Source organism: Anomaloglossus baeobatrachus, chromosome 2 (assembly GCF_048569485.1).
Source record: "Anomaloglossus baeobatrachus isolate aAnoBae1 chromosome 2, aAnoBae1.hap1, whole genome shotgun sequence".
Taxonomy (NCBI): Eukaryota; Metazoa; Chordata; class Amphibia; order Anura; family Aromobatidae; genus Anomaloglossus; species Anomaloglossus baeobatrachus.
Window position 1 is genome coordinate 226020410 of NC_134354.1, and position 72089 is coordinate 226092498.

Sequence of the window (72089 nt, forward strand, 5' to 3'; positions counted from 1 at the left end):
TGTTTGTCGTTCCTGCAGCTCCAGACATCGCTGTGTGTAAACCCGCAGGAGCGACAAACATCACCTTACCTGCGTCCCGACGGCAATGCGGAAGGGAGAAGGTGGGCGGGATGTTATGTCCTGCTCATCTCCGCCCCTCCGCTTCTATTGGCCAGCCGATTACTAACGTCGCAGTGACGTCGCTGTGACTCCTAACGCTCCTCCCCCTTGAAGGAGGGATTGTTCGGCAGTCACCGCGACGTCGCCGAGCAGGTAAGTGCGTGTGACGCTGCCGCAGCAATAATGTCCGATACGGCAGCAATCACCACATATCGCATGTACGATGGGGGCGGGTGCTATCGCACTCGACATCGCTAGCTGATGCTAGCGATGTTGCAACATGTAAAGTACCACTTACAGCTTTTAGCACAACCAGATGTTTGTATGTCCCACTGAATGTCTGGATAGTTGAAATCCCCCATAATAAGAACCCGATTATTATTATTATTATTATTAACTGCCTTTTCAATTTGTTGCAGCATTCACCCTCTACCTGTTCAGGTATGTTAGGAGGCTTATAGCAAACTCCAATTAGCATTTTTCCATTATTCCTCTCCCCATGTACATTTACTTTACCCATATTGACTCTACATTGTTGCAGTTCCCCCCAATGTCATCATTCAACAGAGGTTTTAGGTTAGATTTGATAAATATACACACCCCACCACCTCTTTTGTCTTTCCTGTCCTTCCTGAATGTAGTATAACCCTGTATGTTTGTCACCCAGTCATGGCTTTCATCCAGCCAGGTTTCCATAATGCCCACCACATCATAATCCATGGTCGACAAAATTCATTCATTTTGTTTGCAAGACTTCTTGCATTTGCCAGTAGACATTTAATAATATTAACACAATTATTACTCCTAGCCTCCCTACGTTCCTTGCATGTCCCATCCCACCCTAATCCTTCATTGACCCCTACCATTTCACTGTCTCTATCTGCTCTTTCTATCCCCTTATTTGCTCCACTACTCTCCCTCCCCCCAGATCCTAGTTTAAAAGCTCCTCCATCCGTCTGACCATTTTCTCCCCCAGCAGAGCTACACCCTCCCCATTGAGGTGCAGCCCGTCCCTACTGTAGACACTTTATCTTTTTTTTTGCTTTTTCACAGTATCACAGACAAACAGACACACAATTCTCTAATGAAATTAAACAATTACACAGTTATCACAACTATGAGATTGTGCTTAAACTATGCACTTATCTGCAAACCCGCACTTTGCTGCAGACCCTCGCACACACAGCAAAGCTATGATAACCTCCTACAACCTAACAGCTAACAGGAGAAAGGTGTAGGTTAGATAAAGGAGAAAGCATAGAGCAAATACAGCACTGGTCTATTCTAACAGGCAATAAATCCCTAGCAGTGGTTGGAACATAGGAATACAGCCAGCAGGGAAAGCTAATATCAGGAGAGTATAAATAGCCCCACCCCAGAATGTGATAGGACATAAAACATGAGCAAGTGAGAACACCTGATAACCATAAACCAAAAAGATGGAAGCAAAGGTAAAATTCCATCAGTATTTGGACAGGGACTGACCAGGCTGTTACTCAACAGGAAAGGAAAATGACCATACAGCACAAAGTCACCAGATCAAGTCACGAATCTGAGGCATGACACCTGGTAATGATTCTCCAGCATAATTTTGGCAATACCAAACTTAGAAAGTTTTTTTTTCTATATTTTAGTGGTTAAAAAATATTTGGAAACTCGTCCATTTTTTTTTTTTCACCATATTCTGAAAGCTAGAACATTTATATTTTTCTGTCCATTAATCTGTATGAGGACTTATTTTTTGTCTGCCAAAGTTCTCTAGCCAACCTGTGTCTGTTCATTAGTCATCCTGTGTCTGCCTCAGCCTGCATTCTCTTCTTAGCTTGTTACCGGTCTGCCAACGGTCATTTGTAATTCTGTTACATGACTCCACCTATTATGGCTCCCTGAAAATAAATCCATGTATACTTATGTTAAAGAGAATATGGAAAGGAGTTTAATCCGAAAGGTAAAAGTCTTCAGTCGATACAGGCTTCTTCGTAAAGAAGAAAGAAAGGTCTATGACACCGTATAATAAGACTATCAGGGTTTGAATAAAATCATGCTGAAAGACCATTATGCATTGCCCCTCATCTTTGAATTATTTGATAGGATTAAAATTGCTACAACCTTCATCAAATTAGATCTGCACGGAGCTTATAACCTAGTCCTAAAAATTATGCTGAATGGAAGACCACGTTCAACATCCGTGATGGTCATTATGAATATATCATTATTTCAGATTGTGCAATGCGCCGGGTGTGTTCCAGCAGTTTGTTAAAGGAATCTTTTGTACTGTCCTGTACTACTATTTCTTAGGTTAATCTAGATGACATTCGGAAATCTTCTCCAGCTATGTGGACTTGCATCATCTTAATGTCTGCTCCATTTAGAAGAAACATTGCCAAAACCATCTGTACACAAAGCTTGAAAAATGTCTTTTTGAGTGTCTCAAACTGCTGATTCTCCGTTACACTATCTCTTCTGGAGGTCTTCTGAAGTTTCAGCTATTGGTCACAATCTGTGGGGGTTTAAAGCTCTCCAGAGATTCCTAGGCCTTGCAAACTACTTTTGCCAGTTTACTAAAGACTACTCTAAGCTGTTTTTACGAACCTTACAGAGAACACTGTTAATTCTTGGAAATTGTCGAATTCTGTAGTTCCAGCCTTCAAGTAATTTAAGTCTTGTTTCCCAACAGCTCAATTACTACACCACACTGATGTTGATAAGCCATGTTTCCTAAAAGATGTCTCCGCTATTGTTGTTGGAGCAGTTCTATCACAAAATTCCTCAGATTCTGCTTATAGTTTATTCTCTAAGAAATTGTCTACAGCAGAACAGATATACTCCATTGGTGATTTTGAACACTTAGCAATACAATTAGTCCTCAAGGAATGGCATCAGCTACTCAAAGGAAAAAAGTTTCCAGTGACCATTTATCCTGACTATAAAAGCCTGGAATAACTTGAGGCTGCCATTAGGCTATATCTCCATTAAGCACGATGATCACTTTTTTCCCATGATTCTACTTCATTCTTTCAAGCGTCCTACTAAAAAAAATTCTTTTGAATGATGCCTTAGAGAATTCTATGCATTTCAATGGAACTCGAAGAGATAGTAAAATATTATGACAGAAGCCAGATGTCATGTATTGTAAAATCGATTTTATGAAATCCCATTTACACATGATTATAAACTGCTTGATAATGAACCACACTGGTTTCAAATGTGTCTCTCGTTGAATGTTATTTAATATCATGTGAACTTGGCTGAATGTGTTATAAATATCTTCAATAAAAGAACTGGAATTTTATATGAATGTGCTGGACCTTAATGTGTCTTGTACCGAGGCGTAGCTAGGGATTCAGCTCAGGGAGGGCGAAACATCTGAGTAGGCCCCTAACCAGGTAACCATGATAACTATGGTGGCACAGACTAATCATGGGTATAGGGCAGTCATGGCGAACCTTTTACAGGCCGAGTGCCCAAACTGTAGCCCTAAACCCAATTTTTTTTCCGAAGTGCCAACCAATCCTATTATATAAATAATTGATTGTAATCTTACCTTTGCCGTCTTCTCTTCAGCAGGGGGCATCACGCTCATGCTTACCACACTTTGAAGCTGAGCCCCTGCCCTTTCCAGACACAGCAGTTGGATTGATCTTTCTGGAAAAAAATTGCAGCATATTAGACAGAGATTTTAGCCTGGAATGCAATCAGATTTCACCCTGTAATCCACATCTACATTTCAAAGTCTGAACATCTCGAAACCCCATAAAGACGTACGAGTGGCTCCCCTTCCCTTTCATTGTGTAGTTCTGTCCCCCTTCCTCGGCCACTTCCTGGTAAACATGTCCCCCATCCGGATATATATTTCCTACATTCTGGCATATTTGTCCCCATCATGGCCCCATCCTGGTAAATGTCCTCCATCCTGGTAAATGTTACCCATTCTGGCATGTTCCCCCATGCTGGTAAATGTACCCCATCCTGACATATTGCCCATCCTTGTAAATGTTCCCCCATCCCGGCATGTACCCCATTCCTGGTAAATGTTCCCAATCCTGGTTAATTTACCCCATCCAGGTAAATGTACCCCTTCCTGGTAAATGTACCCTATCGTGGCATGTTTCCTCCATCCTGGCATGCATGTTTTCCCCATCCTGCCATGCATGTTTCCTCCATCCTGCCATGCATGTTTCCTCCATCCCTGCATGCATGTTTCCTCCATCCTGGCATGCATGTTTCCTCCATCCTGGCATGCATGTTTCCTCCATCCTGGCATGCATGTTTCCTCCATCCTGGCATGCATGTTTCCCTCCATCCTGGCATGCATGTTTCCTCCATCCTGGCATGCATGTTTCCTCCATCCTGGCATGCATGTTTTCCCCATCCTGGCATGCATGTTTCCTCCATCCTGGCATGCATGTTTCCTCCATCCTGGCATGCATGTTTCCTCCATCCTGGCATGCATGTTTCCTCCATCCTGGCATGCATGTTTTCCCCATCCTGGCATGTATGTTTCCTCCATCCTGGCATGCATGTTTCCTCCATCCTGGCATGCATGTTTCCTCCATCCTGCCATGCATGTTTCCTCCATCCTGGCATGCATGTTTCCTCCATCCTGGCATGCATGTTTTCCTCCATCCTGGCATGCATGTTTCCTCCATCCTGGCATGCATGTTTTCCCCATCCTGGCATGTATGTTTTCACCATCCTGGCATGCATGTTTCCTCCATCCTGGCATGTATGTTTCCTCCATCCTGGCATGTATGTTTTCCCCATCCTGGCATGTATGTTTTCACCATCCTGGCATGCATGTTTTCCTCCATCCTGGCATGCATGTTTCCTCCATCCTGCCATGCATGTTTCCTCCATCCTGGCATGCATGTTTCCTCCATCCTGGCATGCATGTTTCCTCCATCCTGGCATGCATGTTTCCTCCATCCTGGCATGCATGTTTCCTCCATCCTGGCATGCATGCTTCCCCCCCATCCTGGCATGCATGTTTCCCCCCCATCCTGGCATGCATGTCATCCCCCCCCATGCTGGCATGCATGTTCCCCCCCCCATGCTAGCATGTGTGTTCTCCCACCCCATGCTGGCATGTGCGTTCCCCCACCCCCACCCCACGCTAGCATGTGCATTCCCCCACCCCACGCTGCCATGTGCATTCCCCCACCCCCAGCCTGGCATGTGCGTTCCCCCACCCCCACGCTGCCATGTGTGTTCCCCCTCTCCCACCCCACGCTGCCATGTGCATTCCCCCTCTCCCACCCCACGCTGCCATGTGCGTTCCCCCACCCCACGCTGCCATGTGCGTTCCCCCTTTCCCACCCCACGCTGCCATGTGCGTTCCCCCTCTCCCACCCCACGCTGCCATGTGTGTTCCCCCACCCCACGCTGCCATGTGCGTTCCCCCTCTCCCACCCCACGCTGCCATGTGCGTTCCCCCTCTCCCACCCCACGCTGCCATGTGCGTTCCCCCTCTCCCACCCCACGCTGCCATGTGCGTTCCCCCTCTCCAACCCCATGCTGGCGCTGCCGCACACGAGTTATAAAAAAAAAAAGAAAAAAAAAAGCAACACACAACTTACCTGCACACGCTCCCCCGCTGCGCGCTGCTGGGTCCTCAATTCCCACGCGGCCAGCAGACGGCGCCGGCGCTGCTCTCTGACGCTCCTCCGTCTCCTAGGCAACCCACTGCAGCCTGGGGGTGAGGAGTGTCAGAGTGAGGAGAAATGTCTCATCCGCTCCAACACAGATTTGATCTGCCGGCGCGACTGCACTAGCAGATCAAACCTGCAGCATCGGGCGACAGCACGCGTGCCACCAGAATGGGCTCAGCGTGCCCCTGGTGGCACGCGTGCCATAGGTTCGCCATCACTGGTATAGGGGAATCTCAGCAGATGACACTGATATTACTACTATATGGTGACTATATAGTGGTAGATATCAGTCCTGCAGCACATACAAGTGATTACAGTGCAGATATAGATGGTGACTTACAGCTGACATACTTTGGAAGTGGAATTGTCCGCCTTTTCCATCTGGCCCAGACCGACATGACAAATTCCTCCTGCCACAACTCGTCTACAGAGATTACAATAAAGAAACATTTGACTTCTCACTGTATTGCTGGTCCTATATGAGTCTTCCTCATCCTTCTCTGTTGCATTGCAGATACAGTTAGGTCCAGAAATATTTGGACAGTGACACAATTTTCGCGAGTTGGGCTCTGCATGCCACCACATTGGATTTGAAATGAAACCTCTACAACAGAATTCAAGTGCAGATTGTAACGTTTAATTTGAAGGTTTGAACAAAAATAGCTGATAGAAATTGTAGGAATTGTACACATTTCTTTACAAACACTCCACATTTAAGGAGGTCAAAAGTAATTGGACAAATAAACCAAACCCAAACAAAATATTTTTATTTTCAATATTTTGTTGCGAATCCTTTGGAGGCAATCACTGCCTTAAGTCTGGAACCCATGGACATCACCAAACGCTGGGTTTCCTCCTTCTTAATGCTTTGCCAGGCCTTTACAGCCGCAGCCTTCAGGTCTTGCTTGTTTGTGGGTCATTCCGTCTTAAGTCTGGATTTGAGCAAGTGAAATGCATGCTCAATTGGGTTAAGATCTGGTGATTGACTTGGCCATTGCAGAATGTTCCACTTTTTTGCACTCATGAACTCCTGGGTAGCTTGGGGTCATTGTCCATCGGTACTATGAAGCGCCGTCCGATCAACTTTGCGGCATTTGGCTGAATCTGGGCTGAAAGTATATCCCTGTACACTTCAGAATTCATCCGGCTACTCTTGTCTGCTGTTATGTCATCAATAAACACAAGTGACCCAGTGCCATTGAAAGCCATGCATGCCCATGCCATCACGTTGCCTCCACCATGTTTTACAGAGGATGTGGTGTGCCTTGGATCATGTGCCGTTCCCTTTCTTCTCCAAACTTTTTTCTTCCCATCATTCTGGTACAGGTTGATCTTTGTCTCATCTGTCCATAGAATACTTTTCCAGAACTGAACTGGCTTCATGAGGTGTTTTTCAGCAAATTTAACTCTGGCCTGTCTATTTTTGGAATTGATGAATGGTTTGCATCTAGATGTGAACCCTTTGTATTTACTTTCATGGAGTCTTCTCTTTACTGTTGACTTAGAGACAGATACACCTACTTCACTGAGAGTGTTCTGGACTTCAGTTGATGTTGTGAACGGGTTCTTCTTCACCAAAGAAAGTATGCGGCGATCATCCACCACTGTTGTCATCCGTGGACGCCCAGGCCTTTTTGAGTTCCCAAGCTCACCAGTCAATTCCTTTTTTCTCAGAATGTACCCGACTGTTGATTTTGCTACTCCAAGCATGTCTGCTATCTCTCTGATGGATTTTTTCTTTTTTTTCAGCCTCAGGATGTTCTGCTTCACCTCAATTGAGAGTTCCTTAGACCGCATGTTGTCTGGTCACAGCAACAGCTTCCAAATGCAAAACCACACACCTGTAATCAACCCCAGACCTTTTAACTACTTCATTGATTACAGGTTAACGAGGGAGACGCCTTCAGAGTTAATTGCAGCCCTTAGAGTCCCTTGTCCAATTACTTTTGGTCCCTTGAAAAAGAGGAGGCTATGCATTACAGAGCTATGATTCCTAAACCCTTTCTCCGATTTGGATGTGAAAACTCTCATATTGCAGCTGGGAGTGTGCACTTTCAGCCCATATTATATATATAATTGTATTTCTGAACATGTTTTTATAAACAGCTAAAATAACAAAACTTGTGTCACTGTCCAAATATTTCTGGCCCTGACTGTATCAATATCTGATTCTGTGTTGAGAAAACAACCATACACTCCCAGTAATCTACTGATTTGCCAACTAAACCTTGTCAAGTTGATCATGATGTACCACCTAGAGGAGTCAGCTGCTCTTTGAGAAATTATGGCGTGCCCTCAGCGTTGCTGAAAGCTGTTATTATATTTCACATTTTTTATGGTGACCGCTCTCATGTACAGAACGTTAGTTGCAATCTAAGCTTATATTTGAGCTCCGAAGTACAGCGATCCGTAGACATCCTCGAGCTGCAACTATATACAGGGACAGTATATGAGTTTCCCAGCCCATCCAGGAATGTTTTGAGTATCAGCTACGCACCACTGCAGCCAGGACTAGACTTAAAGCTTCCATGCCTGGGAACGACGCCTGTTTCCACTGTGTTTCCAACATGCTGCCAAATGATTTTACAGCTTGAAAGCATGGGGAACAAAAGCCACACAGTGGATGAGTTTCTACTGTGCATCATGCTGCAAATCTCATGATGGATGGCTCCCTGTGAACTGCAACTCTCCATGAGTAACAATTCCCTGAACATCCTAGCTGCCTTACTTTTGGTCAAAATAACTCACACACTTTGCATAGTACATGTTCTGAATTTAATTATGCACAACTTCTAAAAAAATATATATCCACATGAGGAAGGTGGTGGCTATTGCCAAGAAAGTGTCTACTCGGTTCAACTGTTCTTACATGGCAAAGTATGCCTCCTGACATTGCAAAATTTAAATGGGCGCCGCTTAATTTGCTATGTCTCAAACTGCTGGAATTCAACTCTATATGTTAGTGCGCCTGTATGAGCAGTATAAAATGGTGATGGACTATATCATGCAGCAGCCAAACTGGAGCATGAGTTACCGTAATTTGAGATCCGCCAGTGGCAGCTGATGAGAAACACTTCCCACCTACTGAACTCCTTCAAGAGGCTAATACATTTTTCAGCAAGTATAACACCCTTACTGGCATGCTCGCACTGTCCTACTCCTCTCCCCCTGCGGGGAAGCCGCCACTCTCACCTTCCTGGACACTCAGCAGTGACTGACTGTTCCCATTCCTTGCCGCTGCCTCCAGGGGCATGCACATGCCGCACAGGCCTCCTGGGAATGCACTTAGGCCCGCAACACACATCCGTGCCTCCGGTACGTGTTTGGTACGTTTTTGCACGTACCGGAGACACGGAGACCCATGTTATTCTATGGGTGATGGAACACACGCGTAATATCACACGGAACGTGTGTCAGTGTGATAAGTACATGTTTACGTTTTCCCGCACGGACGACATGTCCGTTTTTGGAGGCCAGCACGCAGGCACGGACCCGCTAAAGTCTAGGGTCCGTGCCTGCACGGACCGCACACGGAGCATGTCCGTGTTCAGCACGTATCGTCCGTGTGCGTTTTTCACCCAAAAATTAGAAACACTTGTTGCTAATATATCAGGTCAATTGAAGGCCATTAATTCTGGCGGCAAACAGTCATATCCTGTCTCATTTGCATGCCAGACAGCAGCTGGGCACCTGTCCTCTCACTGCAGGGGAACAATTAGCAGCTTCAACACCACAGGTACTCATAATGGCGCCAAGGATCGATATAGAGAGGCTGATTGGAGAAGTAGAGAGGCATCCAGAGCTATGGGACACACGTGTCGATGGATACCACGACAGGTTGATGGTGGAGAGAGCCTGGATGTCTGTGGCTGAACAAGTCTACGCCAGAAATGGATGGTCCATAAGCACCCCTCGAAGGAAAGCTAAATATGGTGAGTACAGATATTTACATGGCTTCTGTCATTATCTACATGTCCTCATTCTGTTGTCCGATTTTATACATATGTGCATAGTATTTTTGGCTGTCATTAATGGGCCTGACTGTGAGTTACACTTGTGACACACATACAGAAAAATGTGTATCTAGATGGTTTTGGTTGATTTTTGGCTTATGGCAGAATGCCCAAATGGAAATGTGGCCTGTAAAGAATTTCATGCATGTGCCAAATACATAGAATGTTAGTAAAGCTACAGGATTATTTTTTTTTTGTTTTACATAGATAATATATTGTTGTTGGGCAACATCCCTATACTCCTTGCTTCACTTGCATAGGACTGATTGGTATTTGTGTTATGTTATGACGTCTTTTTTTTTGCAAGTTGTTTATTGAAATCTTTTTTTGTATTTTGCTTCCTTTATGTACATATATGTGTCACATATGGCTATGTCAGTTTTTTTTAAGGCCATGGCTTTTTTGCAAGGTGTAGTCATGCCTTCACAGCTGATTTAGAGTTTAAAAATAAATGTATTTTTGTGAAATATGACATTGGTATTGGGCTGGTAAATTGTTTGTTAAGGCTAGCTTATGTGTCTATAATGTCACTATGTGCTACACATTGGTGTTGGTTTACTTAGCATCTGTATTTGGCCACAACATATTGTTTAAAGTGACATTGCAAGAACTTAGTGGCATATTCATGTAATGTTTATGTTACCAACACATATTCTGTTGTTGATTTCTTACAGTGGACATGGTCAAACGCCGTTGGCGGTCTGCACGCGACCAATTTCGCAGAGAATTTAATCCAGTGGCTACCACAGCTGCAGCTAGCAAGAAAAAAAAATATGTCCATTATGACAGGCTCAGCTACCTTATGCCAGTGATGGAGGTGACAAAGTAAGTTGATAGTTTGTGATCACATGGTTTTGTTTTCTAAAATGTATACCCACATTAATATTGTCATTTTATCACATAGTACCGAAGATAATCTAGAAGACAGTGAGGAGGCCCAGGCCACAGTGGTAACTGCAACATCAGCATCCGAGATGGAGCCAACCTCCTATCAACACCCCACAACCCAGAACTCCATCCAGCCAGAAGCAGAAGAAGTGTCATCTAATTTGGGTTTGGGAACAAGTCAATCCACTATTCCAATCACAGGCCAGTCTACAGGGCAACAAAGTGGCCCATCACCAGTTCTTGAAGAGAGTAGTCCACAACAACATGTAGGCACACTGCCAAGACCAGCAACAAATACCCTGCGCACAATAGCTCACTCTATCCGTGGACGCAGTCATAGGCGTTATGAGGATTTACGCACCCTGCCAGATATCATTGATACCAGAATAATACACATGATGAATTCACTGATGCCAGAGAGTGATGGAGAGAGATTTTGTCGCTCCCTCTCTCCCTCTCTTGCATTGGTTGCACAAGATAGGCAGGACAGGTTAAGGGCGTCCATAATCACACTGATTTCTCCTACCCAACGTCAGCCAGAGCCCACATATGTTTTTGAAGTGATAGAGCAATGGAGAGCAAATCCACGTGGCCCACACACAAACACCACACAGATAACTGTTGAAACCCAAACTGATGTTCAGACATCTAATTTTCAACTAAATACTGTAGTTCAACAAGCACATATACAGTGGCCCTCTACATCATTGGTTAGTGAATCACAAAATGGACCTACAAATATCCCACACCAAACAGGGCCATTATGTACACAACAGCCATCACAACAACCATCTTTTTACCGACAAGGCCCCCAACAGACACCTATGCAACCCTCTATTAGCTATCCAAGTAATGTAAGTAATGTTCATAAACTACCACAAATGGTACATCAACCATCATCCTACCATATACAACCTAATCCACAGCAACAATACTTTCAAAGTCAGCCTTTCCCTACCAACTTCACATACCAACATACTGAGCCTCTACCCTCACAACAATATGTAACACCTACTCTTGGTCTTCCATCTGGTCAAATAACTACAGCAATGTTTGTTCCTAGCACAACAAATGTCACAAATGTAAACACTGTTCAGCCAATTACTACCACATCTAGTGTTGTGCAACCAACATATTCAGTAGGTGACAATGCCATGGAGACTACTCAAGAAAACATCACTAGCCTAGATGATTTAGTGGACACATAATTTGATATAGTTAGTGTATGACTAACATTTTGTAATGTATGTATGGTTAGGGCTGTTCTCCATACATTCCAAAATGTTATCTATTACTTAGCCCATATGTGTTGGTATGTTAATTCTTTAATGGGTTTAACAGCTAAAGACCATTTCTCTATCACTTCCAAAAACTGAACCTGCATGTTGTAATGTTGCCTTGCTGCGGACCTGAGTTTTCGACCATCCATTTATAACAACTGTCTTGTGGGAAAATAAAAAAATTGTTTAAAAGAACAGAGAGTCCTCAGTGGTTGATACCTTTTAATGGCTAACTGAAAAGATGGTAATAATTGCAAGCTTATATTTCAGAAGTGTCTTTAGTTCCATAAAGAATTATTACCATCTTTTCAGTTAGCCATTAAAAGGTATCAACCACTGAGGACTCTCTGTTCTTTTAAACAATTTTTTTATCTCTACTGGCTAACACGGTACAAAGATATATTTTACTTGTGGGAAAATATGCACGCACATACCCTACTACATTCACATTCAAACACCTTTATCTATATTTTAAAATCCTGCCAATATGCAGTATCTGCATATGGTCTGGTCCCATACTTGTATTCTAATATTGGCAAACAAACTATGTTGGCATGACATTATTGCATAATACTGTATGGTAGTTTGTCTGGGACAATGTCCCAGCACAAATTTTGTATAAAATTAAAAAGAATACAAGGTGTCTTGCAAAAGATGACAGACATACATAGGTTAATAAAAACAACAGTACAGTTTGATTGTGTTCAAAATTTGTACAAACCATTTATTTCATTAGCATTACTAATAAGGCACAAAACCCAAACCATTATGTGGTAACAATGTGGATAACAATAAGGTAAAGTAATAATCAAAAATTGAAATATATAGACCTATGTATGGGCATTTTCTCTTTTGTGACACATATGTGTTTGTGATTATGTAACAGTGATATAACTAAAGGACAATGTCCTAATTAGACAGTATTAGCAAGATTAAACTAAAATAATCTTTAAACTGATTTCTAACTTGAAGACCAGAAGAGACCAAATTGGTCCTTCCACTGCCATTACCTACTAATGGGGCATTTAGAGGTGGCACATAATCAATTTCATCGTCATTGCTTTCATGTAATCTACAGTAATTATGTAAAACTACTGTAGCTTTAATGACAGCCTTGACGGTGGTTGGTTGGAGCTGGATGGTGGTTTGATAAATGCGCCATTTTGATGCTAAAATGCCAAAGGCTCGTTCCACATAGCAACGTGCTTTGGCCAAGGTGTTATTAAATTGGGCTTTTGATCTGTCCAGTCCACGTCTAGGATTAAATGCCTCAACAAGGCAAACCCCTGATCTGCAATACTGACAAATGCTGCATTAGGGCCATTAGTACCAGGTAAAGGTCTAGGTGCAGGCAAATTTAGATTGTCAGATATTAATCGTCTTGCTAAACATGAGTTTCTGAATATTCTTGCATCAGAGGCACTGCCATAGGCACCAATATCCGCAAAAAGGAAACAGTAGTTAGTGTCTACCAAAGCCAAAATAACTACAGAAAAAAACGTATGGAAATTAAAAAATCTTGAGCCAGAGTTAGGTGGTTTCTTCACTCTACTTTGCTTTCCGTCTATGGCGCCAATACAGTTCGGAAATGATGTCACCTGAAAAAACTCTTCTGAAATGCGCAACCAATCCTGTGATGTAGGCTGTTGCATGACTTGATGTTTAAGGGTTTCCCATAGCACAGTGCAGGTATACAGTATTATGCCAATTGTCGATCTTCCCAATAAAAATTCAAAATGTAGACTGCTGAAGGATTGGCCAGTTGCAAGGTAACTAAAAATAAGAAGGACATGACATTACTTGGTATATTTTTGATAGTGGTATATGGTTTAGTTACTAATGTTTAATTGTATAATGGCTGGATGCATACATTGTGTCAAATTTATTATGGTTTTTTTACATCTGAAAGAATAGTCGTCTATTTCCATATTGGAAATTTAATTATAATTTTGTTTAATAAACATGATATTTTGAGTTTTGATTCTGGTATAATTTTTCTATTGCATGTTTGAATGGGAAAATTAGGCACTGTGACCATGTTATTTGACTCTAAAGTGCTGTTATGGGATATTTAAAGGTTGTAACTATCATACATTAAGGTATGTGTTTACATCTGGGTTTTAACAGCATGTGTTAACATAGAAACACATTTCAAACCATCAAACTAACATCTGTGTGTACATTTTGACACCTACCGTAAAGTAACCAACAAGCGTTCCTCTGGGGAGATGCTGAGCCGCATACATGTGTCTTGATGCTTCAATTGGTGATACACTAGGCCAAGGATGTTGTCAAATGATGGGATGGTAATATGGCAGTAGGCTTGGAATTTAGGTGGAGATTTGCGCATTTCTCCATAAAGAATATTAAAATGGCCATGCGTCTTCCTTAGTTTGACAAGGGGGTGGATCCACATCCTCTTTTCAACAGGTGGTTCTTCTTCAATAATATGTCTCCTAACCCCAAATCGACTAGAAATCAACCACAGCAAATACATGGTTGCTTCATTGGAGAGAGACATTTTGCAGTCAGTCTAATGAGTGGAAGATGCGAAAAGCAATGTTTTGAAGAGGTTTTAAACCTTTTCCAACGATGTGGGACCTAAATTGACCAATTTAGCACACCAGGATCTCATGATGAAGGCTTAACAACCTTATTTGTTTAAGAATGCGGATCTGTAAAAACGGACGGCACACAGATGGCATACGTACGTATTTTATGCCAATACGGACCCTTCACACATACACACGGAGAGCATACGCCATCACACGGATGCCATACGTACCAGAGAAACACCCATAAAAAAACGGAACACGGACCCGAAAAACGGACCGTGTCACACGTACGTTTTTTATGCGGAAGTGTGTTTTAGGCCTTAGGGCGTGTGCACCTCGTCTTAAACGGTCAGTATGCCCTAACCCAGAAGTGCCTCTCAGCCTATGGCATCAGGTACTTAAGGCACCTTCCCCTTAAGGGATGTGCTTGGGCAATGTGGTCTATATGTTTCTGGATGACAGGTCCCTATTGCTGCAGTTACTTTGCTGTGTGCTGTATTGCTGATATTTATCTGTGTTCAAGTGCATTATGTATCCACTGCTGCTGCACCCATCTATGTGTCCCAGCTGCACCTACAATTCCGGCCGCTGCATCCCTCTATTCTGGCTGTACCTACGACACCAGCCACTGTTGCTGTATCCATCCATCCCGGGTGCACCTATGATACCAAGCACTGCTGTTGTATCCATCTGTCTTGGCTGCATGTACGATACCGACTGCTGCTGCATCTTCTATCAGAGAATGTCTGTGCCCATTCCTCTGGCACCAGCTGCTGAGGTATTGAGGTCCCCTAGCGCTGTCCTTTGCGGCGACCTACCAGTATTAGCATATCTCCAGCATCTGTGGATTTAGAGAAGACTCAATAGCTGTACAAGTACGCTCCTCCAGGTCAGAGATTGGTGCCTTGGTCCAGTGGGTCCACTATCCTTTGGCTTGACTTGTCGAGTGCTACAGTAATAACAACAGTGACATCAATAGTGTCATTACAAAACCTATACAGCTGCACACTAAAATGCTAACAACGAAGAAAAGAACTCTTTTATTGCATTACTGATATAGGAATATTTGAAGAAAAGAGTTATTTAGCTTATGTATTGGCCAATGCATGTGAGCCAAGTCACCACGGCAAGGTAATCACTTTATACCGGGAACCTAAAGGTACCGTCACACTAAACAACGCTCCAGCGATCCCACCAGCAACCTGACCTGGCAGGGATCGCTGGAGAGTCGCTACACGAGTTGCTGGTGAGCTGTCAAACAGGCAGATCTCACCAGCAACCAGTGACCAGCCCACAGCCAGCAGCGACGCATGGAAGCGATGCTGCACTTGGTAACTAAGGTAAATATCGGGTAACCAACCCGATATTTACCTTGGTTACCAGAGCACACCGCTTAGCGCTGGCTCCCTGCACTCCTAGCCAGAGTACACATCGGGTTAATTACCCGATGTGTAGTCTGGCTATGTGTGCAGGGAGCAGGGAGCTGGCACTGGCAGCGTGAGAGCGGCGGACGCTGGTAACGAAGGTAAATATCGGGTAACCAAGGAAAGGGCTTCTTGGTTACCCGATATTTACATTGGTTACCAGTGTCCGCAGAAGCCAGCTCCCTGCTCACTGCACATTCAGTTGTTGCTCTCTCGCTGTCACACACAGCGATGTGTGCTTCACAGCGGTAGAGTGAAGCGACCGATGGTAGGGCCGCGGGTGTGTGTGTATGCTCTATTCCAACAAAATCCCCATACTCAGATTTTACCGGTAGTAACATTTCTTTACTAGGAAACATGTTTATAATACAATCAACTGAGCTATCTGCACACATGGGTATAGGAAGCCCCTGGACTTTCACTCCTTCCGGGTATGCAGCAAGAAAAAAAACAACAACAAAAAAATGGCGGCAACTTTCCCTAACTTTCCCTACAAACACGTACCAGTCTATCCCGAAAGAAGATGTCGCTCCCACGTCGCAGGCCTGGGGTCTCGCGGTGATGGGTCCCGGTGCAGCGCTGGAGAGATGAAGCTCCTCGGTCTTTTCTTTTCTTTTATCTTCCCCAGCTGGTGACGGATTATAAGTAGTCTTTTGGTCCCGGAACACGCCGGGCAGAAGAAGGCAGGTCACAGTCCCTGCAATTACACTCAGATGGCGGTGCTCGGTAGTCCGGTTAACTCCCTGAGGAAAACAAAGTTCTGCAGACTGGGAGTGACAGAAACTGCTTTCACCGGGTGATTTCTTCCTGACTTTTGCGGCAAAACGAGCCCTCTCTTCAGGGAGACCACACGCAGGACTCTCCTCACTGAGCTCCGGAGCTGAACACCACCTTCCCGCGTCTTCTCTTCTGGTTTTTCACACACCAGCTCCTGTGGGGAATTTCCCAGCTCTGTGTTTGTCGTTGTACAGTACGACGCTGCCCCCTTGTGGGCAATTGCTGGAACAGTATTCAAAGCCATTTCTACAGAAGGGATACAGTCGGACTTGTTGACCCCATTACATACCCCCCCACTTAAAGGTTGGCAGTCCCTGTCAACTACCGTCGGTTCCCAGGCAGCGATGACTGCAGACGTTACAGGGGTTGGTTGAGAAGTGGGCCATACGTACTGGTCCCTGTAAGACCGCCCGGGCGGGATCCCAGCAGTGGTGCGGTCAGTGCGCCTCAAGGGTCGGTTGTTCCCCTCCCTGTCACTGTCTCTACGCCCCACTCCAGTCAGCACCCCGGGGAAAGAACTGGGTTGTGTAGGGGGGTCACTGATCTCAGAGTCAAGGTGATCACTGTGCCGGGAAACGTCCGTGTCGTCAGTCGTGTTGGTAGTGTCATCCCCTCCGGGTACTGTGGTAGGGGAGTCAGGCTGGGATCGGCAGGGCCGCAACATATTTCGGTGCACAGTGCGGATGCTGTGATTGTCTTCACCCCGCACTCGGTATACATGCCCGTTGGGGTAGGGGCGTTCGATTACCCGGTAAACCTCAGTCTCCCACTTGGCTCGAAGTTTCCCTTGGGGCTTCTTGATACGGAGCAGGACTGGCTGTCCCAACTTCAAGGGTTGCTCTTGCACGGGGAGTGGATCAGCATGTATCTGGCCCCGGATTTGTTTGCTCACCAGTCGGTGTACCGTCTCCATCTTCTGTCGGTGAGCATTTAGCCAGGAGGGGTAGTTATGGCAGACGTCAACTCCAGGGCGAAATAGGTTCAGGTCATGGACCCCTTTTCCGGGGCGACCAAAGAGAAGGGTGTGTGGGGTGTAGCCAGTCACAGAGTGGACCTGGTTGTTATAGGCCCATACTAAATCAGGAAGGAATTGAGGCCATTGGTCTTTCTTATCATCGGCCAAGGTGCGGATCAGCTGGAGTAGGGTCCGGTTGAAGCGTTCACATGCACCGTTCCCTTGTGCGTGATAAGGAGTGGTCCTCGACTTCTGGATCCCATACATCTGGTGCAGCTCTTCGATGACTCGGCCCTCGAAACAAGCCCCCTGGTCGGAGTGCAACCTCTCCGGGCACCCGTAGACATGGATGAACTGTCGACAGATGGCCCGAGCAGCCGATTCAGCCGTCTGGTCTTTGGTAGCGACAGCGACAGCGAATTTTGTGAAGTGATCCACCATGACTAAACAATACTGATAGCCACTGCTCGCCGTCCCAACCAGCAGATAATCCACCATCAACAGCTCAAGGGATCTGGATGTTTTAATTGTCTGAACAGGTGCACGCTGCTCAGAGGACTTGTGTAGTTCACAGGTGCGACAGGTCTGGCAGACGTCTTCAACCAGCTTGCGGAGCCCCGGACAATAGATGGACTGTTGAACCCACCGAAAAGTCTTGTCCATTCCGAAGTGTCCATTCCTTTTGTGGGCCTGGACCACCATCTCACGGGCCAATTGTTCAGGCACTACAACTTGTGCGCATTCTTCCAGCATGTGTGACAAGAGAACCTTCCGGTATAGCACTCCTTCTCTCAGAATCAGCCGGTCCCACTGGCTGAGCAGGGTCAAGGTCCCGGTAGACAGTCGCGCCCGTATATCGGCGGGAGGCTTCTGCTGCCGTTTCACCCATTGTTTGAGTAGAGCCCAATCGGGGTTCTGGTCCTGAATCCTGCACCACTCCTGGGGTGGCAAGGCGACTCCCACCGGAGTTCCAGCTTCGCCCACAACGAGCTGGCGGTGATCCACCATCTGTTGGGCGAGCTTTGCAAAGTCAGGTGTCTCGTCCCCTTCTAATTCTTCATCCCGGTCTCGGTTGAGTAAGGGGTATGACACTCTAGACAGGCTGTCCGCATTTTGGTTCTCAGCGCCAGCCCGATACTTGATCTTGTAATTGAACTTGGAGAGCCGAGCCATCCAACGCTGCTCCATGACTCCGAGCTTCGCATTTTCTAGATGGGCCAACGGGTTGTTATCGGTCAGGACTAGTACTTCGGTCCCCGTGAGATACCCTGCAAATTTCTCCGCCATAGCCCACGTTAGGGCCAACAGCTCCAGCCGGAACGAGCTATAATTGGTGGGGTTCTTCTCGCCCTCATGTAGGGACCGACTGGCATAGGCTATGACCCGTTCCTTGCCGTCTTGGACCTGTGAAAGTACTGCCCCTAGACCCTGTAAACTGGCATCGGTGTGTAGTTGGAAGGGCAGGTTGTAGTCCGCATATGCCAGGATGGGGGGAGACGTTAAGGCACCCTTTAGGGCTTGGAAGGAGTCTTCCTGGCTGGGTCCCCAGCGGATGAGTCGTCCTCTGGGGCTGTTGGTGGTCCCTCGAAGCAGATCCTGCAAGGGTGCAGCAAGCCGGGCGAAGTTTTTGACGAACCGGCGGTAGTAGCCGGCCAACCCCAGGAAAGCCCTGACCTCCTTGACGTTTGTGGGCTGCGGCCAATCCCGTACGGCGGCTATCTTCTCTGAAGATGGCTGGACGCCTTCGGCTGAGATCCGGTGGCCCAGGTAATTGATCTCGGGCTGCAGAAGACGGCACTTGTTGGGTTTCAACTTCAGGCCATGTTCCCTCAACCTACTGAACACACGGCCCAGCTGCTGCAGGTGTTCTTCAAATGTGGCCGAATAGACTACAATGTCGTCCAGATAGATGAGGGTGAAGTCGAAGTTGAAGTCTCCCAAGCAGCGCTCCATCAGCCGCTGGAAAGTCCCCGGCGCGTTGTTCAGACCAAAGGGCATCCGGTCAAACTCGTACAGGCCCATGGGTAAGATGAAAGCAGTCTTCTCTCTATCTTTCTCATGCATAGGTACCTGCCAATATCCGCTGGCCAGATCCAACGAGGAGAAGTATTTGGCTTTCTTCAGGGCTGTCAGGGATTCTTCGATCCTTGGCAGAGGGTACGAGTCCCGGATGGTGCAAGCATTCAAACGGCGGTAGTCCACACAGAATCTCAGGGATCCGTCCTTCTTCTTGACTAACACTACCGGCGCCGCCCAGGGGCTCTGGCTTTCCCGTACCACTCCCGCGTGTAGCATGGAATTCAGGAGATTTTTCACTTCTTGGTATTGCTGGGGAGGAATTTGGCGGTACCTTTCACGGATAGGAGCAGTGTCACCGGTGGGGATCTCGTGTTTGATACTGGTGGTGCACCCAAAATCGGTGTCGTGCCGGGCAAAGGACGCCTGATGCTCTTGGAGTAGCTCTTCCACCTGAGACACCTCCCGTTTGGAGTATTGGGATACGTCCAACTGACACTTCTCTCGGAGTTCTCGTCCCACGTTGGTGTCACCCGCGACAGCGGCCATGGTAGAGACCGTCACTGTCCAATCTCCCTCTGTAGACGGTACAAACTGGAGGGGGCTCATAGGGTTCACCTCTTCGGTTAGAGCGTAGACTCGGCCGAGCTGTGTCCCGGCTTCTAGGTCAACGCTCACATTAGCCGTGTTGCCCAGCCTGACAGGAATTCTTCCCTTTCTCACTACTGCTAGAGTTCGAGCGACTAGTGGGTTCAGCTTCCCCTCCCTCGGGGAGCGCGGCTCAATCAGCACCTCCACGCCTTCAAACTGTCTCATGGTGCCAAGGGGTAGTGAGATAACTGTCTCTTTTCCAGCTGGTAAGGTGATCCTAGTATGGCGGGGTGCGGTGACTGTGGCCAGCGGCAGCTGTTCTTCGGTCATTCGCTGGAGGTTGCAGGTCCGGACCACTTGTTGAAAGGCACGGCGGGTGGCCTTATGTGCGGTCACTCCTTGCCAGTACTTGGGCCCCTTCTTGGTAAACAGCACCAGATTCAGGTCCTTCAAGATGTTCATCCCAATAATCATGGGCGTTTCTGGTTCAAAGCCTTCCCTGACCACAATTATCCCTCTCTTCCCGAGATCTTGGCCACAGATTTCGGTGTTCATCCAGGCAACTCCCGACACCGGAATGGGTAGATTATTGGCTGCTTTGATCTTGATGGCGGTATCAGGGTCATAGGCAACTCGCGGTTTTAGACATTCTTCGTAGAACTGCTCGGAGATAGTGGATACCTGAGACCCAGTATCCATTAACCCTTGTACGGCGATCCCTTCCAGTAATACTTCCAGGGTGGGGCTATTTGATGCAAGTTTGTTCCGTGGCTGGCTCTGTTTTCCTACACCCCTCTCTTTGGCATCCCCTGTCGAGTGAGCCTCTTTGACAGGGGCGTCTAGTTTAAAGGCGGCCTCTGTTGTGGGACCTGACTTGCTGGTTCTGGTAGATCGGACTGTGGAGGAGCTTGAAAGTTCTGGGGGCAACGGTTGGCTCTATGGCGGGGATCGCCGCATGTCCAGCATCTTCCCATCGGCCGGCTGGGTTGTTGTCTCGCTTGCCGGCCCGCCTGTTGATCTAAGGTGAGCTGTAACACCTGTTTCTGCAACTCTGCCACCATCTGTTTCAGTTCCTCCGTGTTGCTGTTCGGCGTCCCGATATCAGATATGGACCTGCAAGCCGCGGTATATGTCTGTGTCTCCACGACAGGCCCCCTTGAACGTTCTATAGCTTCTTGTTTGGCCTCAGCGAACGTAAAGGCCGGATTTATCCGGAGTAGATCTTGCAATGAGCGGTTAAGGTACGGGTCTCTCAATCCGGTCACAAACTGATCTCTCAACACCAGGTCACGGGTACCCGTACTAGCTATCTGTTCTTCTTTTCTACAGGCTTGTTCTAGTAGCACTTGAAGGGCATTGGCATATTGAGGGATGTCCTCCGACTCGAGTTGCGTCCGCCGGAAAAACATATAGCGCAATGTTCCCGCATATGTGGTCGGTCCATAGGTGTTCTCCAGCACCCGCACTAAGTCATCCAACGTACGCTGGCCCCTAACCGTCTCCAGCCTGACTGTCGTCCACGCTTCCCCTTCTAGTGTTAGCATGGCCATTTCTGCTAAGGTCTTAGGGTCAGTGTTATACATTTCCCCCACTATCTTAAGTTGTTCAGTCCATTCCGTTACAGGATAGTTCCGTCCGTCAAACTTCCTCACCTGATTGACAATAGACGGCGGGGGAGCTGTCTGGTTATAAGTTACTACCGGGGGATGATTTTGTTGGTCACACATCCTGCCGACTACGCCACATGAAGCGACCGATGGTAGGGCCGCGGGTGTGTGTGTATGCTCTATTCCAACAAAATCCCCATACTCAGATTTTACCGGTAGTAACATTTCTTTACTAGGAAACATGTTTATAATACAATCAACTGAGCTATCTGCACACATGGGTATAGGAAGCCCCTGGACTTTCACTCCTTCCGGGTATGCAGCAAGAAAAAAAACAACAACAAAAAAATGGCGGCAACTTTCCCTAACTTTCCCTACAAACACGTACCAGTCTATCCCGAAAGAAGATGTCGCTCCCACGTCGCAGGCCTGGGGTCTCGCGGTGATGGGTCCCGGTGCAGCGCTGGAGAGATGAAGCTCCTCGGTCTTTTCTTTTCTTTTATCTTCCCCAGCTGGTGACGGATTATAAGTAGTCTTTTGGTCCCGGAACACGCCGGGCAGAAGAAGGCAGGTCACAGTCCCTGCAATTACACTCAGATGGCGGTGCTCGGTAGTCCGGTTAACTCCCTGAGGAAAACAAAGTTCTGCAGACTGGGAGTGACAGAAACTGCTTTCACCGGGTGATTTCTTCCTGACTTTTGCGGCAAAACGAGCCCTCTCTTCAGGGAGACCACACGCAGGACTCTCCTCACTGAGCTCCGGAGCTGAACACCACCTTCCCGCGTCTTCTCTTCTGGTTTTTCACACACCAGCTCCTGTGGGGAATTTTCCAGCTCTGTGTTTGTCGTTGTACAGTACGACGCTGCCCCCTTGTGGGCAATTGCTGGAACAGTATTCAAAGCCATTTCTACAGAAGGGATACAGTCGGACTTGTTGACCCCATTACAAGAGCAACAACTAAAAAATGGTCCAGGACATTCAGCAACAACCAGCGACCTCACAGCAGGGGCCAGGTTGTTGCTGGATGTCACACACAGTGACATCGCTAGCAACATCGCTGCTACGTCACAAAAGTGGTGCCTCAGCAGCGATGTTGCTAGCGATGTTGCTTAGTGAGACGTGGCCTTAACTTGAAATGCCACTATCTGGGTTAAAATCTTCCATGTCTGGGCAGCTACACTAAAAACCTAACTTGAAATGCCACTATCTGGGTTAAAACCTCAATGTCTGGGCAGCTAGACTCCTGCTATAAAGGGGAGTGAACACAGCCTGGTTATAGGGCGAAGTGCTCAATCAGAAAGAGATGCACTATAAATATATAAAAAGACTGACCCGCACATTCAACAGATGTGAACAGATAATAGCTGAAAACACATTATAACTACTATATCATGCAGCAGCAAAACTGGAGCATGAGTTACTTTGAGATCCGCCAGTGGCAGCTGATGAGAAACACTTCCCACCTACTGAACCCTTACAAGAGACATATAAATTTGTCAGTAGTTATAACGCCCTTACTGGCATCCCCACACTGTCCTACCCATCTCCCTCTGCGGGGAAGCTGCCTCTCTCACCTTCCTGGCCGCTCAGCAGTGGCTGCCCTGTTCCCATTCGCTGCCATTGCCGCTGCCTCCCAGGGCCTGCACATACTGCACAGGAGTCCTTGGAGTGTTCTTAGGACAAGCGCACTTTGTCTTAAACGGTCAGCATGCCCTAACCCGGAAGTGCCTCTCAGCCTATGGCATCAGGTACTTAAGGCACCTTTCCCTTAAGGAAGGTATTTGAGCAACATGGTCTATATGTTTCTGGTTGACAGGTCCGTAGTGCTGCACTTACTGTGCTTTGTGCTGTATTGCTAATACTTATTTGTGTTCAAGTGCATTATGTATCCAATGTTGCTACACCCATCTACCCATCCCAGCTGCACCTACAATTCCGGCTGCTTCATCCGTCTATTCTGGCTGTACCTACGACACCAGCCGCTGCTGCTGTATCCATCCATCCCGGCTGCACCTATGATACCAACCACTGCTGCTGCATCCATCCATCTAGGCTGCACATACGATACCAACTGCTGGTGCATCTTCTATCAGAGAATGTCTATGCCCATTCCGCTGGTGCCAGCTGCTGATGTGCTGAGGTCCCCTGGCGCTGACCTTTGCGGTGACCTACCAGTATTAGCCTATCTCCAGCATCTGTGGATTTAGAGAAGACTCGGTATCTGTACAAGTATGCTCCTCCAGGCCAGAGATAGGTGCCTTGGTCTAGTGGGTCCACTATCCCTTGGCTTGACTTGTCGAGCGCTACAGTAATAGCAACTGTGACAGCAATAATGTCATCCCCATCATTTTTAGTTGAGAAGAAACATTCACCAGGATGCAACAGGGGATGGAGGAAGAACAGTAACTTGTTTTATGTTCATTGGCTGTTATGGACCCTGAAGGTCTATGCTACATGCAGCAAGCTGTAGAGGAAAGGAGGAGGAGCAGTAGCAGTTGGATGTGAAGGGGGACATTGAATTATCCTAAGCACAAGCAGGGGGGAAGGATAAAAGTCTGAGTGAAATGAACTATAATTTACATCAAATTCACAATGTATACTTTTACTATAGATATGATCAGTTTGTAACTCTAAAGGTGGCTTTACACGCTACAAGATCGCTAAAGCGATCTCATTGGCGTCACGGAATTTGTGACGCACATCCGGTCGCTTTAGCGATGTCGTTGTGTGTGACACCTATGAGCAATTTTGAATTGTCGCAAAAAAGTTCAAAATCGCTCATCGGTGACATCACCCCCTTCCCAAATAACATTGCTGCTGCTTGGACGATGTAGTTCGTCATTCCTGCGGCAGCACACATCGCTACGTGTGACACCGCAGGAACGAGGAACCTCACCTTACCTGCGGCCGCCGCCAATGAGGAAGGAAGGAGGTGTGCGGGATGTTACGTCGCGCTCATCTCCGCCCCTCCGCTTTGATTGGGCGGCCACATAGGGACGTCGCTGTGACGCTGCACGAACCGCCCCCTTAGAAAGGAGGTGGTTCGCCGGTCAAAGCGACGTTGCTAGGCAGGTAAGTATGTGTGACGGGTCCACGCGATTTTGTGCGCCACAGGCAACGATTTGCCTGTGTCGCACAAACGATGGGGCGGGTATGCACGCTAGCGATCTCGCTAGCGAGATCGCTGCGTGTAAAGCCACCCTTAGGGTATTTTCACACTCTGCATCTTTTGTTGACCACAAACATGCAGCGTTTTTGGCCACAAAAAATGCACCTTCGGTAAGAGCGCATCCAAAAAATGCATGCGTTTTTACGCATTTTTACTGCATTTTAGCCAATGCATTTTTTAAGTCAAATCTATAGACTGGAAGTGCTCAAAAACACAAAAAGAATTGACATGCTGCATCTTGGCTGCATGTTCAAAAACGGAGCCAAAAAAAGATGCCCAGTGTGGACAGCAAAATAGAAATCTCACAGACTTTGCTGGGGGAAAGAAATGCATGCATTTGGGTGCATGTTTGTGACCTCAAAAATGCACCAAAACCGCTGTAAAAGATGCAGTGTGTAGCCTTAGCCACTGATCAGGGCCAGCTCCAGGTTTTTGTGGGCCCCGGGCGGAAGAGTCCCAGTGGTCCCCATCCACACACAGACACTGATACGAACACGTACATATACATATTTAAAGACAAACTCACAAAAATACATATAAACAGACAAATCTATACAGTCATATACACTTACAGACAGACAGAGACACACACACACACAAGTCTGCTGCATACAGACACACATACACACACACACAAGTCTGCTGCATACAGACAGACACACACGCACACACAAGTCTGCTGCATACAGACAGACAAACACACACAACTCTGCTACATACAGACAAACACACAACTCTGCTACATACAGACAGACAAACACACACAACTCTGCTACATACAGACAAACACACACAACTCTGCTACATACAGACAAACACACAACTCTGCTACATACAAACACACACAACTTTGCTACATACAAACACACACAACTCTGCTACATACAGACAGACAAACACGCACAACTCTGCTACATACAGACAAACACACACAACTCTGCTACATACAGACAAACACACACAACTCTGCTACATACAGACAAACACACACAACTCTGCTACATACAGACAAACACACACAACTCTGCTACATACAGACAAACACACAACTCTGCTACATACAAACACACACAACTCTGCTACATACAGACAGACAAACACACACAACTCTGCTACATACAGACAAACACACACAACTCTGCTACATACAGACAGACAAACACAACTATGCTACATACATACAGACAAACACACAACTCTGCTACATACAAACACACACAACTCTGCTACATACAGACAAACACACAACTCTGCTACATACAGACAGACAAACACACACAACTCTGCTACATACAGACAAACACACACAACTCTGCTACATACAGACAGACAAACACAACTCTGCTACATACAGACAAACACAACTCTGCTACATACAGACAGACACACACAACTCTGCTACATACAGACAAACACACACAACTCTGCTACATACAGACAGACAAACACACACAACTCTGCTACATACAGACAGACACACACAACTCTGCTACATACAGACAAACACACACAACTCTGCTACATACAGACAAACACACACAACTCTGCTACATACAGACAAACATACACAACTCTGCTACATACAGACAAACACACTCAACTCTGCTACATACAAACACACACAACTCTGCTACATACAGACAGACAAACACACACAACTCTGCTACATACAGACAAACACACACAACTCTGCTACATACAGACAGACAAACACAACTCTGCTATATACAGACAAACACACACAACTCTGCTACATACAGACAAACACACAACTCTGCTACATACAGACAAACACACACAACTCTGCTACATACAGACAGACAAACACACACAACTCTGCTACATACAGACAAACACACACAACTCTGCTACATACAGACAAACACACACAACTCTGCTACATACAGACAGACAAACACAACTCTGCTACATACAGACAAACACACAACTCTGCTACAGACAAACACACACAACTCTGCTACATACAGACAAACACACACAACTCTGCTACATACAGACAAACACACACAACTCTGCTACATACAGACAAACACACACAACTCTGCTACATACAGACAAACACACACAACTCTGCTACATACAGACAAACACAACTCTGCTACATACAGACAAACACACACAACTCTGCTACATACAGACAAACACACAACTCTGCTACATACAGACAAACACACACAACTCTGCTACATACAGACAAACACACACAACTCTGCTACATACAAACACATACAACTCTGCTACATACAGACAAACACACAACTCTGCTACATACAGACAAACACACACAACTCTGCTACATACAGACAAACACAACTCTGCTACATACAGACAAACACAACTCTGCTACATACAGACAAACACACACAACTCTGCTACATACAGACAAACACACACAACTCTGCTACATACAGACAAACACACACAACTCTGCTACATACAGACAGACAAACAACTCTGCTACATACAGACAAACACACAACTCTGCTACATACAAACACATACAACTCTGCTACATACAGACAAACACACAACTCTGCTGCTCTGTGGGGCCCGCACCCGCGGCTCGGCGGGGCCCGCACCCGCGGCTCGGCGGGGACAGCACCCGCGGCAGCACCCGCGGCATTGGCAGGGACGGCGGGGATTGGCAGGGCATACATCTGGGGGGTTAGAAGCAGCTCACCGGGGCCCATAATGGGGAGGCGGGGAGGGCACTTACCCGATTAGGTCACGGTGGAGAGGGGGCCCACACAGCGCCGGACAGAAGCTCGCCTCCTTCATCTGTGGGACTGAGAAGGCGGTAGCTCCGCCCACAGATGAAATTCAAACCAGGATGTCTGCGCGCCTTAAAGTGACGGCGCCACAGATTGCTGCCGAGGACTGCGGTCCCCGGAACTCGGCCGGGGGCAGCAGAACTGTAAAGGCGAGTGGGCCCTGGCCAAGGGACAGGAGAACTGACGAGGCCGAGTGGGCCCCCCCGGCTCTCCAGGGCCCCGGCATTTGCCCGGGTTTGCCGGGTGCTGACGCCGGCCCTGCCACTGATATTACATTATTTCATGCTACAACTCTCAAGTATACAGAAATCTAAGGCAGTGTGCACACATTGTGTTTATGTCATGTATTTTTATGTGTTTTTGGTTCCAGATTTGTCGCAAAACTGCAAACAAATCCTGATGCCAGCAAAGTCAATGAGAATCCTGAAGCGTAGTGCACATGTTCAGGATTTTATCCTTGCAGATTTGGTGCAGAACATAATCTGCAGGATGACAATACTTTCTGGGCTTTTGGCTGCATTTTTCACCATTGAAGAAGTAAAAAAACACATGGAAAAATGCATCAAAACCCACATCAAAACGGGCATTTCTGCTGCTGAGTTTTTCCTGCGAAGAGATAAGGAAATGGGGCAGAATTTTTGCAACATGGGCACATGGCCTTAGGGCTCTATCCAAAATTGAAAATATACCAGCCACCCACTATATCACACAATGATTTTTCAGTATATTTTAGTAGGAGCCAGAGCAGCTGTGTTTTCCACCTCTAAATCGGGTTTTACTCATCTAATAAAACGATCACTGTATTCAATCTCCACTAAGGGAAGATGATTGCATTCGGCATTTGTTTAGTACTTAACTGGAAATGTAAACATCTCTATGCAATGATCTCCCCCTAGTGTCTCCTGAAGACAAATGCTATGATAGGGTAAGAAAGCAGGGGAGCAGATCAATGCTAAGCAGCCATTTCTTGCCATTGGCTCAAGATCAGCATTAGCTATCTATATAAAATGGCACTCCATTAACTTCCCTTATATTAGCCCTTAGTATCTAGTATTAAAGGTGTTGTACGGTCTTTTTATAAACGTCTGCAGCGCACTTCACGCGGTCAGAATTCTCTGGTGTCAGCGGTGAGTGTATGCCGTCACGTGAACGCAAGTACCGTATGTGATATGTATACATGTGATCATTTGCTGACTAGAGATGAGCAGCCTTGCTCAAAGTATGAAAGTCATTCTAATACTGGACTGCCCCTTTAAAGCATAATTTCAAGTAACTTTTCAAAGTAGGCTGCTGTGTGTGTACATTTCCAGCCATTATAACAATTGACACCGTGTCTTTCAGTTTTGTCTGAGCTAGTGGGTGGAGACTAGGTATTATTACGTCTCCTATACAGAGGACACAGAGACCTGAGGGATTCCTGCTTCTTTCTCTGTTTAGCATATCTTCAGAAGCAGTAACAGAAGCATTGACAATGTTATACTGCAGGACTGAGCTGTGTGGCTGTGCATCCAGCCCTGGGATAAGCAAAATAACTCAATAATATCACCTTTCTGCCTGTCTTGACTGTCTCAGCTTGTTTTCTCACCCTGCAGATTACCCCTCCATTTCCCTATAGATTCTAATAGGTGGTGCATCCTCACGCCTCACTATGTTTGCAAACCATCCTGCTTTCACTTAGATGGATTTGAGCCTCATTTTCAGGGTGGATAACAACATAAGTAGAGAAAGATACAAAATTCCCTGATAAGATACATTGCAAAGTTTCAAATATTTCCCTGTACTTGTGATGTGTACAACATTTGTTGAAATGACAGTGATCATTTAAGGTGGCCACATACAATCTACTTGTCATGATCCAGGACCGGTATTCCCTACTCCAGAGTTTCCCAGACCTGGCCTGGTCATGTCAGGGATTAACTCCTATGAGCCTCGTTCTGGTTTCAGGAGACACTATGTGCCGCCCCTGCAGCGGATCGAACCGCTCGGATCCAGGGGTAGTAATTACTCGTGGCTCGAGGGTCTCCGGCCCCGGGGGCTAAGGGCCACATTCAAATGGAAAAGGGGGTATTTACAGGGGAATTGATACAGTTTGTGACGCCACCCGTGGTGTACGGTAAATGGGAGTACTGCCATTGCCGTTGGGAGCACCTGGGGTGATGGAGTGGGGCAGCAAGATGACTTTACCCTTCACGGGTAGGGGTAGGCCCCGGGACTCTGGATGGTGATGCGGGGGTGCAGCGCAGGGGTCAGTCGGGTACTCACTCACAATGAAGCAGACGCTGACAACAGGGTCGCCTGAAGCTTCTTCCCGACCTAGGGTCCGTGTACCCCGACGTGCCTTTGGTCCCAGACCGGTGATAGGACCAGGTTGCTGACCGTCCTCCTTGACGGGTTCCAGGCACCTAGCCTCAATCCCCTGCGACCGGGGGTCTGACTCTTCTAGGTCCAGACCACCATCTGCGACCTAGTCTGCTTCTCCTCTGGGAGCTACAACTCCCAGCTTCCTCAGAGCTCCTCTCAGCTCGAGGGTCACCACTCAACTGAACTTGACACCTCACACCTCCCTGTTTGACCCCTAGCTGGGCAGCCCTATTTGTTTTGAATGTCAGTTATGCTTTGGCTGCTGGGAGGCTCCCTCTTGTGGCCAGGAATGGTTTGGACATAGACCAGGTGTGTTGAGCAATGGACGTTTCCATTGCTACTCTCTGCTTATTTAAATCCTGGTCTGATAGCAGGCTATGCCGGATGTCAGTTGTTCTTTGTTCACCAGCCTGCTTCATTCTGCTCCACACCACATCTATCCCAGATAAGTGCTTTGCTCTTTATTTGTTGTTTGGTTCTTTTACTCTTATCTGAGTTTGTCTTTTGCTGTGGTTGTTTTCAGTTTATTTGCATGCTGGGAAACTCCCTGTAGTTATGTTTGGAGTATTGCTCCTATAAGTCCATGTGTTTGTGGCTTTTTGAATTTGTAATGATTCTTGTTTTCTGTTCATTGGTATGACAAGAGCGCCTGGTATAGGACGGAGTACAGATGGTGCGATCTGAGGGCCTTTTTGTACTATCAGGAATTTAGAATTTTGCAGGGTTTTTCTCTGGCCACCATCAGCCCCTTTCCTGTCCTTTCCTATTTTAGTCAGTGGGGGCCTCACCTTTTGCTAATCCTATCATCTATCTGTGTATTGTGTTTTTCCTTTATCACCGCAGTCTTTGAATGTGGGGGGCTTGCTATTCTTTATTTTCTGAGGCAGAGAGTTATTCATCTTTCCTTCCTTCAGGGTAGCTAGTTCTCCGGCTGGGTTCGCGGTGCATAGAATGTTAGTTCACCCCTCGGCTACTTTTAGTGTTGATGGTTAGTAAGGGGATGGCGGCCAGATTAGTTGCCAATGCTCTTGTCACCTTTTACCAATGAATTATGGTGGTCTTCCATGGTTCCAGATCATAACACCTATTCCTGCTTATGCAGCCCACTGGTGTGCCTGACAAGTGTGGTGCAAAGTGTATCTAGGATTTGTGAATGCTGGTGGAGGCAGTTCTGCAGGTTAGGTTCCCAGAACCATGGGGGCTTGAGTCCTGCACGGGAAGGGCAGATTGTGCAGAACCCTGTGACGACCCGAATAGTCCAGGGCATCACATTATATCTGGTCGCTGGTGTGTCTGCTCACCCTCTGGCCTTGTCTTCTGTTCCCTGTGCCCTTTGTGTTTCCCTCTGCATACCTGATCTCCTGGCATCCGTCTTCGGTTCTGTTTTCTGACCTGATTTTGATCCTGCCTTTCCAGTAAGTTGACTTTCCTGGCTACACCCTGACTGCTTGACTACTCTATTTTCCCCTGGTGGTTTACCGGTGAACTGCCTACTCAAGTTATTCTGCTGTACTTCAGCCTCCTTTCTGTTACAGTGTTACTTTGACTCTCCTTCACTACTCTGCTGCCACCTAGTGGGGAATACACTGTACTTCGTCTTACTAGCCTTTGTACAGCGTGACACTACTATCCATTGTAGATTTGGGTGTCCAACTTTCCCCCCATGGCGAATGTTGAAGAGAAAGAGTCAGTATCTTGGATTTTATCATTACCATCAATTTGCTCTCAAAGCATGAGTATAATAGGGAGTCAGGAAGAAGAACTGTCAGATAAACAAGCGTTCTGTCAGCCGCTATCTAAAAGAAAAGTATGGCCGCCTATAGTTCTCTGCTCTGCAACTACCGTAAGTAGCTAGGAAGCTCAATGCAACCAACTGACCATCGCCTGCTCCTCTCAGAAAAAAGGCCAATATTTTACGAGTATCTTTCTTTCTTATGTGATTCCCCCATCACCTCGAGGCATCAATGGTCTTCCTCTATCCCACAATCTATGAAACTGTTACAGAATCCACACAAGCAGCAAATCAATATTTTGTTAAACTAATAATGAAATATTGAAAGTAAATCCGCTGTTGTTCAGGACAAAAGATATCACTTCTCTATTGACACAAATGTTTGATGAAGACAAACATACGCATTGTTTTCTAGTGGAGGGGGGTTAAACGCCTTCCTCAAACCTCTGCACCGCTTATCTAACGCAGAAACAAAGGTTAAAATCCAATCTGTTAGGTTTTTTATTCCCCCCAACTAAAGATATTGTTAAACTGTTTGCCAGGTGCCATAAATATTAGATTGTTGGCAAGCGGAATGAAAATTGATTAGATCAATCAACGTAAATCTAATATTTGCAGCCAGAATAATAGTCCATGTAGTAATATTTAGCTGTGACCTTCTAGCATATGTTATTTGTTATGAAATTATGCCCTTTTTTGGTACTTAAAGGGTTATTCCCATCTCCAACATCCTAACCAATATGTATTAAGTGTAATAATAATATTAATATTAGCAAATCCCTCCAATTAGAAATGTAGTATATTTCTCCTGCTATAGTCATGTCTCTTACCTCATGTGCAGGGCATTACAGTTTAAGTATCTGTGTCGCCCTGGACAAGCCAGGGGACACAGGTAACAACACACACACACACCCACCCCCAGCAGTTCACAGCAGACATCCCCAAAGTGACCTGCTTTCTGCCTCGGGCTCAGACTGACACACCAGGTGGGCGGAGTCAGGAGATGGAGACGCCCACCCTGGAGTGAGCTGGCCTGAGGCAGGAAACAAGCCCAGAGAGAAGTTCAGGAGTGAAGGAGAAAGGACGTCTGCAGAGAGGCAGACACAGATTGGGGCCTAGGTTGGAGCCTAGGGCCCCTGTGCAGAAAGTCAGGCAGACGGTAGTGGCCGTCTGCTGGGAGCCGGGGAGCCAGTTGGTGGAACCGCAGGTAGCCGGGGCTGGGCGGTGGCCCCCCGGTACTGAATCGGGGAGCCAGCTGGAAACCGGAGAGCAGGAAGAGTGTGCACGGAGGTGAAGGAAAGGACTTACACTAACAACCTGGGGTCAGGGGAAAAACACTGCAGCCGCCTGTGGGACCCGTCCATCCAGCCGTTTGTTTCAGCAAAGACTCTGTGTGCTTCATTGGGCTGAGTGAGTACCACCGTGCCGTGCGGCACAGCGCTGCCCCTGCGCCCCTGCACCTCCACAGGCCCCATACCCACCTGTCCACCATTCCAACCCCATCACTGGGCCCCGGGATCACCAACCCTTACCCATGGAGGGGCAACACAACAACTGGCTGCTCCACACCATCACTCCCGGGATCCCCAGCCAGAGCAGCGGTGGTGTACATTCAATCACCACAACCGTGGGTGGCGTCACGGACAATAAACTATCCCCAAATCCCAATCCCTTTCACTCACGGGCGAGGAGCGCCGCTCGAGTCCCCGGGATCCGGCCCATCGCTCGAGCCACCGAGCAGCGGCAGCAGCAGGCCGCAGCAGCCGGACCCGAGCAGTGGGAGGGCGCGGCGTCCCCTCCTCCGCCCACGACAACTTGGCGTCACGAACAGGATCTTACCGCTCTGCCATTGGGTAGAGGTGCACCTTGTGACCGCCGGAGGTGTCCGGACGAAAATTTTGTAAAACCGCCATCTTGGGCGCGAAAATTTCCCGCTCAAGCGTCTTCCCCGAGCAGGAAAGGCGCGAAAGTGGAGCCCCGCCCCCTGAAGAAGGAAGTGCTAAAAAGAGGCTAAGGGGGACGGGATGGCGTCCGGCCGCATGTGAACCGCGGCTGTGGAAGCAGGGATGCCAGGACTCTGCCAGCATTTGGTTCCTGGAAGAGGCCGCCGCAGTGATGCACCGACCCGTTACCCCTGTTACCGGTAGCGTAGCCCGCAGCGTCTGTGGGGGAGGACCCAGACCTGGGGTCCCCAGGCCTCACCTTTGTCACCGCCCTGCCACCGGCCCCGGCAGTCCGCCCGGCCGCGACGGAGATGACGACGGCTCCGGCAGTCCGCCCGGCCGCAACAGCAGCGAAGTACCGGTCCCGTTGACCAATCTGGAGCCGTTCCTGGACTGGGGTCAAGGGGTGCTGCCCACTTCCTAGGGGCAGCACCAAGGCTAGGTTATTTGGGTGGGTGACTGAAGGACCCGTTGCCGTTATTAAAAGTGTTTAATGTTTGATATGCCTCCCGTTGTGGGATGATGTTAGTATCCTTGTATTGTTTCTTTTTTCCTTATCTTCTGCAGTTTAAAAGAAAAATAAAACCGGTGATGGACGGGCAGCCCGAGGACGGTCTGCATTTTGCTAAGGGGGAATGTGTCGCCCTGGACAAGCCAGGGGACACAGGTAACAACACACACACACCCCCACCCCCAGCAGTTCACAGCAGACATCCCCAAAGTGACCTGCTTTCTGCCTCGGGCTCAGACTGACACACCAGGTGGGCGGAGTCAGGAGATGGAGACGCCCACCCTGGAGTGAGCTGGCCTGAGGCAGGAAACAAGCCCAGAGAGAAGTTCAGGAGTGAAGGAGAAAGGACGTCTGCAGAGAGGCAGACGCAGATTGGGGCCTAGGTTGGAGCCTAGGGCCCCTGTGCAGAAAGTCAGGCAGACGGTAGTGGCCGTCTGCAGGGAGCCGGGGAGCCAGTTGGTGGAACCGCAGGTAGCCGGGGCTGGGCGGTGGCCCCCCGGTACTGAATCGGGGAGCCAGCTGGAAACCGGAGAGCAGGAAGAGTGTGCACGGAGGTGAAGGAAAGGACTTACACTAACAACCTGGGGTCAGGGGAAAAACACCGCAGCCGCCTGTGGGACCCGTCCATCCAGCCGTTTGTTTCAGCAAAGACTCTGTGTGCTTCATTGGGCTGAGTGAGTACCACCGTGCCGTGCGGCACAGCGCTGCCCCTGCGCCCCTGCACCTCCACAGGCCCCATACCCGCCTGTCCACCATTCCAACCCCATCACTGGGCCCCGGGATCACCAACCCCTACCCACGGAGGGGCAACACAACAACTGGCTGCTCCACACCATCACTCCCGGGATCCCCAGCCAGAGCAGCGGTGGTGTACATTCAATCACCACAACCGTGGGTGGCGTCACGGACAATAAACTATCCCCAAATCCCAATCCCCTTTCACTCACGGGCGAGGAGCGCCGCTCGAGTCCCCGGGATCCGGCCCATCGCTCGAGCCACCGAGCAGCGGCAGCAGCAGGCCGCAGCAGCCGGACCCGAGCAGTGGGAGGGCGCGGCGTCCCCTCCTCCGCCCGTGACATATCCATAGCTACGCCCACTCATATAGTGAAAGTTAGTAAGTTAGTTGCTCATGGTTGTATTCATGGATACCTAAGCTGCAATGTGCTGCACATGAGGTAAAAGACATGGCACTATCAGAACTATACAATATTTCTAATTGGAGGTATTTGCTCTTACTATTATTATTATTATTATTATTATTATTATTATTATTACACCTACTGCATATTGGGATAGGATCTTGAAGATGGGAATATCCCTTTAAAGGGGTTTCCCCACAAACAAAGTCCATTTTAATCAATAGATCCTGGAATAATAAGTTCCACAATTGAATGTGTACAAAAAAATCCCCATATTGAGATCATCTTATAAATGTGCCCGTACTATGCACTGTGTAATGGCCGTATCTGACCATACAGGGACATGGTCTGAACAAACCCCATCTCTTTGACAGGAGAAGAAGCAAAAGAGAGTATATAGATAGCACAGGATAGCATTACAGCTTCTGCTTTCTGTGAGGTAGAACATTTCCCTGCCTGTTTTTAATGACGTTTTACCTCACAGAAACCAGCATGTGTGATCCTATACTGTGGTTTCTATATACTCTCCTTTCTTTCCTCTACTGCCCTAGAGATGTGATATGTGCAAACCATGTTCCTACATGGTCAGACACAGCCATTACATTATACACAGCAGGGGCACAGTTATAAGACTTTTTTCAGTACAGGTGCATTGTTTTTAACACGTCCAATTGTGGAACCTATTATTATTCCAAGGTCTATTGATTAAAATGTACTTTGTGGGACAATACCTTTTAAGCTTAAAGTGAACCTGTTACCAGATTTGGTGACTATAAGCTGAGGCCTCTTTCTTCTGAAACCTTGGTGCATGACGCATCCTACGTCATCCACAATAGCCGGCATTGAGGTTCTGCACATGCGCACTACAATACTTTGATCTGGCCTGCTCAGGGCAGATCAAAGTGCGTCTGCTGAGGACCTCAGTGCCGGCGAGTGTGTATGACGTAGGACGCGTCATGCACCCAGGCCTCAGAAGAAGGAGGACAAAGATGGCCAACTAAAAGAGGAGGTGCCGCACCCAGAGAACGGAGACACCCATCTGACCCATCTGCACCACATCGACCGTTTAGGTAAGTATTATAAAGTCATTTTTACATTCTACACAGCGTCCTGGGCTCTTATATACGGCATGTTAGAATTCTGTATATAAGAGCCCACTGGTGGTGGCCGCAGCTTAAAGGTCCAAATCGGGTGACAGGTTCCCTTTAAAGGGGTATTCCAATTTAATAAACAAAAAGTCTGATGTCAATCTACATGACTGCCAAATCATGACAGTATGCCATGTTCACAGATTTATGATTCCTCTGTATCCTGGGTGCGGTTGGTTGGTCACATGACTGCTTATAGCATATTTGCGTACTTATAGTCATGCGCCAACTAGACTCATGTGTTTCTCTACATTCTCTTCTATTAATTAAGAGAAGCCAGATGAGACTTGTTGGCAAAGCCCATACAATGAACACATGGGTATCACTGTCACGATAGCAACAGTATAGAGTCACATAGAGCGACAGCAGACTTTTCTTCTTTAAATAATAATTCAGGCAGTTTATAGAATTAGATCATTACTTAATTCGTCGTTATTTATTGATGTGAGCACAACCTCTAGGAAAGATCACCCCCTTAGTCATTTTATTTTTTCATTCACCGTCCACCATCACCGCTATACAAAGATCTGAGGCTTCAGGAGCGAGCAAGTGTTGAAGGGGTTAACAAAAAAGGATGAAAATAGGAGAGAAAATAAAATACAAAGGAGAGAGATGGAACAAAGGAAGAAAGGAGAGCAATTCTGTGCAAAGACTGACAAAGGAATCTGACAGACAAAGGGCTCCGAACAATAAGCGGAGAGGCCCTGGATATCAGACAATGAGACCAGTGACAGCAGCACAATGGGCCTGTGTTGCCGACAGACATTATGTAACTAGGATCCAGTCCGGCTGGAGGGAGTTGCAGCTATTTTCAGAAGCGCTTTTGTTCACTACCAGTGAGCAATGCTTATTACTTCTTTTGGCTGCAGAGAAAGAATATATGAGGCAGATAAGAAAGACTTTGGTCAACTCGCGAAATTCCACTGGAAAGCAATTTTTTCACCTTCGAACTTAGCTGAAGAGATTATGTTAAACTAAAGTCTGCGATGACTTATTCAAGAAAATGAAAAAAGAAAAAGAGGTTTTATACATGAAAAATCAAACATGTTATTAGCACAACACAACACGTACTTATAGCACAGCATTTAGAAAGGTGCGGGGAACAGGGGAATTAGGGACATTTTTGTGCACAGCCCTTTCTTACATTCCTCCAAAGTATGCTAGAAAGGTGCACAACTATATTAAGCAGAAATTTAAATATATTTATATATTATCAACAAATATAAGAAAATGTACAAATCATCTCGCTCTACTCCATGCTGCTCTCTGATGATATACAAGTGACAGGAATTCTGTGTTAAAGGGAACCTGTCATGTAATAAAAGCTATTATTCAGCAGATATTATTATTATTTATTATAATAGCGCCATTTATTCCATGGCGCTTTACAAGTGAAAGAGGGTATATGTACAACAATCATTATCAGTACAAAACAGACTGGTATAGGAGGAGAGAGGATCCTGCCCGCGAGGGCTCACAGTCTACAGGGAATGGGTGAGGGTACAGTAGGTGAGGACAGAGCTGGTTGCGCAGTGGTGTACTGGACTGAGGGCTATTGTAGGTTGTAGGCATGTTGGAAAAGATGCGTCTTCAGGTTCCTCTTGAAGCTTTCCACGGTAGGGGAGAGTCTGATGTGCGGAGGTAGAGCGTTCCAGAGTATAAGGAAGGTACGGGAGAAATCTTGTACGCGATTGTGGGAAGAGGAGATGAGAGAGGAGTAGAGAAGGAGATCTTGTGAGGATCTGAAGTTGCGGGAAGGTAGGTACCGGGAGACTAGGTCACAGATGTAAGGAGGAGACAGGTTGTGGATGGCTATGTATGTCATGGTTAATGTTTTGAACTGGACTCGTTGGGCGATGGGAAGCCAGTGAAGGGATTGGCAGAGTGGCGAGGCTGGGGAATAGCGAGGGGAGAGGTGGATTATGTGGTCTGCAGAGTTTAGGATAGATTGGAGTGGTGCAAGAGTGTTGGAAGGGAGGCCAGAGAGCAGAAGGTTGCAGTAGTCGAGGCGGGAGATGATGAGGGCATGCACTAATGTTGTTGCTGATTCTTGGTTAAGGAAAGCATGGATCCGGGAGATATTTTTGAGTTGTAGTCTGCATGAGGTGAAGAGGGCTTGGATGTGTGGCTTGAAGGATAGAGCAGAGTCGAGGGTTACTCCAAGGCAACGAGCTTGTGAGACTGGGGAGAGTGAGCAACCATCAAGTTTGATGGAAAGGCTTGTTGGAGGAATTGAGTGAGGAGGAGGAAAGACAATGAACTCTGTTTTGTCTATGTTAAGCTTTAGGAATCGCGCAGAGAAGAAGGATGAAATAGCAGACAGACATTGTGCAATGGGGTTAATCTGCAGGTTAGTTTCATTCCGAAGCTGCCGGGCACCCGCGCAGAGAGTCCCCCTGCAGGGAGGAAGTTAACTTTATCCCGCCTTGGGATTTTAGTCATATTGGTGGGTCGGTACGAGTTCAGTCCTCGCTCAGAGCATAGTGAGTGGCGGTTGTAACCACGCCCCCTGGCACTAATGACAGCCAGCTCAGCATTAGAGCTCAGCATTACAGCGGGCTGTCAGTCAGTGCTGGGGTACAGTTACAGCCGGCACTCGCTATACACTGAGTAGTGATTTAACCTACGAAGGCCGCACCCTTATGACTGAAAGCCCAAGGCTGCAAAGAGGAATAAAGTTCATTTCCACCTAGGCTCTCAGTGTGGGAGCCTGGCAGCTTCAGAATGCTATTAACCTGCAGATTAACCCCTTATGTGCAGGTTAATAGCATTCTGAAGCTGTCCAGCACCTGCACTAAGAGCCCCACTGCCGGGAGGAAAATAACTTTATCCCTCTCAGCAGACTTGGGCTTTCAGTCATATTTATGGTTCGGTACAGCGTCAGACACCGCTCAGTGCATAGTGAGTGGTAGCTGTAACCACGCACTCTGCACTGACTAACAGTCGGCTCAGGATTAGAGCTCAGCATTACAGGCGGCTGTCAGTCAGTGTTGAGGTGCGGTTACAGCCACCACTCACTATATACACTGAATAGTGGCTTATCCCCTGCCGGCTTCACCGCTATAACTGAAAGCCCAAAATTGCTGGGAGGAATAATTTAATTTCCTCCTGGGCTCTCAGTGTGGACATCAAGCAGCTCATAAACACTATTAACCTGCAGATTAACCCCATATCTGCAGGTTAATAGCATATTTTTACATGACTGGTTCCCTTTAAATAGTGCCCATAAACACAATTCTTTTGGATTTCTTCTAAGAAGCTGTATTACTTTGTGCTGAGTAATTTTTTTTTATCATAACCAATGTTGATGTTATTTTGATAGACTAGAAATTTTTGGAAAGATTTACTAATGTGTCAAATCTCTTCCATTTTTGGTATAATGACAGACTATACAAGCCTAGAACCCCTCAAATGACTAAGACGTATATTTGAAAACCATTTTCTCATATATCGTCTGCTATGTCTTTTGATTGTAACTTGCTATTCATGTAAAAGTGAGGTGATTTTTCTCATACATTTAGAATTAACTAAAGGCCCCTTTACACACTGCAACTTCGCTAGCGACATCGCTGTAACGTCACTGGTTTTGTGACGTAATAGCGACCTCCCCAGCGACATTGCAGTGTGTGAAACACATCAGCGACCTGGCCCCTGCTGTGAGGTCGCTGATCACTACAAGTCTTTCAGGACCATTCTTTGGTCCTTTGTTTCCCGCTGCGCAGCATGTATCTGTGTGTTTGACACTGTTACAACGACATCGTTAGCGACCCAGCCCATAGGCGTGCCAGCGTTCCCTTTCCAGCGAGGTCGTTCTGCAGGTCTGTATCGCTGTTGCGTGGTTGGCCAGATCTGCCTGTTTGACAGCTCACCGGTGACTAGAGACTTTCCAGCGATCCCGGCCAGGTCAAGATCGCTGGGGGGATTGCTTGAAAGTCTCAGTGTGTAAAGGGGCCTTAATATGTCAAAAACGTATATCAGATTCTAAGAAAGGTTCAATTTCAACCAAATCAAGAGTGAATGTATGGTCTTGGTCTGTTATCCACTACAAGTTAAGCGGGCTTTACACGCTACGATATTTCTAGCAATTGCTAGCGCTATCCAGCGTGTAAGCACCCGCCCCCGTCGTGTGTGCGATATCGTGTGATCCCTGCCATAGCGAACATTATCACTACGGCAGCTTCACACACACTTACCTGGTCGTCGTCGTCGCTGTGACTGCCGAACAATCCCTCCCTCAAGGGGAGGGACGTTCGGCATCACAGCGACGTCACCGCGACGTCACTAAGCGGCCGGCCAATCAAAGCGGAGGGGCGGAGATGAGCGTGACGTAACATCCCGCCCACCTCCTTCCTTCCGAATTGCCGGTGGAGGCAGGTAAGGAGACATTCCTCGCTCCTGCGGTGTCACACTGTGCTGCCGCAGGAGCGACGAATAACATCGATAATCAACCATTACCGATTTTTGGTTTTGGGACGACCTCTCCATGGTGAACGATTTTCACCATTTTTTAGGTCGCTTAAGGTCGCTGGTAAGTGTCACACGCTGCGATATCATTAATGATGCCGGATGTGCGTCACTAACAACGTGACCCCGACGATAAAACATTAACGATATCGTAGCGTGTAAAGCCCCCTTTAAAGGAATTGTGTAGGCTGAAATTAAAGTCTACAGTCACTTCATGTGCTGAATCATGAAAATTTGTGATTTGCACATACCGCATGTAAAAAGATCTGAGTACTAGTGCTCACATGCTGACTATTCTAATCAGGCTTCTCTCAATATAAGAGAATTGAGAAAAGCCAAAAGAGAGTGGTCATTGTAGCGATATTGGGATGTCCATGGATGAAGTGCTGCTCTGCTAAATAAGGTTGACTCTACAATGGGATGCAGTATAAAATATTTGTAGTTTATTTTTCAATGCATTTCAGGGCTGAACTAGACCCTTTCGCTAGAAAAAAAACTAGTTTGCACAAATGCAAGTACAGTGCCTTGCGAAAGTATTCACCCCCACTGCATTTTTCGTGTTTTGCTACCTCACAACCTGGAATTTCTGTTTTTTTTAGGTTTTGTATGACTTCATGTAAATAACATGCCTACAACTGTGAGTCTGGCGCCCCTTAGGCTTAAGTCGCCACAGAGGTACTGCACCTCAGCCAGAGGTGTGGTATTCCATCCTGGGTAAGGAGGAGGTGAATGCTGGTTCATGAAAAAGCACAGCACACTCGCTTAGCAACACATCACCAAAGCTGGTAAGGGTGTGATTATACCCAAACCAGACAGGGAGTGGAGTCAGCTGAGTGGGAACAGAGGTGTTGTGTGGAGAAAGTCAGTCTAGTCAGAGGAGTAGTGGAGGAGCAAAGACCCACGGTCTGGAGCTGGTACTGCTCGGCCCGGGCATAGACATAGTCAAACCAGTGGCTGAGGTGTCTCTACGCACCGAAGCTACTACCACACACAAATTTATTTGAAGGTGACCTAAAAGGACCAAACGGATAGCGCTCCATGCCGCCCAACATGATTCACAGGCATTGAACAGGTTCAGTGAGCGAGGACGCAAGGCAGGAGGGCGAAGCCAGCGCAGACGTCGACCAGGGAAAGAGTACATTAAAGAAAGGTGCACCGGTCTTGACCTGCGAACTACCTGGGATCAGCTGGAGACCATCACAGTGCATCACGGCACCCCAAAGGTGAACCACGGCTTGTGTGTAACCGGCTACAGTGAGTAAACATCTATTGACTGCATCCATGAGTCACTCCTTCATTCACCTGCGCCCGCAATAATAGACTACTACTACTACCCCCGTCCGCACAGGGGCCCAGCTCTACCTGTGGAGAGGTACAACATCTAAGCTGTGTCACTATCAGCCCCAAAGGTCCCTATCTTGCAGCGGTGGCACCCAAACTTGCCGCATACCACAGGTGGTGTCACAAGTAACTCCCATCATCCTCTACATCTTTATTAAACGACACCGCCGGGGTCACGGAACCAGCCTGGCTACTGCGACGTCCCCGCAGTAGAAGAACCGGAACTGCGGCCCGGTAACAAGTCTCCCCAAGCCCTGGTGGGCGCGTCAACTTAGCGCTGTGAACAGGATTGCATGCCCGTTACCACGGGTACTGTGCCTTAACAGACTGTGCAAATCACGGTTACTAAAACAACAACCGCCATTAACCGCGTGGCGTGGGAAGAAAGCGGGCGTGCCATCGTGGGCGAAATTGAGTAAACTGCAAGATACTAACCCCAGACTCCCCGGAGGAGGGGAAGAGACACAAACATATCAAATGAGGAAAACCAGAAAACCAGACTGCTGCTGCAGCCGCAGCTCCGGTAGTCCCATTCTCAATGCCTTACAATCCCGGAGCAGTCTGGCTACCACAGTACTCGGGAGAATCCCATACCTTGGGTGACTTCAAAGAGAGACTGAATAGATCGTTCCATGTGTACCTCTTGACTGAAAACCAGAAAGCAAGCATCCTAATTGGCCAGATAATGGGGGCAGCCCAGTAGGAGGTAAAATCATGGTTAGAGGATGAAAAGGGAACAGTGAAGCAGATCCGGACAAAGCTCAAAGCCACCTTTGACACCCGCACGGCAGCTGAGATAAAGATTAAGGTTTTTGGGTGCAAGCAAGGGGTGCAGAATAGCGTATTGGACTATGCTCTGAACCTCCAGGAGGCGATGCGGGCTGTTAAGCAGTTGGATCCAGACGGTGTGAGCGATGAGGACCGCCTGCTAACCGACCAGTTTATCTGGTGAGATGCCCATCGAACACAGCTGCGCATAATGGCCCTGAAAAATCCTGGTCTTCCCTTCGCGCAATTCAAGGACCGGGCTATACGGGTGTTGCGAGATCTAGTTCCAGGTACCACTGGCCCTCTTCGTCCCCAGGCAGTCCCGTGCATGGAGGTGATGTCATCCACTCGTATAACTGTGGGGGCTAGCGAGCAGACCTTAGGTAGTGGTCCTTTGACCGAGCTCCGCTCTTACCAAGGTCATACAGAAACCTCAAGTGACTCCACAGCCAGTAGCTACTTGAGCTGGCTTCCAGCCCAGATGATGTTCCGTGGCGGCGACGTCGGGGAACCCCGTGTGTCCCAAACTCGGGTACTGACCGCTATGACACCAAGGGGCTGCCGATATGCCGTCGCTGTGATAAAGTGGGAAACTATGCCCGAGGCTGTCCATTGGAAGGCAAGAAACAGCTGGGGCTCAGAGCCAGCCCTCAGAAAGAAGATAAAAAGTAATAAGTCAGTTTTGAAAAAATGTAAATATGTTAATTTGATAGAAGTGATAAAGTTTAAATAAGTTTTCTGGTTATATGTTTTCTGAGTTAAATGGACAGCTGGGCCACTGGACTATGTGTGGCCAGGACATCCTGTGTATATAGTTGCATTGATTACGGCGCTCTCTAGCAGAATTCTTTGATCACAGGAGACAAAACCCGTCTGGTGCAGCAGAAGTAACGAAGTATGATCAGGAATGCTCTGTCGCCCACCCAGAGCCTACGTTGGGGTTTTGTTGATGGCGGGTCCCCCACCTTTGTTTATTTTATGCTACAAGTTTGCACAAAATGAGCGGTGCAAGGAAACTTGGTATTATGCTCTTCAAAAGTTTATAATGTGAAAATATGATGTTTGATACTGACAAAGTTTTATAAAGTAATGTAAGAGCTTATCATATTGGTAACGTTCAAGATGATGCCTCCCATAAAGTTTGAAATGTTCATGATGTTGAAAGCATACAAAAATGGCATGTCTGCACTGTATTTTTGTGTTTCAGCCCGAGGATGTGCTGGAATTTGCTGTGGGTAATAGTCTGGCACCCCTGAGGCTTCAGTCACCACAGAGGTACTGCACCTCAGCCAGAAGTGTGGTATTCCATCCTAGGTAAGGAGGAGGTCAATGCCGGTTCATGAAAAAGCACAGCACACTCGCTTAGCAACATATCACCAAACCTGGTAAAAGCGTGATTATACCCGAACCAGACCGGGGGGGTGGAGTTAGCTGAGTGGGAACAGAGGTGTTGTGTGGAGAAAGTCAGTCTAGCCAGAGGAGTAGTGGAGGAGCTGTCGCGGGCGGAGGAGGGGACGCTGCGCTCTCCCACTGCTCGGGTCCGGCTGCGGCTGCTGCTGCGGCTGCTGCTGCTCGGTGGCTCGAGCGATGGGCCGGATCCCGGGGACTCGAGCGGCGCTCCTCGCCCGTGAGTGAAAGGGGGTTTGGTTTTGGGGATTTATTGTCTGTGACGCCACCCACGGTTGTGGTGATTGTGTGGACACCACCGCTGCTCTGTACGGGGATCCCGGGAGCGATGACAGGGAGCAGCTTTGTTGTTATTTCTCCCCTCCGTGGGTAGGGGGTTGGTTGTCCCGGGCCCCGGTGATGGGGTAGGGGTGGATGGCAGGCCGGGTGCGGGGCCTGGTGAGGTGCAGGGTCGCGGGGGCAGCGCTGTGCCGTACGGCACGGTGGTACTCACTCAGCATGAGACGTTGACACAGTTCTCGGTAAAACACACGGCTGGAAAGACGGTTCCCACGGACGGCTGCTGTTGCTTTTCCCCGGTAGTTAATGGTGACTGTCTCTTTCCCTGCACCTATGTTCAATGTTGGTAGCGATGGATTCCCACCGGTAACCCGCTCCCCGACTTGGATATGGGCCGGAGGAGCCCCACTTTGCCCGCAGGCGCTGGCCCTGAGAAACTGGTGCCTTGGCGGTGGCGGTGTCTCTGATTCACGGTTGGACTGTTGCCTTCAATCGGGACTTAGTTGTTTGGAGATCCGGAGGTCCCCTTCACTGACGGATTTGGCAAATTCACGGCGACTCCTAGCCTTGCCGGGATCCGAAAGGCCCCTGCCAATGGTGCTGGCTTCTCTTTGTATACCGGTCCGGTACCGCCAGGCCACCACCCGTCCATGGTCCTTTCAGCAACCTCCGATCAGCCTCCACTGCAGACGGTCACCGCCGTCTGCTAACCTTGCTGTCTCAGTCCGGGGCACACACCCGGACTAACTTCAGGCTCTGCTTCTGTCACTTTCCTCCTCACACTTGCTCCTTTACCACTCAACTCCTAAACTCAACTCTATCTCCTTTCACTTCCTCCTCCAAAACTTAACTGCCAGTTTTCCCTCCTCCAGGACTGTGAACTCCTTTGTGGGTGGAGACCAACCGCCTGGCCCACCCCCTGGTGTGGACATCAGCCCCTGGGGAAGGCAACAAGGATTTTTAGGTTTAGCTAAGGTGTACCTAACCGGGGTGTAGGGTGTGGTGATGTCATTACCTGTGACCCCTGGCTTGCCCAGGGCGTCACATTCCCCCTTAGCAAAATGCAGACCGTCTGCGGGCTGCCCATCCAACACCGGTTTTATTTTTCTGAAAAAGATAAAAAACACAATACAAATAGAAGAACATCATCCCACAATGGGAGGTACTTTTCTTAAATGTTGCAAAAACGGTTTTAAACGGTTGCGGCTTCCGCTCTCACCCACCCAAGCAAACTGGCCCTGATGCTGCCCCTAAGAAACAGGCAGCACCCCTTGACCCCAGTCCTGCACCAAGTTACCCGAGCAGGATCTGTCCTTCCCCTCCAGAGGGTAGCCACCGGTTCCGGTGGTGGCTGGGCCCCAGCCTGCTCCACTGCGGTCCCTCCCTCCAACCTGCCTCTCCGGAGGCGGTAACGGTAAGCTGCAACAAACATATTTACAACCCACTAATGTTTGTGGTTGCCCTGCAAGTTCTCGGGCCTGTTCATAGGAGTTCCTATGCATAACTGCAGACGGTCCCCACGGGGACAACAGTGCCGGCAACGACCGGTTCAATCACGGTTTAATCAGATGACTTCCTCAGTTGATCACTTATCATTTTCTCATAACTTTCAGAACTTTCAAAACTTTAACTTGTACACATGTTCACCCCCCCTCTAAATAGTAGTTTCCCTATACCTAAGTGGGGGTCTACCTAGGTTGGGGCGAGTGGACCTCTGGGGTCCAGTGTCAGTGGTGACAGGCAGCGGGGGAGAGGGAACAATCAGTCTCTCTTCCCGGTTATCATGTGGGGCAGGCGGAGGCATAGGGGAGCTGGGCACAGGTTCATCCCTGGGCACTGGCACTGGCTCTGGCTCACGGTTGACCACCTCCATCATTTCTTCAGCCACGGGTTGGGGGAATAGTATCACTGGAAGCATCACCGCGCCGTTCTGTGTAGGCCAGTCCGCAGGGAAGTCACCCATCATGGTGTGGATTACCTCTTTTGCCTTCTCTGCTGGTGGAAGAACCGGTACTTCAGCCATTGCCCTCAATGCTGGTGGGCACCTTTTCAGATGGTCCCGGGAAACCGTGGCCAAAGTGCCCCCTTGGTCATGACTGATCTGGTAGGCCTTCCCATCTTCCCATCCTGTGGGCTGTATGACGTATGGGGTTTGTTCCCATTGATCATCCAGCTTGTGGGTTCTCCTCTTCCGCTTCAGCACTACATCTCCAGGCTGGAAAGGGCCAGCAGACGCCTTCTGGTTGAAGCGCCGCTCCTGTTGTTCCTGACTCCGACTTAAGTTCTTCTCCACATATTCCTGAATCTGTCGGTACTGAACCCTCCGCTGGGTGTCCCATTCAGCCGTCGAGGGGAGTGTTTCTGGGGCTTCCAGTCCCATTTCCAGGTCCACCGACAGTCGGCCGGGGCGAGCCCTCATCAGATATGCTGGGGTGCACTTCGTTGAGCTGGACGGGATATTGTTGTACATATCGACCAAGTCAGGCAGCTTCTCCGGCCACAGGTTCCGCTCTTCTAGCGGCAACGTCTTGAGGAGGCCAAGGACCAAATGGTTCATCTTCTCACACATACCGTTGGTTTGGGCATGGTAAGGCGTGGTCCGGATCTTCTTGCAGCCGTACAGCTGACAGAACTCATGGAACACCTCCGCTTCAAAGGCTGGGCCTTGGTCAGTAAGCACCTTCTCAGAGTATCCATGTGGTCGACAGAAGTAAGCTTGGAACGCTCTAGCGGCGGTACGGCGGGTTAGGTCTTTGACCGGGACAACCACCATGAACCTCGAATAGTGGTCTACTATGGTCAGAGCGTAGGTGTACCCACTTCGGCTGGAGGTGAGCTTTACATGGTCAAGGGCGACCAGCTCCAGCGGCTGATGTGTAACGATCGGGTGTAGGGGCGCCTTCTGGCTAGCCTCGTCCTTCCTCCTCAGCGTGCAAGGACCGCACTCTCGGCACCAGGCCTCTACAGACTCCCGCATCCCACTCCAATAGAACCGCTCTCTCAACAGCATCTCCAGCTTCTTCCATCCGAAATGTCCGGCACCATCATGGTATGCTGTTAGGGCCAGGTGGACGGGCAGACCCAGGAGGTGGATCCACTGGGCCGAACTCCTTGATGATGGTAAGGGGTCCGGTAGCTGGAGCACTACAGGTAGCAGGACAGTCCGTGCACAAGAGTATAATGGAGAAGTCCCTGGGACCACGGAGTCACTGATGGTAGTCCGGGTGACGGAGCTCAGGTTCGGAAGCCGAGATGATGTCAGGCGGAGTCCGGAACCGTTGGAGCGAGATGACGGGTCACCGCAGGGATCAGAGATGGTACGGACTGTCAGGATAGCAGATAGGCAGCGTTCGGGGGTTCGGGATTCGGCAGGACCGGATGGCAAGGCAGGATCGGCTCTAGAAGAGAGAGAGGTGAGTATCTCACAGGAACACAAGGAGACCTGACTCCTAGCTTGGAAAACACGAAGAACAGGCCCCGCCCAGTTGGACACTAACCCCCTTTATACCCTGTACCTGTGTGCTTCATTTCCTGTCAGTGGACGCTGGCCCTTTAAGAAAGGGTCAATGACCGCGTGCGCGCCCTAATGCGCATGCGCGCGGCCCGGGTGCCAGAAGCCAGAGCAGGAAGCGGTGGAGAGGAGGCAGCAGAGCCGGGCTGGGGCTGAGAAGCCGACGGGCGCCGGGAGCGGGGACCAGGACGCCTGGGGAGTGCCGGCAATGGAGGCTGGAGAGCGGGGAGCGTGGCAGGTGAGCCGGGGAGCAGGGCAGGGGACCCGGGGAGCGTGACAGTACCCCCCCTCCACGCCCCCCTCCCCGCAACCGGGACAGGAAGGCACGGATCAGAGGAGTGCCCACATTCTCCCGGGGCTCCCAGGACCTATCCTCAGGACCATACCCCGCCCAGTCCACCAGGAAGAACTGTCGACCCCGTACGGTTTTCATGGCCACGATATCCCTTACCGCATAGATGTCGTCATCGGCTATAGGAGGAGGAGCCGAACTGGCAGCAGCGGAGAAGGGACCAAGGACAACCGGCTTGAGCAGGGAGACGTGGAAGGAGTTGGGTATCCTCATCGTGACCGGGAGCTGTAGCTTGTAGGAGACCTCATTGATCTTGCTGAGGACTTTAAACGGCCCGATGTAGCGAGGACCCAGCTTGTAGGATGGTAGCTTCAATCGGACGTACTTGGAAGCAAGCCAGACGAGATCTCCAGGAGAGAAACACGGAGGGTCCAGACGTCTCTTGTCTGCGTGTCTCTTCATCCGCAGGGAGGCACGTGCAAGGGACGTTTTAACAGAGTCCCAAATGGTTGTAAAGTCACGGGCTACAGCATCAGCAGCAGGGACCTCCGAGGAAGAGGATACAGGCAATGGGGCGGAAGGCTGAAGTCCGTAAACGACATGGAAGGGAGAGCTGGAGGAGGACTCACTGACGTGGTGGTTATGGGAGAATTCAGCCCAAGGAAGAAGCGTGGACCAGTCGTCATGATGGGCGTTGACGTAGTGACGTAAGAAGGAGGTCAAGATCTGATTGACCCGTTCCACTTGACCGTTCGACTGAGGATGGTAAGCTGAAGAGAAGTCCAGAGTCACTCCCAGATGTTTGCAGAGAGCCCTCCAGAAGCGGGAGGTGAACTGAGTTCCTCTGTCGGACACAATGTGTGATGGAAAGCCATGCAAGCGGAAGATGTGATGTATATAGGCGTCCGCGAGTTCCTGGGCAGAGGGCAGTCCAGCCATAGGGACGAAATGAGCCATTTTAGAGAACCGATCCACCACGACCCATATGACTGTGTGTCCGGAGGACAATGGCAAGTCCGTAATAAAGTCCATCGCAATGTGTTGCCACGGAACTGAGGGTATAGGCAGAGGCAGAAGACGGCCATATGGCAGGTGTTTGGGCGTCTTGTTCCTGGCACAAGAGGAGCAGGCAGAGACAAAAGAAGCGACGTCCGTGCGAAGGGATGGCCACCAGTAATGACGTACAATCGCACTCCAAGTTCTCTTCTGACCAGCATGACCGGCTGTTTTCGAGGCATGGCCCCAGTGTAACACTTTTTGCCTGTCAGTCTCAGAGACATAGGTCTTCCCGGGCGGTATCTGGGCCAGGGTGACAGGGGCCACCGGAATGATTTTACTAGGACAGATGATGGGTTGGGATGTCTCCTCCTCATGCTCCATGGGCATGAAAGACCTGGACAAGGCATCAGCGCGTACATTCTTGTCCACGGGTCGGAAATGGAGCTGGAAATCGAATCTGGCAAAGAACAAGGACCACCTGGCTTGCCGTGGGTTCAGTCGCTGAGCAGACCGCAGGTATTCCAGGTTCTTGTGGTCCGTGTAAATAATAACGGGGTACACTGCTCCTTCCAGAAGGTAGCGCCATTCCTCCAGAGCCAGTTTGACTGCCAATAGCTCTCGGTCACCGATGGTGTAGTTGCGTTCAGGCGCTGAGAAGCTCTTGGAGAAGAAACCGCAAGTCACCATCTTCCCGGAGGAGGACTTCTGCATGAGCACTGCTCCGGCTCCCGAGGAGGAGGCATCCACCTCCAAGGTGAACTGGCGGTTTAACTCCGGACGGTGGAGTACAGGAGAGGAGGCAAATGCCCGCTTCAGAGAGCCAAACGCGGCGTCGGCCGCAGGTGACCAGTCCTTTGGATTGGCCCCCTTCTTGGTCAAGGCGGAGAGAGGAGCAGTCAGAGCAGAGAAGTGAGGGATGAACTGGCGGTAATAGTTGGCGAATCCCAGAAAGCGTTGGATTGCCTTCAGTCCAGAAGGAGGAGGCCAGTTGAGAATGGAGGAGACCTTCTTTGGATCCATCTGCAGTCCGGTATCGGAGATGAGGTAACCCAGGAAGGGGAGAGAAGACTGCTCGAAGACACACCTCGTACTTGGCGTACAGACGATTCTCTCTCAGTCTTTGTAGAACCAGCTGCACGTTCTCTCTGTGGGTCTGGAGGTCCGGAGAGAAGACAAGGATGTCATCCAGATACACCACCACACAGACGTAGAGAAGGTCCCGGAAAACGTCGTTCACCAATTCTTGAAAGACTGCTGGTGCGTTACACAGGCCGAAGGGCATCACGCAGTATTCATAGTGCCCATCGCGAGTATTGAACGCGGTCTTCCATTCGTCCCCAGAGCGGATGCGGACCAGGTTGTAGGCACCCCGAAGATCCAACTTGGTAAACACACGAGCTCCTCTAAGCCAATCAAACAATTCGGGGATGAGCGGCAGGGGGTACTTGTTTTTCACGGTGATTTGGTTCAATCCCCGGTAGTCTATGCATGGGCGTAAGTCGCCTTCTTTCTTCTTAACGAAGAAGAAGCCTGCTCCAGCAGGAGAGGAGGATCTCCGAATGAATCCCCTTGCCAGGCTCTCTGTGATGTAAGTAGACATGGCCCTTGTTTCGGCTGGAGACAGTGGATATATCCGTCCTCGAGGTGGTGTAGTTCCCGGGAGCAGGTCGATGGCACAATCGTAAGGACGATGTGGCGGAAGTACCTCTGACTCCTTTTTATCAAAGACGTCCGCGAAGGACCAATAGGCCGAGGGCAGTCCCGGTAGGGACTCTGGAACCGGAGGTCGTCGGATGGGTTGTATGGTCTTCAGACAGTTCTCATGGCAAGAAGAGCCCCATCGGGTGATTTCACCAGTGCCCCAGCTGACTGATGGCTCGTGTGTCCGTAACCAGGGAAGTAGGGAAGTCCCAGCAGGATTTGATGGGACATGTGTGGGAGGACGTAGAGAGCGATGTTCTCGGTGCGCAGGGCACCGATACGCAGTTCGACCGGCCTGGTGATCCAGGAGATGGTGTCAGAGAGGGGTCTCCCATCCACAGAGGCTATCACGAGGGGTTTGTCAAGTGGAGTAACAGGCACCTGGTACTTGTCCACCGTGGCCTGCTGGATGAAATTGCCTGCTGCCCCAGAATCGAGGTACGCCTCAGCCGTGAACCGCGTCTCTCCCGTTGTCACTTGCACAGTCCACGTAACCGGGTCTGAGAGAGTCCCAGCACCTAGGGTGGCCTCTCCTACCAACCCTAGGCTTTGGAGTTTCCCGGCCTCTCTGGACAGGAGCGTAGCAGGTGTGTGCCCTCTCCGCAGTAGAAGCAGAGGCCCTTGGTGAGCCGCTCTGCTCGACGTTGTTCAGACTGCCGCACACGGTCGATCTGCATGGGCTCGTGGACGGAGACACCAGATGCCGTTGACTGGAGTACGGCGGGCTTCTGCGGGGGAGAGGAATGCCGTACCAGACGTCTCTCACGGGACACCTCTTTGGATCGCTCCTGAAAGCGAATGTCCACTCGAGTCGCTAGGGTAATCAGGGCATCCAGGGTGGACGGTACGTCACGACCAGCCAGCTCATCTTTAATTCGACCCGAGAGACCTTCCCAGAAGGCGGCGGTTAGGGCCTCGTTGTTCCACCCGAGTTCCGAAGCCAAGGTGCGAAAACGGATGGCGTATTGACCCACCGTCAGAGTCCCCTGACGTAACCGGAGAAGAGATGAGGCAGACGCGGAGGCGCGTCCGGGCTCGTCAAAGGTGCCACGAAATGCCTGCAGGAACTCTTGGATGTTCGTGGTCACAGGATCCTCCCTTTCCCACAAGGGGTTCATCCACGCCAGTGCCTCACCCTCTAGATGGGACATGATGAAGGCGACCTTGGCTTGGTCGGAGGCAAACAAATGCGGCAGCTGCGTGAAATGGAGGGAGCATTGGTTTATGAATCCCCTGCAGGTCTTGGGATCTCCGGCGTACCGGGGTGGTGAGGCCAAACGTAGTCTGGAAGCATCCGAAGAGGCTGCCACGGGAGCTGTGGCCGTGGATTGTCTAGTGGAAGCCCGAGATGCTGAAGATGTAACTGACGCTTGTAGTGTGTTCAGGCGGGCGTCCACAGAAGACATGAATTGCAGCATGCGGGTCTGAGTCTCACGCTGGCGTGAGAGTTCCTCCTGTAAGGCTGCTAGTGCTTCAGCGGGATCCATGGCCTGTTCTTACTGTTAGGGCCAGGTGGACGGGCAGACCCAGGAGGTGGATCCACTGGGCCGAACTCCTTGATGATGGTAAGGGGTCCGGTAGCTGGAGCACTACAGGTAGCAGGACAGTCCGTGCACAAGAGTATAATGGATAAGTCCCTGGGACCACGGAGTCACTGATGGTAGTCCGGGTGACGGAGCTCAGGTTCGGAAGCCGAGATGATGTCAGGCGGAGTCCGGAACCGTTGGAGCGAGATGACGGGTCACCGCAGGGATCAGAGATGGTACGGACTGTCAGGATAGCAGATAGGCAGCGTTCGGGGTTCGGGATTCGGCAGGACCGGATGGCAAGGCAGGATCGGATCTAGAAGAGAGAGAGGTGAGTATCTCACAGGAACACAAGGAGACCTGACTCCTAGCTTGGAAAACACGAAGAACAGGCCCCGCCCAGTTGGACACTAACCCCCTTTATACCCTGTACCTGTGTGCTTCATTTCCTGTCAGTGGACGCTGGCCCTTTAACAAAGGGTCAATGACCACGCGCGCGCCCTAATGCGCATGCGCGCGGCCCGGGTGCCAGAAGCCAGAGCAGGAAGCGGTGGAGAGGAGGCAGCAGAGCCGGACTGGGGCTGAGAAGCCGACGGGCGGCGGGAGCGGGGACCAGGACGCCTGGGGAGTGTCGGCAATGGAGGCTGGAGAGCGGGGAGCGTGGCAGGTGAGCCGGGGAGCAGGGCAGGGGACCCGGGGAGCGTGACATATGCCTGCAGAACGGTGGGCACGTTAGCTTGGGGAATCACCAACTGGCGGATTTTCTCATGAGTCTTCGGGTTAATCAGCTCACGGTACAACTTCCCTTGATGTAGATACAGCCGGGTCCGTTCTTTCCACAGGCGTTGGGCTTCAGCTGGGGCGGCAGGGTCTATTCCAGCAGCGCCTTGCTCCACCAGAGTCTTGACTAGGCGGACAGCGGGCGCCTGGTTTTGAGCTTCCTGCCACTCCTGGCTGGGCAGTGGATCCAGGTTCACCCGTTGTTGTTGGATATGTACCTTCTCAGTTGGTGGCTGGTGAAATGCAGGCAACTCGATCTCTTCGAGGTCGTCATCCTCGCACCCTTCTTCTGACAAGTGGGGCATCCGAGAGAGTGCATCAGCATTAACGTTGGCACGACCGGCCCTGTATTTAATTGTGAAGTCGTAGTTGGCTAGCCTGGCCACCCACCGCTGTTCCAACGCACCCAACTTGGTCGTGTCCAGATGGGTCAGCGGATTGTTATCCGTGAAAGCGGTGAATTTTGCTGCGGCCAAGTAATGGCGGAACCGCTCGGTGATAGCCCACACCAGCGCCAGGAGCTCCAGCTTGAAAGAGCTGTAATTTTCAGGGTTCCTTTCAGTCGGTCGGAGCTTTCGGCTAGCATAGGCAATCACTTTTTCCTTCCCATCCTGGACCTGGGACAAGACTGCCCCCAAACCCACATTGCTAGCATCGGTGTAGAGCAGGGGTGGGGAACCTCCGGCCCGCGGGCCGCATACGGCCCGCCAAGACCTTTTCTACGGCCCCCGGGACTCTGCCGGCAGCCGCGTCTTGCCGGTTGCCGGCCCTTTAAATCCCCATGCGCGCTACGAGGACGCGCATTCAGCATTCACTACTGAACGCTGGTCAGTGCGTGTGTTCTCAGGACTTATTTTGTGGGCGGGGTTAACCCTTTCGCCCCGTCCCACAGAAGCCCAGCAGCAGTTTGAAGGCTTCAACTAGTAGGTGAGCGTCCCCCCCGTGCTGCGTGCCAGCTCTTCCGTGCGCGCTCCCCCGTGCTGCGTGCCAGCTAACACGTGCTCGCTCCCCCGTGCTCGCTCACCATTGCCCGCTTCTCCTTTACAGCTCCCCCGTGCCCGCTCCTCCGTGCTCGCTTCTTTGTGCCAGCTCCCCCGTGCCCGCTCCCCCATGTGCGCTCCGACTGTGCTGCTATGTGCTTATTTCCCAGCTGCCGTGTGCCTGCTCCCTCTGTGTCTGCTCCACCAGGGTTGTGTGCTTCTTCCCCAGGGTTGTGTGCTTCTTCCCCAGGGTTGTGTGTCCCCCAGGGTTGTGTGTCCCCTAGGGCTGTGTGCCCCCCCCCCCTCCCCTAGGTCTGTGTGCCCCCCCCTCCCCTAGGTCTGTGTGTCCCCCCTCTCCACAAGGACTGTGTGCCCCCCCTCCCCCAGGGCTGTGTACCCCCCTCCCCCAAGGCTGTGTACACCCCCTCCCTCAGGGCTGTGTAACTCCCCCCCCACCCCCCAGTGCTGTGCCCCCAGTGCTATGTCTGGGCTCTGCATGTGTTGTCAGTTTCCCCTGTGCCCCCCTATTGCTATCCGTGCCCCCCTATTGCTATCCGTGCCCCCCTATTGCTATCCGTGCCCCCCTATTGCTATCTGTGCCCCCAGTGCTGTCTGCGCTCCAAAGCCATATCTATGCCTCCCAGTGATGTACATGTCCTCAGCCTTTTTTGTGACGTATATATTCTCCCAGCCCCTCCTGTGATGTATATGCCCCCAGCCCCTCCTGTGATGTATATGCCCCATTGTCTCCTGTAATGTATATATTACAGGTGGGGCTGGAGCATACACATCACAGGAGACACTGGGGACATACATCACGGGAGGAGCTGGGGGCATATATATGCCCCAGCCCCTCCTTTGATGTATATGCCCCCAGCCCCTCCTGTGATGTATATGCCCCATTGTCTTCTGTAATGTATATATTACAGGTGGGGCTGGAGCATACACATCAGAGGAGACACTGGGCATATACATCACAGGAGGGGCTGGTGGCATATACATCATATTGGAGATGCTGGGGCATCTCCTTTAATAAATATATACAGCTGTCCCAGCGTCTCCTATGTGATGTATATACAGTAGTTCCAGCGTCTCCTATGTGATGTATATGCCCCCAGCCCCTCCTGTGATGTAATATATACACAGCAGTCCTAGTGTCAGTTGTGATGTATATGATTTACCAATCTTATTATCACAAAGAGTTGACTGCTCCAGACCGAGACAATCCTGGAAAAGCAGCTGTGAGAAGCAACATGAGCAATATCACCGAAAATTAACCGCTCCGCCAAAGAGAAGCATCTCTGGCCACCACAATAGGGGTGAGTTAATTAATTGCTTGACCAAATGTAGCCGGGTAATTTTCACATTGATAATTTTGTGCGGCCCCCGATGGTTCGTAGAAATTTCCACATGGCCCCCGGCAGTAAAAAGGTTCCCCACCCCTGGTGTAGAGGATGAACGGGTGGCTATAATCAGGATACGTTAGGATCTCCTCCCCGGTCAAGGCCGCTTTCAGCTGATGGAAGGATTCCTTATGCCTCTCTTCCCACACCAGTGGGGCTCCGAGGGGTCTACCACCTTTGGTCTGTCCCACGAGGAGGTCTTGCTTGGGGGCAGCCATCTTCGTGTATCCCTTGATGAAGCGACGGTAGTACCCTACCAGACCCAAAAACTGACTTACTTCCCTCACTGTGGTTGGCATCGGCCAGTCTTGGATGGCAGTGACCTTCTCGGGGTCGGGGGCGACACCTTCTGCTCCCACCACATGCCCCAGATACTGCACTCTGGGTTTCAGCAGATGACACTTGGAGGGCTTCAACTTCATCCCATACTTGGCAAGGGACGCGAACACCTCAGCTAGGTGTTCCAGATGGGCTTCATATGTCTGTGAATACACAATTACATCATCCAGATACAACAGGACGGCCTCAAAATTCAGGTGCCCCAAACAGCACTCCATCAGCCGTTGGAAGGTACCCGGGGCATTGCACAGCCCGAACGGCATACTGTTGAATTCACAGAGTCCCATAGGGGTGGTAAAGGCAGTTTTCTCTCGGTCTTCGGGCGCCACGGCCACCTGCCAGTGCCCTCTGGTGAGGTCAAGGGTGGAGAAGTAGTTGGCGGTTCTCAGCGCGGACAAGGACTCTTCGATACGGGGCAGAGGGTAGGCATCCTTATGTGTTATCTGGTTAATCTTCCGGTAATCCACGCACATCCGCATGGTGCCGTCTTTCTTCTTAACCAGCACCAACGGGGCGGCCCAGGGACTACAGCTGTCCCTGATAACCCCTGCCTCCCTCATATTCCTCAACATGTCCTTGGCGCACTGGTAGTGTGCAGGGGGAATGGGCCTGTACCTCTCTTTGATAGGGGGATGTTCACCGGTAGGGATATGGTGTTGGACCCCTTTAATCTGCCCAAAGTCTAAGGGATGTTTGCTAAAAACTTGCTCGTACTCCCGTACCACCCTGTATACCCCTTCTTTGTGATGTGTAGGGGTATCGTCAGTGCCCACGTGTAGCTGTTGGAGCCACTCCTCCGACTCCCCTTGGGGCGGGTGAGTGCTGGCAGTAGGTAGTGAAACTGGAGGAGCTGCTTCATGGATGGTGTGGGGATCTAGGGTGAGCAAATTGGCAAGTGTAGCATACCGGGGAAGCCTGACTTCTTCCTCCCCACAGTTCAGCACCCTCACGGGCACTCTCCCCTTCTTTACATCTACCACCCCTCGGGCGGCCATTACCGTGGGCCAATGTTCGGAGGGCATGGGCTCTATCATGGCAGGGTAGTCACGCCCCTGAGGCCCTACTGCTGCCCTACACCAAATCATCATCTCACTCCTAGGGGGCACAGTCAACGGGCAACATCCATCACTCTCACTCCACCAATCTCCCCTCCCGTCGAGTTTACATGCTGGCGGTACATCAAGGCTCGGATCTCACGCTGCACAGCTCTTTGTTGGCTCCCCGCCGCCGTGGCGGCCAGCTGCTGCAGTAGGGCCAACACATCACTCATACAGTGCTCCATCACATTGGTTCCCAGCACTATCTTCGGGTTATGATCACTGGGTTCATTCATGATCCCAATCATACCCTGGTGTTGCAGTTCAGCTCGCCCCACAGTCATGGCTACTTGTTTATATCCCACTTGGGTCAGTGGGAGTCCATCAGCAGCAATCAGTGTTATACTAGCATCTGGGGGAGCCAGCTCGTCTGTCCCCCAATACCGTTGGTACAATGTGTATGGTATGGTGGTTACCTGTGATCCAGTGTCCAAGAGAGCCATCACCGGTATGCCGTCCACAGCCACGGGGATGATGGGCCAGGCCCCGATATACCGGTCCCGCCAGTCTGGGGGGCCACGGGGTTCTACTCCTGAGGATTGGCCCGTGGCCCCAGGGGTTGCTCGTTTAACGGGCACTGTCGGAAGTAATGGCCAGGCTTGCTGCACTTGTAACAGATTGGAGGTCTGTTCCGCGGATCATTAGCCCTTCTCCGCTGCATCCAGGGAACATCCTCAGGGCTGTCGGCGAGCTGTATCTTTGCTGGAGGCTGGGATCTGGTCAGAGGCTGGAGTGCGGCGAGAATCTTGGCGAGGTCTCCATCCATGCGGCGGACCTGGGCAGCCAGTTCTTCCATCGTACTGCTTGGGGCTGTAGGTACTGGAGACGCTGGTAGGGCAGGGGCCACCACGATGGGGGCCGTCTCAACTGGCCATGGGGCTGGCTCCAAGACTTCCGAAGCTGGGGGTTGTAGAGCTTTAATGGCCCGCTCTTTTAACACAGCAAAGTCCACATCAGGGTGTTCTAGGGCCCACAGCCGGAGTTGTTTGCGATCCTCGGAGGACCTCATCCCCTGCACAAATTGCTCTACTAACATTTTGTTGCTGTCCGCCTCATTGATGGTGTTTACCCGCTTCAGTGTGCGGAGTGCGGTTTGCAGACGTAAAGCATAGTCCCGAATACTGTCCACAGGTCGTTGCCGACATTGGTAAAACTGCATTCTCAGCTCAGCTTCGGTACGGGTCTCAAAGGCAGTCTGTAGTCTCTCAAAGATGGTGGCTACAGAGGACCGGTCCCCCTCGGCCCAGGTCTCCGCCTCCTGCTCAGCCGCGCCGGTTAGCTGGCCCAGCACTACCGCTGCACGTTGCTTATCAGTCAGGGGGTACAATTCCAGGAGCGGGTTAAGCTTTTTCCGGAAGACCTGTAACGCATCAGGCTTCCCGTCGTACTGCGGTAGCCAGGTAGCTCCGGGCACATAGGGCAAGGAGAACGGCATCACCTGAGCGAGAGCTGGGACCGCGGCACCCCCCGCCAGCGCGGCCGGGACCTGGGCAGGCCCATTCCCATCCACGGGTGCCACTGCGGCTGCGACCGCCACTCCTCCAGCAGTTCCGTCGGGCGCAGACATCTTGCTTCTGTCCCCCTTAGTCTCTTTCCGGCCCCTCCTCTATCGGGGCGGGGTTTTGGCCTTCGCGCCTCCACTACTCGAGAAGACGCTCGAGCGGGAACTTTTCGCGCCAAAGATGGCGGCTTCTGAAATTTTCGGCCGGACACCTCTGGCGGTAACAAGGCGCACCTCTACCAGACGGCAGAGCGGTAAGATCCTGTTCGTGACGCCAAGTTGTCGCGGGCGGAGGAGGGGACGCTGCGCTCTCCTACTGCTTGGGTCCGGCTGCCGCTGCTGCGGCTGCTGCTGCTCGGTGGCTTGAGCGATGGGCCGGATCCCGGGGACTCGAGCGGCGCTCCTCGCCCATGAGTGAAAGGGGGTTTGGTTTTGGGGATTTATTGTCCGTGACGCCACCCATGGTTGTGGTGATTGTGTGGACACCACCGCTGCTCTGTATGGGGATCCCGGGAGCGATGACAGGGAGCAGCTTTGTTGTTATTTCTCCCCTCCGTGGGTAGGGGGTTGGTTGTCCCGGGGCCCGGTGATGGGGTAGGGGTGGATGGCAGGCTGGGTGCGGGGCCTGGTGAGGTGCAGGGTCGCGGGGGCAGCGCTGTGCCGTACGGCACGGTGGTACTCACTCAGCCTGAGACGTTGACACAGTTCTCGGTAAAACACACGGCTGGAAAGACGGTTCCCACGGACGGCTGCTGTTGCTTTTCCCCGGTAGTTAACGGTGACTGTCTCTTTCCCTGCACCTATGTTCAATGTTGGTAGCGATGGATTCCCACCAGTAACCCGCTCCCCAACTTGGATATGGGCCGGAGGAGCCCCACTTTGCCCGCAGGCGCTGGCCCTGAGAAACTGGTGCCTTGGCGGTGGCGGTGTCTCTCCTTCACGGTTGGACTGTTGCCTTCAATCGGGACTTAGTTGTTTGGAGACCCGGAGGTCCCCTTCACTGACGGATTTGGCAAATTCACGGCGACTCCTAGCCTTGCCGGGATCCGAAAGGCCCCTGCCAATGGTGCTGGCTTCTCTTTGTATACCGGTCCGGTACCGCCGAGCCACCACCCGTCCACGGTCCTTTCAGCAACCTCCGATCAGCCTCCACTGCAGACGGTCACCGCCGTCTGCTAACCTTGCTGTCTCAGTCCGGGGCACACACCCGGACTAACTTCAGGCTCTGCTTCTGTCACTTTCCTCCTCACACTTGCTCCTTTACCACTCAACTCCTAAATTCAACTCTATCTCCTTTCACTTCCGCCTCCAAAACTTAACTGCCAGTTTTCCCTCCTCCAGGACTGTGAACTCCTTTGTGGGTGGAGACCAACCGCCTGGCCCACCCCCTGGTGTGGACATCAGCCCCTGGGGAAGGCAACAAGGATTTTTAGGTTTAGCTAAGGTGTACCTAACCGGGGTGTAGGGTGTGGTGATGTCATTACCTGTGACCCCTGGCTTGCCCAGGGCGTCACAGAGCAAAGACCCGCGGTCTGGAGCTGGTACCGCTCGGCCCGGGAATAGACAGAAGGGTCCTAGAGCCCACGGGAATTCAAAACTAACCTGTGGACTTGTTCCGCATTAACGCGTGGAGGGACACGGTCGCAATACGGGGACTGGTCCCCAGGCTAGAGGAGATTAAACCCACGGGTCCCCTAGTAAAACCAGTGGCTGAGGTGTCTCTAAGCACTGAAGCCACCACCGCACACGAATTTACTTGAAGGTGACCCAAAAGGACCAAAGGGATAGAGCTCCATGCCGCCCAATAGGGTTCACAGGCACTGGACAGGTTCAGTGAGCAAGGGTGCAAAGCAGGAGGGCAAAGCCAGCGCAGAAGTCAACTAGGGAAAGAGTAGATTAAAGAAAGGTGCACCGGACTCAACCTCAAAACTACCCGGGATCGGCTGGAGGCCATCACGGTGCATCACGGCTCCCCAAGGGTGGTCCAGGGCTTATGTGTAACCGGCTGCAGTGAGTAAATATCTATTGACTGCATCCCTGAGTCGCTCCTTCATTCACCTGCGCCCGCCATAATAGACTACTACTATCACTCCAATCCACCCTGGGGCCCAGCTCTATCTGTGCAGAGCTACAACATCTAAGCTGTGTCACCATCTGCCTCAGAGGTCCCTATCTCGCAGCGGTGGCACCCAAATTTGCCGCATACCACAGGCGGCATCACGAATAACTCAGATCATCACCTACATTCTTTATTAAACAACACCAACAGGGTCACGGAACCAGGCATCCCCGCAGCAGCAGAATCGGAACCGCGGCCCGGTAACGAGTCTCCCCAAACCTCGGTGGGAGCGTCATGAGCATTTGTTTTTTTTTTAATTGTAAATCAAACAACAAATATAACAAAATAACTGAATACTTCAGTGTGCATAACTATTCACCCCCCCAAAGTAGGAACTTTGTAGAGCCTCCTTTTGCAACAGTTACTGCTGCAAGTCACTGTGGATAAGTCCCTATGAGCTTTCCACATCTTGCCACTAGGATTTTTGCCCATTTCTCAAGGTAAAACTGCTCCAGCTCCAGTTAGATGGTTTCCTCAGCAGTCTGACCACTTCTCAATTGGATTAGTGTCTGGGCTTTGAATAGGCCACTCCAATACATTTACATGTCGCGGGCGGGGAGGACGCCGCCGCTGCTGCACGCTCGCTAACGCTCGGGTCTGGCGCTGCTGCGGCTGCTGCTGCTCGGTGGTTCGAGCGGTGGGCCGGATCCGGGGACTCAAGCGGCGCTCCTCGCCCGTGAGTGAAAGGGGTGGTTGGTTTGGGGGATTTAATCCGTGACGCCACCCACGGGTCGTGGTGAAGATGGGCACCACCACTGCTCGTGACGGGGATCCCGGGAGCGATGGTAGGGAGCAGCTGGGATGTTGTTTTCCCCCTCCGTGGATAGGGCCCGATGATGTGACGGGTAGGCAGGGTTGGTGAGGTGCAGGGTAGCAGGGACAGCGAGGCGCAGTGCCGGATGGCATGGGTGAATTCACTCAGTAACAGATGCACAAAGTCCTCGGTAAACCAAACAGCTGGATGGACGGGTCCCGCAGCCGGCTGCAGTGTCTCCCCCGGACAGGTGATGGCGGCTGTCTTTCCCTGCACCTTGATGTTCTCGTTTGACTACTATTGATCCCCAACGGTAGTCCGCTCCCCAGTGTATGGATACCGGAGGAGCCCGTTTGCCCGCAGGCGCTGGCCCTTGGGTCTCTAGCCTTAGGCGGTAGCTGTATACCCTCACGGTGTGGGCGGTTGCCTTTAATCGGGTCTTTGTTTGTTAGAAAACCTCTGGGGTTCCGGTCACATTCGGATTTGACTATTGTCGGCGGCTCCAAGCCTGGTCGGGGTCCGATAGCCCTGCCTGTGTGTGCTGGCTTCACTTCGCTCCCCGGTCGGTACCGGCGGGCCAACGCCCGATCCCGGTCCTACGGTTCCGCGTTGCTTCACCACTCCTGCAGACGGCCACCACTGTCTGCCAACCTTGCTGTCAGTGCCTGGGCCACAAACCCAGACATCCAAGTGTTTACTCCTCTCACTTCCACCTCCTGGTCTAAACTGTCACTTTTACCGCCTCCAGGCCTGTGAACTCCTCGGTGGGTGGGGCCAACCGCTTGGCTCCGCCCCACCTGGTGTGGACATCAGACATTGGAGGGAGGCAACAAGGGTTTTGTGTTTGGCTGGTGTCACTGTCTAATGGGGGTGGGGGTGTTTGAGTTTTATCTGTGACGACCTGGCTAGTCCAGGGCACCACATTCCCCCTTGGTGAAATGCAGACCGTCTGCAGGCTGCCCGTCCATCACCGGTTTTATTTTTCATCTGTAAAAATATAAATAACATGTAAACATTTCAAACATATAAGCATTTTTGTTAGGACACTTAAACGTTGCACATATAAACAAAAACATTTTTAATAATAACGGACAGACGGATGTCTTCCGCTATCCCACCCAAGCAACCTCGCCCTGATGTTGCCCCTAAGAAGTGGGCAACACCCCTTGACCCCAGTCCAGGTTCAGGCTGCCCGAGCGGGAACGGGTACGGTTACTCGCACCCGGCTGTCACTTCAGGGGACCCCACGTCCTTGGGGGACCCCTGACCCCTGGAGGATGGCCACCGGTCCTGGTGGTGGTCGGGCCCCAGCCTGCTATGCTGCGGGCCCTTCCTCCAATCTGCCTCTCCGGAGGCGGCACAGAACGGAAAATGGCCCACAAACTATTTACAAGCCTACAAGTTCGTGAGTGGCCTGCAAGTTCTCGGCCTTGTCTCTGAACGGTCACTCATGCAACAGGGAGCGGGGCAACAGTGGTCCCAACGGGGACGGGGCTCTTCATAGCCAATGGGCTACCACAAACAAAACTGTAGGGTCCCAACAGAGACTTGCTGTAGGGTCCCAACGGGGGCTGCCAGTTGGGTCCCAGGGGCTATCCACAACACCTGACTCCGGTACAGCTTCCTCCTGCAGCTTTCCCACAGTCCACCACTGGACAGCACGAGCCCCCAATGCCACCCTCACTCAGGGGTGACACTGTCCGACAGGACTCAATTTTCAGCTGCCGGCAGTGCAGGTATGACTGCTCCTCCGACCGGACTCTTTAATCTTGAGGGCCAACTGGAACATAAACAGAGTCCCGACGGGGACCGACAGCAAGGTAGCCGGGAACCGCTACCGCATCAGCATCCTTTTTCTCCAAGCAGCAGTCTTATGGCACAGCTTCCGTAGCTGCCGCTCCGGGTCAGTCGGTGTGGGGGATGGGCCCAGCCAGAGTCCCTCCGTTCCGGCTACGACCGGCACCTTCAGTAGGGAGGGGCCCCACTGTGACATGGCCTGCTCTGCCTCTTGGCAGCTACATCCCCGCGGTTCCTCGGTCGAGGCTGGGTGTCTGGGAGCAGTCAGCGTGACTTGCGGTGCTGGCGTCTGATCGAGGATCGCCTCCGTTGCGGCCAGGATGAAAGCCGGGACGGGTGCCAGGGCGGTGACAATGGTAGGGTCCGGGCCTTCTCCCACAGATGCTGCTGGCTCCGCTATCGGTGACAGGGGTAACGCGTCGGTCGGGGTGGTGACCGCGGGCGTGGGCAGTGAGGAAGGTGGCGTAGTGGATAGCAGCAGGCCGGGCCCCTCAGACGCAGCGGCCGTTCCCTCGGGGACATAGGGGCGTGGGTCACTTACCCGCTCCTTTGAGACCACCTCCACTCCAGATGCCCGCACGGTTGCGACCAGGCCCTTCTTCTCCGACGTCCACTCCGCCATCATGGGGTGGACCTTGGCCTGGAGCTCCTGGCACATCTTGCTGCTGGATCCAGGAACGTGTTCTGGAAGAGTCCTGTCGTCCCTGCACTCTGTAGCGCTAATTACATGCGGTCGTTAAGCACCGTCGCTCCTGCGGCCAGCGCTCCTCCGCCAGGCACGGACATCTTTTTCCCGTCCCCCCTTGGTTCTTTCTAGCACTTCCTCTTTTGGGGGCGGGGCTTCACTTTCACGCCTTCCCTGCTCGGGGAAGATGCTCGAGCGGGAAATCTTCGCGCCAAAAGATGGCGGAACTTCCAATTTTTTGGCCAGACGCCGCCGGTGGGGACTGCAAGGCGCACTCCTACCGGTAGGTAGATCGGTTCTATCCTGTTCGTGACGCCAAGTTGTCGCGGGCGGGGAGGATACTATCGCTGCTGCGCGCTCGCTAACACTCGGGTCCGGCGCTGCTGCGGCTGCTGCTGCTCGGTGGCTCGAGCGGTGGGACGGATCCGGGGACTCGAGCGGCGCTCCTCGCCCGTGAGTGAAAGGGGTGGTTGGTTTGGGGGATCTAACATCTTTTGAAAATATATACGAAGGAAGTGCCGTTTTCTTCTTCATATCTATGGTTTGGGGGATTTAGTCCGTGACGCCACCCACGGGTCGTGGTGAAGATGGGCACCACCGCTGCTGGTGACGGGGATCCCGGGAGCGATGGTAGGGAGCAGCTGGGATGTTGTTTTCCCCCTCCGTGGGTAGGGGTCGTTGGTCCCGGGGCCCGATGATGTTACGGGGAGGCAGGGTTGGTGAGGTGCAGGGTTGCAGGGACAGCGCGGCGCGGTGCCGGATGGCACGGGTGTACTCACTCAGTAAGAGATGCACAAAGTCCTCAGTAAACCAAACGGCTGGATGGACGGGTCCTGCAGCCGGCTGCAATGTCTCTCCCCGGACAGGTGATGGCGGCTGTCTTTCCCTGCACCTTGATGTTCTCGTTTAACTACTATGGATCCCCAACGGTAGTCCGCTCCCCGGTGTATGGATACCGGAGGAGCCCGTTTGCCCACAGGCGCTGGCCCTTGGGTCTCTAGCCTTAGGCGGTAGCTGTATACCCTCACGGTGTGGGCGGTTGCCTTCTATCGGGTTTTTGGTTGTTAGGAAACCCCTGAGGTTCCGGTCACATTCGGATTTGACTATTGTCGGCGGCTCCAAGCCTGGTTGGGGTCCAATGGCCCTGCCTGTGTGTGCTGGCTTTACTTCGATCCCCGGTCGGTACCGGCGGGCCCGATCCCGGTCCTACGGTTCCGCGTTGCTTCACCACTCCTGCAGACGGCCACCACCGTCTGCCAACCTTGCTGTCAGTGCCTGGGCCACAAACCTAGACACCCAAGTGTTTACTCCTCTCACTTCCACCTCCTGGACTAAACTGTCACTTTTCCCGCCTCCAGGCCTGTGAACTCCTCGGTGAGTGGGGCCAACCACCTGGTGTAGACCTCAGACACTGGAGGGAGGCAACAAGGGTTTTGTGTTTGGATGGTGTCACTGTCTAATGGGGGTGGGGGTGTTTGAGTGTTATCTGTGACGACCTGGCTAGTCCAGGGCGCCACATACACATTTCCCCTAAACCACTCGAGTGTTGCTTTAGTAATATGCTTTGGGTCATTGTCTTGTTGGAAGGTGAACCTCCATCCCAGTCTCAAATCTCTGACTGACTGAAAGAGCTTTTGCTCAAGAATATCCTTGTATTCACACCATTTACCTTCCCCTCCAACATTTTTCCTGTCTCTGCTGCCAAAAAACATCCTCACAACATGATGCTGCCACCACCATGTTTCACTGTGGGGATGGTGTTCTTGGGGTGATCGACTGTGTTAGTTTGGTGCCAAAACAATTGAGATAAAGAATCGGGTTTGATGCTGCGCTACAAGGAAAAATAAATGTATTTTTATTTTTCCTTGTCCTGATGAAGAAGGCGGACATGCCTTTGAAACGCGTAGACCTTTGGAAATAAAGAAAAAGTTTTTTTACAACCTTGGACATTGTGGTTTTTAGCGCAGCATCAAACCCGATTCTTTATCTCAATTGTTTATTCTCCACGGCTTTATCGGGGCTGCAGCTGACCGCTTTCTTTACATTCAATTGTTTTGGCTTTCCCAGGAGTTGTGCCTGTCACAACCACAGCAGGTGAGTACCTGTCCTGTTTGTTATATCTCCATTTATCATCGGATAAGGCCCTATGTGCGCTTTTTTCCACAGTTCTTTCTGACGTTCCTTAGTTTGGTGCCAGACATAGCATTTACCTTGGTGGCCAAAAACTTAAATTTTGGTCTTATCTGACCACAAAACCTTCCTCCATACATTTGGGGAGTCTCCCACATGTCTTTTGGCAAAATCAAAACAAGCCATCCAATTTTTGGCTGTAAGTGAAGTCATTTTTCTGGCCACTCTTCCATATAGGCCAGCTCTATGGCGTGTATGGCTTATTGTGGTCTTGTGGACAGATACTCCTGTCTCTGCTTGGAAACTCTGAAGCTCCTTCAAGGTTACCCTTGGTCTCTGTGATGCCTATCTGATTAATGCCCTCCTTGCCCAGGCTGAGAGTTTTGGTTGGCAGATCACTCTTAACAGGTTTGTTGTGGTACCATGTTCTTTCCATTTGCTAATGGATTTGATGGTGCTGTGGGTGATCATCAAAGATTGAGATATTTTTGTAGAACCCAACCCTGACTTGTACTTTGCAACAACTTTGTCTCTAACTTGTTTGGAGATCTCCTTGGTTTTCATGGTACTGTTTGGTTAGTGGTGTTGTTGCAACCGTTCAGAAAAGGTGTGTGTGTGTGTGTGTGTGTGTGTGTATACCAGCAGACCCTGAGACACTTAGGGGTACTTTGCACACAGAGATAAATCTGCGGCAGATCTGTGGTTGCAGTGAAATTGTGGACAATCAGTGCCAGGTTTGTGGCTGTGTACAAATGGAATAATATGTCCACAATTTCACTGCAACCACAGATCTGCCAAAGATTTATCTGTGTGTGCAAAGTAGCCCTTAGATTGCACATAGGTGGACTTTCTTTCACTTATCATGGGATTTATGAAGGTAGTTGCCTGCACCAAATGTTTTTAGGGGCTTCATAGCAAAAGGGGTGAATACATATGCACATGGCAATTTTTATTTATTTTAGCCCATAAATGTAATTTATGTCTATATTTTTCTCAATTCACCTCCCAAACGTAGACTATTTAGTGCTAATCCATCACACACAAATTGGCTTACAAAATTATTAAGCACAGGTTGTAATGTAACAAAATGCGTAAAAAGCCAAGGGGTTAAATAGTTTTGCAAGGCACTATTTACAAATCCCAAAACCCCATTCATGCATTTATTTGACTGCCCATCCTCAAAGTCGCACACTGTCGTGATTTAGCTATCTGTGTGGGTCCCATGAAGCTTCAGTCGCTACAGTACTGCACCTGATTTAAGGTGTAGTGCTTAACCCGAATCCGGAGGAGGTCGGTACCAGTTTCATCACTTACACACTCAAATACACCACCAGGTTGCCCTCCCAAATGGGGACCGGGCTAGGGTAGGGTGTTAAGGTAGCCTCCAAACATGGGGGGCACCACCCACTAGTGACAGGGACCCGGAGAAGGAGCAGCCACCCCCCCTGATCAGGAGCGAACACAATAGTTAGGAGGAGTTCTCCAAGAGGAGAGAAAAGGAGCAGACGTGTCTTGCTGGTGCTCTGGTGGGACAGAGGGGTTGTTCTAGAGGTTGCCGAGGTGTGAGCTTTAGTGCTCCCTCGGAGCTGGTGCCACGCAGGGTGCAGGACCCTAGGGAAGCTCAGACTTCAAGTTGCTTTTCCAGAATCTGCCGGGACAGGGAGGTTTCAAGCTTCCCTGGCCACGAAGAGCCCGAAAGCACAGTGCCAGATATGATTCAGGGCCTTGGACAGCACCAGGTCCCATTGCAGAGCCGCAGTACCTGCAAATAGGGACAAGAGTACTACTCGAGACAGACTGGGGTCCCCAAGTAGCTTTAAGCCATGGGGATCCAAGACAAAGGGCGCTAGGAGGAAGGGGCCTACCGAGCATCACACTGGACTGTCCTCAAAAGGAATTCGGGTTCGACGGAGCCCATCACAGCAAGTGACCAGTACTACCTGGGCGAGCAGCAGAAAGCGTGAGTAAAGACACCTGGAACCGCAGCATCTGACTCAGACTCTTTTTACTGGGGCCGCCGCCTTGCGCCTCGGTGCCAAAGGCCTTCGCCATCACTAATCCCCTCATCCTCCCCTGGGCCCGCTCCACCTGTGGGGAGCAATACCATCTCTGGCTGCTACTACCATCCGCCCCAGATGACAGCGATAGCAGCGGAGGCTAATCCCTGGCCACGTACCACAGGTGGCGTCACAACATTTCTACTACTACTACCCCCCCATATTCCCTCCTTATTGGGTGTACACCTCGGGGCACGAAGCCGGGCAGGCCACCGCGACATCCCAGATCATCAAACCAGCCCGATAACTCAGTTACGAGAATCCGTGATCGATTCCCTCTTCCCCCCTGGGTGCTACATCTGCAATCACATATAATGACTGCACACTATTCATCTCAGCCTGTACACCCCCTTTAACATTGTGTTTGGAGCACATATAAGGGTTATAAGTCCCTATTATACTTCTCTGTAACTGATGAACTGGAGTGTTATGATCCGGAACCATGGAAGATCACAATAGATCATTGGCAAAAAGGTGACAACAGCATTGGCAACTAATCTGGCTGCCATCCCCTTACTAACCATCAACACTAGAAGTAGCTGAGGGCTAAACTAACATTCTATGCACCGCAAACCCAGCTGGAGAACTAGCTATCTTAAAGGAACGAAAGATGAATAACTCTCTGCCTCAGAAATAGACTGCAAAAGGTATAGCAAGCCCCCCACATTCCACATTGTAGGAAAATACAATACACAGATGGCTGATAGGATTAGCAAAGGTGAGGCCCCACTAACTAAATAGGAAAGGATAGGAAAGGGGCTGATGGTGGCCAGAGAAAAACCCTACAAAAACCCAAACACCTGATAGTACAAAAAGGTCCTCAGATCGCACGATCTGCACTCTGTCCTATGTCAGGCGCTCTTGTCAAACCAATGAACAGAAAACAGGAACAATTACAAATCAAGAAGCAACAAACACATGGACTTATAGGAGCAAAACTCCAAACATAGCTGCAGGGAGCTTCCCAGCTAAGCCACAGAGAGGGAAGATTCCTGCATGCAAATAAACTGACAATAACCACAGTAATTGACAACCCAGATAAGAACAAAAGAACAAAAACAACATAAGAAAGAATCAAGCACTTAGCTGGGGTAGATGTGGTCAGAAGCAAGATGAAAAAGCTGGTGAGCTACAGGACAATGATAACCGGCTCAGACTGCCAGGAGGCCAAGGTTTCAATAAGCAGAGAGTTAGCAATGGAAACATCCATTGCTCCAGCACACCTGGTCTCTGTCCAAACTATTCCTGGCCACAAGAGGGAGCCTCACAGCAGCAAAAGCATAACTGACATTCACAACACTGTGAAGAATGAGCTTGCTCTTCTTCATTCTGCCATCATTATTGGTGATTTTTTTTTCCCAGCTTGCAGTGTGTCTTCCATTGTCCAATGAGAAGCCTCTCTAGTATTTCTGTACACAGACAGATTGGAAAGAGGAACAAGATATACAAGGACTTTCTTGTTGTCGGTAGAGAGTTGGGAAGCCTCCATACTCATTAGACAGTCAACCAAGCACACCAATATCGTCAGGTTTGGACAATAAAAGAGTTGCAATCCTCACTCATTTGAATGGCTACTATGTATTTAGTATACAGTTGGCTGGAACATACACTACCACAGCTAGATCTCCCCTATTTCTTCATAGATTGTAAGGTCTTGCGATCAGGGCCTGCACTGCTTTTCTTTGAATTGCTGAGTTATGTTTTATCCTGTAAGATCTGACATAGAATGTACATGGAACATTTTAAAATGCCTTTGAATATGTTGTCGCTACCTAAAAAAAAGTAATTATTATTTTGATGTAATATTTCATGTCCACACAGGTGGCTTGGCTTATAAAATTAATTTTGAGTGGGACCCTGGTGACCAACTGGCTGATCTGGCAGCAGCCTTTTTAAAAGGTGTTGTTCTTAAGACAATCCTATTTAGGATCCTCCAATGACCTGGAGATTCAAAATGCCATCAATGAAATAAACTTTTCTTATACCTTTAGCACTCACATAGCGCCAATTGTCACACTGTGTTTGGCTCAAAACTCGACGAGTGTCAGGACTAATTCTAATGCTGTTCACACAACAGAGTGCACACGATGCGATGCTGCTTTGGAGTTGCACAGACAGGCTCAGGCGTTGACCAGCTGTGCTCTTGTTAGTAATCAGGCTAGCAGGAGTTAATTTGTGCGAGCCTGTGGATTATTGCTTGAGTCACATGTTGCAGGAGATCTATCACAGTCGTCTCTGCCCTTTTTAAGATGGTGGAGCCTGGTCTTTCTTGCTGATGATAGCTTTTGTGATCCCGGTCCTTATGCTTTGATATCCAGTTGCTGGTGAACTTCTTTATGCTGTTTCATGTGTTGTGGAAATACTCTTCTCTGATTATTTCCTTCCTTCCTTTAGTTTCCTCCTGATCACGTATTGTCTATACCTCTTTGAGTGATTGCTGCGAGTTTAAGTCTTGATTTTCCCCAGTCTGTTAATTTGTGTGGAATTAATCCCTCCTGTCCCATTCCTGTCCTGGGTGGAGGGACGGCGGCCAGTAGACCAGAGTTGTTCAGAAGCTAGGGTTAGGAAGTCAGCCCAAACATCATCACCTTCAGACTATCTTTGGGATCAGGGTAAGCGAGGATTTGCCTAGCCTGGGGGCCAGTTTAGGCTCCACTGTCCCTAGTGATCTCATAACACCACATGACGCAACTAAGGACTCTTCCTTCATGAATAATATACCCTGTTTGAGAGTGATTGCCTATAAAAGTCTTGATCTGCTGACCTAGTAAGTATAAAGGGAATCTGTCAGCAGGTTTTTGCTACCGCATCTGAGAGTAGCATGATTTAGGGAAAGAGATCCTGAATTTAATGATGTATTGTTTAGATTACTGGGTGCAGCCGTTCTGACACAATCAGAATTTTTAGATTTAGCCATATGCAGCAGAGGTGAGAGAGCAGCCTCCCATCCCCTCCTTCCTCCCCACACCAGGCCCTCTATAGATATTGTACATTGACAGTGAGGTGTCAATCAGAGGAGGGGGTGTGCCAGACTGCCATGTGTGACTTTGTACTCCAAGCAATGAGAAGTCCTGCTGCTAAAACAAACATATCAAATCAACAACAGATTGGATCTTGATAAGGCAGGCAGCACTGAATTCTCTCTGTTAACCCCTGCAGCATGCTGTCTTCAACTTACATTGAAAAAACCTGCTGACAGATTCCCTTTAACCAGCACCAGGAAGGTGTACTCATTTTGTCATCATCTCCGACTTTTAATTATTTTCATAATAAAATCTCATTATGGTGGTCAGAATTCACGTTTCATTGGTTTCTAAAAAACCTTAGCAATTATTAAAAAAAAAATCAATAGACATCACCAATGTATATTATTTGTCAAGAGAATTTGCTGCATTTACGCATTTTTCTCATTTAGTCAGTCTACCATACACATAATATAATTCAATGTATATACAATTACATAACAATGTAACAATTCAGCATTGACAGATATAAAATGACAATAAGAGCT